Source organism: Castor canadensis, unplaced genomic scaffold (assembly GCF_047511655.1).
Source record: "Castor canadensis unplaced genomic scaffold, mCasCan1.hap1v2 HAP1_SCAFFOLD_269, whole genome shotgun sequence".
Taxonomy (NCBI): Eukaryota; Metazoa; Chordata; class Mammalia; order Rodentia; family Castoridae; genus Castor; species Castor canadensis.
In genome coordinates this window covers 1-64,807 of record NW_027395409.1, presented here as the reverse complement: position 1 = coordinate 64,807, position 64,807 = coordinate 1, and the positions used below count along the sequence as shown (strand labels likewise).

The 64,807-nt window shown below is 64.6% G+C and overlaps 25 non-coding genes across 25 annotated transcripts; all 25 read right to left on the bottom strand.

Moving 5' to 3' along the window:
- Nucleotides 1-9,954: 9,954 nt before the first annotated feature.
- LOC141420502 (5S ribosomal RNA) lies at nt 9,955-10,073 on the bottom strand. Its single transcript, XR_012445040.1, has one exon. It is a non-coding gene; the product is annotated as a 5S ribosomal RNA (ribosomal RNA).
- A 2,151-nt stretch (nt 10,074-12,224) lies between these two features.
- On the bottom strand, nt 12,225-12,343 carry LOC141420501 (5S ribosomal RNA). Its single transcript, XR_012445039.1, has one exon. It is a non-coding gene; the product is annotated as a 5S ribosomal RNA (ribosomal RNA).
- A 2,151-nt stretch (nt 12,344-14,494) lies between these two features.
- On the bottom strand, nt 14,495-14,613 carry LOC141420500 (5S ribosomal RNA). Its single transcript, XR_012445038.1, has one exon. It is a non-coding gene; the product is annotated as a 5S ribosomal RNA (ribosomal RNA).
- Nucleotides 14,614-16,762: 2,149 nt separating this feature from the next.
- LOC141420499 (5S ribosomal RNA) lies at nt 16,763-16,881 on the bottom strand. Its single transcript, XR_012445037.1, has one exon. It is a non-coding gene; the product is annotated as a 5S ribosomal RNA (ribosomal RNA).
- Nucleotides 16,882-19,030: 2,149 nt separating this feature from the next.
- Nucleotides 19,031-19,149, bottom strand: LOC141420498 (5S ribosomal RNA). The gene has a single exon (XR_012445036.1). It is a non-coding gene; the product is annotated as a 5S ribosomal RNA (ribosomal RNA).
- Nucleotides 19,150-21,298: 2,149 nt separating this feature from the next.
- Nucleotides 21,299-21,417, bottom strand: LOC141420497 (5S ribosomal RNA). The gene has a single exon (XR_012445035.1). It is a non-coding gene; the product is annotated as a 5S ribosomal RNA (ribosomal RNA).
- A 2,151-nt stretch (nt 21,418-23,568) lies between these two features.
- On the bottom strand, nt 23,569-23,687 carry LOC141420496 (5S ribosomal RNA). Its single transcript, XR_012445034.1, has one exon. It is a non-coding gene; the product is annotated as a 5S ribosomal RNA (ribosomal RNA).
- Nucleotides 23,688-25,829: 2,142 nt separating this feature from the next.
- LOC141420503 (5S ribosomal RNA) lies at nt 25,830-25,948 on the bottom strand. The gene has a single exon (XR_012445041.1). It is a non-coding gene; the product is annotated as a 5S ribosomal RNA (ribosomal RNA).
- A 2,145-nt stretch (nt 25,949-28,093) lies between these two features.
- Nucleotides 28,094-28,212, bottom strand: LOC141420495 (5S ribosomal RNA). The gene has a single exon (XR_012445033.1). It is a non-coding gene; the product is annotated as a 5S ribosomal RNA (ribosomal RNA).
- A 2,142-nt stretch (nt 28,213-30,354) lies between these two features.
- Nucleotides 30,355-30,473, bottom strand: LOC141420494 (5S ribosomal RNA). The gene has a single exon (XR_012445032.1). It is a non-coding gene; the product is annotated as a 5S ribosomal RNA (ribosomal RNA).
- A 2,142-nt stretch (nt 30,474-32,615) lies between these two features.
- Nucleotides 32,616-32,734, bottom strand: LOC141420492 (5S ribosomal RNA). Its single transcript, XR_012445030.1, has one exon. It is a non-coding gene; the product is annotated as a 5S ribosomal RNA (ribosomal RNA).
- Nucleotides 32,735-34,879: 2,145 nt separating this feature from the next.
- Nucleotides 34,880-34,998, bottom strand: LOC141420491 (5S ribosomal RNA). The gene has a single exon (XR_012445029.1). It is a non-coding gene; the product is annotated as a 5S ribosomal RNA (ribosomal RNA).
- A 2,147-nt stretch (nt 34,999-37,145) lies between these two features.
- LOC141420490 (5S ribosomal RNA) lies at nt 37,146-37,264 on the bottom strand. The gene has a single exon (XR_012445028.1). It is a non-coding gene; the product is annotated as a 5S ribosomal RNA (ribosomal RNA).
- A 2,145-nt stretch (nt 37,265-39,409) lies between these two features.
- Nucleotides 39,410-39,528, bottom strand: LOC141420489 (5S ribosomal RNA). The gene has a single exon (XR_012445027.1). It is a non-coding gene; the product is annotated as a 5S ribosomal RNA (ribosomal RNA).
- A 2,145-nt stretch (nt 39,529-41,673) lies between these two features.
- LOC141420488 (5S ribosomal RNA) lies at nt 41,674-41,792 on the bottom strand. The gene has a single exon (XR_012445026.1). It is a non-coding gene; the product is annotated as a 5S ribosomal RNA (ribosomal RNA).
- Nucleotides 41,793-43,939: 2,147 nt separating this feature from the next.
- Nucleotides 43,940-44,058, bottom strand: LOC141420487 (5S ribosomal RNA). The gene has a single exon (XR_012445025.1). It is a non-coding gene; the product is annotated as a 5S ribosomal RNA (ribosomal RNA).
- A 2,145-nt stretch (nt 44,059-46,203) lies between these two features.
- Nucleotides 46,204-46,322, bottom strand: LOC141420486 (5S ribosomal RNA). The gene has a single exon (XR_012445024.1). It is a non-coding gene; the product is annotated as a 5S ribosomal RNA (ribosomal RNA).
- A 2,145-nt stretch (nt 46,323-48,467) lies between these two features.
- LOC141420485 (5S ribosomal RNA) lies at nt 48,468-48,586 on the bottom strand. Its single transcript, XR_012445023.1, has one exon. It is a non-coding gene; the product is annotated as a 5S ribosomal RNA (ribosomal RNA).
- Nucleotides 48,587-50,733: 2,147 nt separating this feature from the next.
- LOC141420484 (5S ribosomal RNA) lies at nt 50,734-50,852 on the bottom strand. Its single transcript, XR_012445022.1, has one exon. It is a non-coding gene; the product is annotated as a 5S ribosomal RNA (ribosomal RNA).
- A 2,145-nt stretch (nt 50,853-52,997) lies between these two features.
- LOC141420483 (5S ribosomal RNA) lies at nt 52,998-53,116 on the bottom strand. The gene has a single exon (XR_012445021.1). It is a non-coding gene; the product is annotated as a 5S ribosomal RNA (ribosomal RNA).
- Nucleotides 53,117-55,261: 2,145 nt separating this feature from the next.
- LOC141420506 (5S ribosomal RNA) lies at nt 55,262-55,380 on the bottom strand. Its single transcript, XR_012445044.1, has one exon. It is a non-coding gene; the product is annotated as a 5S ribosomal RNA (ribosomal RNA).
- A 2,145-nt stretch (nt 55,381-57,525) lies between these two features.
- LOC141420505 (5S ribosomal RNA) lies at nt 57,526-57,644 on the bottom strand. Its single transcript, XR_012445043.1, has one exon. It is a non-coding gene; the product is annotated as a 5S ribosomal RNA (ribosomal RNA).
- Nucleotides 57,645-59,792: 2,148 nt separating this feature from the next.
- On the bottom strand, nt 59,793-59,911 carry LOC141420504 (5S ribosomal RNA). Its single transcript, XR_012445042.1, has one exon. It is a non-coding gene; the product is annotated as a 5S ribosomal RNA (ribosomal RNA).
- Nucleotides 59,912-62,056: 2,145 nt separating this feature from the next.
- LOC141420493 (5S ribosomal RNA) lies at nt 62,057-62,175 on the bottom strand. Its single transcript, XR_012445031.1, has one exon. It is a non-coding gene; the product is annotated as a 5S ribosomal RNA (ribosomal RNA).
- A 2,145-nt stretch (nt 62,176-64,320) lies between these two features.
- Nucleotides 64,321-64,439, bottom strand: LOC141420482 (5S ribosomal RNA). The gene has a single exon (XR_012445020.1). It is a non-coding gene; the product is annotated as a 5S ribosomal RNA (ribosomal RNA).
- Nucleotides 64,440-64,807: the final 368 nt, after the last annotated feature.

The window sequence follows — 64,807 nt, the reverse complement described above, 5'->3', positions numbered from 1 at the left end:
GAGTGGCCTTGCTTAACTCCATGACACGGAAAGTTTTTCAGGAAGATAGGAGGAGATAGGTATGGTCTGTTTACGTGGGGAAGGAGGAGGTTTGGAGAAGAATTGGCTGATTTACAAACTGGCTTACAGGCTGATAGAATCTGCACAGGGGAACAGAAAGTACAGAGGGAGGGTTTGAAGTCAGAGAGCTGGATTTAGACAGAGGTATTAAAAGGCTTGGACATAATGGAATCTCTCCCCATTGTCCCAATCACTCACAGTAGTTATATGTCCTGTAAAAGGTTGGGATTTAAAGACCCAAAAAGGGGCCAGTGATTTTGGTTTTCTAAAGGATAAGTGGGCCAGATTTGAGTGCAAAAACGGATTAAATTTTTGGTTTTATATCTGGGGTCAAACCCAAGGTGTCTAAATTATTGAGGCAGCATCTCAATGGGGAGTCAGACAGCAAAGAAGATGTAGAGGCACCCATTTTAAGGGACCCGGTCCCAGAATGGGAGAGGAGGCTATTATGTACTGTGAAGCATCCTTGCACGCACAAATATCCAAAAAAAAAAAAAAACCGCAAAGCGCACGTGACTCGGCCATTGCTGAGTTCAGGTGGTTTGCAGGCCAGAGGCTGGCAGCTTGGATTACCTAAGCCTAGGTTTTGTAGGGTCCTGGACCCTGTAAAATCCAAACCCTGCGGAGAAGGGGATCCCTCTACCGTCTGAGCCACCCAGAGATAGCCCAATGCCCAGAGACACTGAAGGGAGAGACCGTAAAGGGAGCCCAAGAAGGGTAGGTGGACTCACCAAAGAATGTCTGGTGTTGGATGCAGGCGAGACCGATTGGGAGGATGAGTCCTAGCCAGTCACGTTCTCAGTGTGGTTGTGGGGTGAGTCGGAATCGGGTTCCAACCAGGATTAGTGGGGAAACCTGTCCGAGTCATGGCACCAAATGTAAGGAAATATAGGCCCCAAAATGACCATGTGGAGAGGAGTGATCTGGCCAAGAGATTCTTTATTGCTGGGTGGAAGAGGGAGAGAGCAGAGAGCCAAGAGAGAGAGGGAGAGAGGGGCAGGGGCTTAAATATCCCTCAGTGGGACTCAGCATGATCTGATTGGTTAGGATCTTATGGTTCATGCTGATTGGAAGTTGGGGCAGAAGGAGGATTCAAGCTAGACTTGAGCCTGGACTGTGACCCTGGGAGGCAGGACTGTGATCCTGGAAAACAGGAGCTTAAGGGTGCAGTAAGAACTGAAACCTATCGGCGCCATTATTGCCAACAAAGACGATGACGGCCACCGCAATAGGGCAGGAACTCCAACGTCTAAACAGCCCAAAACTCCCCTCTGGGCCATGTCTCTGGGCCTTCCCTTGCAGAAGCAAGATGCATCTCCCAGGAGCGTCTGGACTGCAAATCACTCCAGGAAGGCATTCCAAAAGGAGGCAGCTAACCCCAACCCAAGACACTGTCCTCTTTCAGTGTGCTCACTCCTCCTCGTTTCTACATGGCCGATTTGCCATGGCAAGTCCTGGAAAGACTGCCACCTTGCCACAGTAGCATAGTGCCAACCCCATGCTAAGGCATGTACCTGCATCCTAAATTAGTTTACCCTTCCACTCCCTGGCTAGGCTCTTTTGCGATAGCTACTACCCCCACTTCACATGTGAGGAAGTAAGGCACAAAATGCCCTCAACTTTGGTCAAAGTCCTTTCTGCCTTCCCTCACTTCCAAGTCAATCACCTTGTGTGCTTCAATGAGACTCCAGCTCCCTTTCGGTGAACACTCACCTCTTTGCCTCTCAAGATACCTGCTTCATGCCTGTGCTGGTGGCTCACACCTGTAATTCTAGCTACTCAGGAGGTAGAGGAGTAGGAGGATCAGTGTTCGAAGCCAGCCCTGACAAATAGTCAGCAAGACCTCATCTTGAAAAAACCATCACAAAAAAGGGCTAGTGGAGTGTTTCAAGGTGTAGGCCCTGAGTTCAAACCCCAGTACCCACCCCCCCAAAAAGATACCTGTTTCATAGCATCAGTCAAGCTGTCCAGTGCTACCGGAACTGGCCTGTTAACCTTGTAAATTCATAGAGGGCAGCAATTAGAGAACATGAAATGTCAGGTTAGGATAGCCTTAAGAGAAGATCTCACCACCCCAATTAGATGAAAAAGGAAATGAAGACCCAAAGGATGTGCCTGCCATAGCAGCAGAATCAGAACTAGTTCTCTCACCATGTTTGTTTTGGCTAGGTAGACTTACAGCTCAGCATAGAGTATTGCCTGGCATGGGCAAAGCCCAGGCTTTGATCCTCAGCAAAAACCGTCTAGTCAGAAGGGATTTGACAAAGAACTAACTTTAATATATAGCAAGTAACCAGAGACACCACAAGCTTAGCAGAAGGGCCCTCAAGTGTGATTGGAGATTGCTGCTTGGCCTCCACCAGCCTCAATTTCTCACTCTGCAAAACAGGGCCAAGTAGGGTTGAGAAGGTAATAACCAATGTGGTCACACAGCTAGTACTTGGTGGAGTCCATGACTGAAGTAGGCCATGAGGATATATGGGCTCTGTGCTCTACACACAGAGAGAGATCGACTGCTCCTTGCTAATGAACAGACAATTGACTGCCCAGACTTCACAGAACAGGTAGTCATGAGGACTTCCAGGGTCTGTGTTGGGGATCCCAGCAGTCAGGATCTTAAAGCTCATTAAACTTTAGTTCCTTCATCTGCAAAATAACACCCTCTGTCTGTCCCAGGTCCTCGAAGTCACTTACAGCCATTAGGTAACCCACTTCTCATTCCAGGGTCTTTGTAGAACTGGGATAATGACAGTGTACACAACAGTTACAGTGAAGAATAAATGAATACAGTGCCTCTAAGCCCCCCAAAACATGGTGTCTATTATAGGTCTGAGAAAGCCGATGAGAAATAAGCCATCATGATGCCACAGTGATACAAAAGCTTCATTTGACAGATAGCAAAACTAGTCACTCAGTTCCAGCTTGAGATCAACAGTGCTGGAACTTCTAACACACTCTGGTGCCCTGGGAAGACCCTAAAAATTCACTTAACCTTCCCCACCCTATCACTGCTGCTAAAAGCCAACTTCATCCAGCTCTATCAAGACACCCTACACACACAATTTTATTGGGGTGGGTCTACCTACCCTGATGACTCTTTTGTTTGGTTTGGTTTTAACTTTTCATCATTTCATATTGTAAGGATACAGCATCAATAAGGTGCTAACTGTGACATTCTGACAGATGTCTGTTTGTAGCCTCCTCTGAGGCTGGTCCAGCCACTTTTTTTTTTTTTTTGACATCTAATGCTGATGCAGACTCCTGTACAGCAGGGGAGAAGAGACCGTATCACTCACTTCCCTCCACACATCTCCCACTATCATAAAGATGCAAGCAGCCAGTGGTCATAGTAAGCTATGCAAGGCTCTGGGTGAGAACAAATACATGGATGTGACATACACTTAAGGAAACCTACTCCCTGGAGAGAGACACTGAGCTCTTGCCCTGCTTCTGGGATGAAGAACAGGATTTTCCAGTCATTTTTATTCACTTGAGCAGCCAAAGAGAAATGGAAGTGTATGGCTGCCCAGCATATCCTTACCCATCATGTGTGTCAGACAATGAATCTTCCACCTGGCACATTAAAAGGCCCTACTCAACAGACAACACAGGAGTCTGTCTATCTGTCAGTATGTACTTCAAGTGCCCGAGGGTCTCTATGAGCAGAGACTGAGCTCACCTGGTGACTGTACTCAGAACTTGCCACAGGACAAGAGCCTCATCTAGAGAGTTTGGTAAATACCAGATGTGACAAAACTCTCCTCATAAATGGGGCAGAACTATACACATTTCCAGACAAATAAAATCTGATTTTTTTGGTGGTACTGTAAGAGACCAGTATATCAAAACAACTATTACTCTATGTTTTTAGATGTACAATGCATCCAGACAGAACTCTTGTGACGTCTGTAAATACAATGGGATGCAGTTCGAGCTGTACAGTAGTGGCACTTTTGTATTGTATTGAACATAAATGGTATAAATTCACATCAAGAACATCAGCAGTATGACTTTAGGATGTCAAATGAAGCCCCTATCATGGTAACCATAAGGAAATATCTACAGAGGATACAAAAGGAGATGGGGAGAGGGCACCTGTGGGTGTCACCTGACTGGCAGGCATGGACAGGAGTGAGAGGAGGACTTTGCTAGAAACCTTACAGTACTTTTGTTTTTTCAAAACAGTGCTTAGACTTGAACTCAGGGCTTACACCTTAAGCCACTCTACCAGTCTTTTTTTGTGATAGGTTTTTTTGAGATAAGATTTCTCAGACTATTTGCCCTGGTTGGCTTCAAGCCAAAATCCTCCTGATCTCTGCCTCCTGAGAATCGAGGATTACTGGTGAGTCACTGGTGCCTGACCCAAATAGACTTATTTTTTATACCACTTTTAGGTTCACAGTGAAACTGAGCAGAAGGGAGGGAGAAAGCAGAGAGAGAAAGAGAATGGGAGGGAGATAGAGATGGAGAGGGAGAGGAAGATGTTCTTGGTGATAGGATTTCCCTGTGACTAGGGATACCCCTCAGACCTAGCCTAGGGCTGCTCAGGCCTGTTACCTGCCACACTTTACCAGGAGGAGGCAGGAGATCTCTCTCAAAGGGAGGGGCTGGAGACATTCCACAACCAGATTTCCTCACCCAAGGACAAGGGTAGGAACAAAACCCAGAGTTCCTAAGATAGGAGAACTTGTAAAAGAGAAGTATAAACTTGGTTTATTACTCAGGAGGCAGAGATCAGGAGGATGAGATACAAAGCCAGCCTGGGACAATTAGTTTGAGACCTTATCTTGGAAAAAGCCCATCACAAAAAAGAGCTGATAGAGTGGCTCAAGATGTAGGCTATGAGTTCAAGCCCCAGTTCTGCAAAAAAAAAAAAAAAAGTGCTGGGCACCCATGTCTCATGCCTGTAATCCTAGCCACTTGGGAGACTGAGATCTGGAGGATCCCAGTTTAAGGCCAGGCAAATGGTTTGTGAGAGCCCCATCTTCAAAATAACCAGACCAAAAAATTAACTGAGGCAGAGTGCCTGCTTTGCAAGTGTGAAGCCCTGAGTTCAAACCCTAGTCCCATACATACACAACAAAGCTGAGGATGTCACTCAGATTAGCCAGTACCTGACCTGTTGGAGTGGCCAAACCTTGATGGTGTGTGGAGGAAAGGGTTACAAACAGTTTCATTCTCTGTTGTCTTTTTTCTCCTTTATTCATTTATTCATATGTGCATACATTCTTTGAGCCATTTCTCCCCCATTGCCCCCCCCACCCCCGCCTCACATGGCTTTTTTTTTTTTGGTGAGACTGGGGTTTGAACGCAGGGCTTCATGCTTGCAAAGCAGGCAACCTACTGCTTCAGCCACACCTCCAGTCATTCTCTATTGTCTTAGGAATGAAAGGCAACTGTCTTTGTCTTGCTTGCAAATTGAGTTATAACAAAACCAAAAATAGACACATTCAAAGTTGTTAAAGCCCACCTATGTATCTCAAAATGCCCATAGACACCACAACCTGCAAAAGCAGAATTGGCTAGGTCAGGTCAGACACTGAACTGATTGTTTAAAATAACTTCAGAATTGAGAGGTGTGCCTCAAGTGGTAGAGGACCTCTCTAGCAATCACAAAGTCCCTGAGTTCAACCCCAGTACTGTCAAAAAAAGTAAAGGAAGGGGAAAAAAAGGAAGGAAAGAGAGGGAAAGAGAAAGAGAGAGAGAGAGTGAGAAGCAGGCTAAAGGCCATACTTCAAAGCAACAGGTAAGTAGCTTACTGCTGAGAGCAACAACTTTTCTGGACAGCAACTTGACAACAGCCATCAAAATCTAAATCTAAAATCTCTGTCATACTCCTGTAATCCCAGCAATCTGTAGTGGAGGCAAGAGGACTGCTAGTTAAATATAATCAAGTCTGGGTTACATAATGAAAAAATACTCTGTCTCAAAAACAAAGAAAATAATAATAAAAACCTAAACAGCTTTTCTGTTGGCTGTGGTGGTACACATCTGTAATCTCAGCACTTGGGAAGTTCAGACAACAAAATGGCAAATTCCACAACTGCCTGGACTACATAGTTAGACCTTGTCTCAGAACAAACAAACAAAAAAATCTAATAAAACCCAAAACAAAAGCAATGACCAACAAATGAACAAACAAAAGACCTTCCACATCTGTATCACTTAACATTTGTTACCAGATGGGCGGTCTCTGAAGACTGGTCAGAAGACTTTTGCGTCTCACAGGAGAATAATTCAGAAAAGAAAATGTAGTGAAAGTGATAGCAGTGATCATTAAAGGTGAGGGGAAGCCACTACAAGAAAAAGCAGCATTGAATCCTGATTAGTTGGGATGGAAGTACTCCCTGCAGTTTGTTTCAAAGGGCCTTTATAAGTTGAAAGGGCAAATGGTGGGAAAAATCTGGGCGGCCCTTGCAGGATGGGCTAGGGTGATTGACAGGTTTGATTGACAAGGTCATGCCATACAACATGGGGCACCCTGCTTCATGCACCTATGCTAACTGTCAGCTATCTTATTACATGCATGAAGTGTGATCAATATTCATGTTTTAAGCAAAGGACAATTTCCTTGATTTCTTTCTGTCTGTATGAGCTACAACTATAAAGGATTTACAATAGAAAAAAAATTTAGAACTGCAAAGGATAGCATTGGCCTGAGATGAGTTTAGCATGAAATGCACTGGGAAAAGCCTTCTGGCACCAGAGTCCCAAAATCTAGCCTGCCTCAACTTGAAGAACAAGGCAACTACAATCTACTGTGAAAGTAATGAATAAAATGGCAATATTAAAATAGCACATAATGAATAATGACAATATTTCTCTTCTAATAAACTTATTTCAATAAATTTTAAAGGAAATGGGGTAGAAAGATAGCATTAAAAGCTTACACTGGGCTGGAGATGTTACTCAAGTGGTAGAGTACCTGCAGTGCAAGATTGAAGTCCTGAGTTCAAACCCTAGTACCCACCCCCACAATATATATATATATTCTTTAAAAAGTTTACACTTGTCTTGCACCTGTGGCTCATGACTGTAATCCTCCCTATTCAAGAGACAGAGATCAGGAGGATTGAAGTTCAAAGCCATCCTGCTCAACTAGTTCAAGAGATCCTATTGAACAGGAAGATCACCCTAAAAGCAGGTTATAAGGAAATTGCTAATTAAGCCATAAAATGGGTCCAGGGCCAAGACAAAAGGCCCCATGCAGAGATAACCACCCATTCTTGCCTTTCTTTATCTCCTTCTGTAAACAGATTCCCTGACACAGGTCCCCAGTGCTCCCGCCTCAACAACCCCATCCCTAGCCCCCAATATGAGCCCACTTATTACCAACCAGCACATTCACCGTAACTCAATTCCCTGAACTGCCCTATAAGAATCCTGTAATTTCACTGCTCTGGGCCCAGAATTTTGAGTGTGAGCTCATCTAGGACCGCTGGCATCAAATAAAGTCCAAGTTCTCCTACTTGTCTGAGTATTACTTTGTTTCTCATCAGACAATATTTCTGCAACACTGTCTCAAAAAAAAAAAAAAACCTCTCAAAAAAGGAGTGATTGAGTGGCTCAACTTGTAGGACCTGAGTTCAAATCCCAGCACTGCAAAAAAAATAAAGAAATAACATTTACACTTAAATTACTGGTGGATTTGATTTAAAAAAATTAAAAAAAAACAGTTCATAATTACTTTCCAAAATAAAGAATGCCAAGTGTTAACAATGACAACAAAAAATGGCCTTGAAAATTAGCTCAGTTCTTGTCTAACTGCTACCTATGATCAAGAACTTTTAACTCCTAAAGAAATGCTAACAAATATTTGAAACTCCAGTACCATCAGAACAAAAAAAGTGAAATAATTAGAGAAATATTATCAATTATTAATTGTCTGAAATTGGATTATTCTCATACTTTCAGATTCTGTTGCAATTAGATGCTTTGTAAGAGGAAAACAGTAAGTGTAAGGCAGCAATAGATGAGGAGTCAGAGAAATTTTATTATTTAAAATAAAATATTATAAGTTACATATTACAAATAGCTAAAGGACCAGACTCAGACATTAGAACAAGGAAGTAAAAACCAAAAAACCAGAGCAGGTAGCCACCCTATCCCATCTCTTGGATAGTAAGTTACAAAACAGAGCTATCTGTATTTCAGGACTACCTGCATTTGCCTTTTTCTTTGAGATGTTAACAAGTTCCAGAGTTTCTTGGATGAGGGAAGAGATGAAAAAAAAGGAGGACATCCCAGGTTTTGGTACCAAAAAAAAAAAAAAAAAAAGGAGATGTCTAACAAATGGAAGTCCTAAAGCACACCTAATGTCCCTGTGATTTGAATGGGTCTGGATGACAGCTCCCTACTTTAGCAGCCATCTCAGCCACCCATATCCAACATGGTAATGACCATGTGTATTCCTCCAGCTCAGAAAGTCTAAGACTAACAGATGGAGGGCACCATTTTGAGTCTTTACTCCCATTACCTCGGGCGTCACGGGGCCCGCGGCCACGCCAAGCACGCACGACTCCCGGGTCTCGTCTGCTCCTGGGTGCCCTGGGCCTCTTCCCTGTGCCGCTGCTGGGTCTTGTGCCCCTGCTTGGCCTCCTTCAGACCCGGCCCCGTGCTACGCGGCCACGTGCTACAGGATCGTGCCAGCAGAACTGGCCCTGGCTGAGCCCCGTACCCACCCTCCTGCCATCCCTGGCCCTGCTAGCAAATGGCAGAGATCCTCTGGCCTCCGAGCCCAGACAAAAATCCTGATGCAGTTGGCCGAGGGGCCGCAAACCAAGGCTTCGCTTGTTCCCGCTCAGGCCCCAGCCATACCCTCTTGTCCTTCGGCTGCTCGTGTGTGGGGTGGGGGAGAGGAGGGTGCGTCCCCGTGCGTGCGTGCGTGGTCTGGGTGTCTCTGCGTGGTGTGTGTGTGTGTGTGTGTGTGTGTGTGTGTTAGATGCCGTGCCTGGTGTAGGTGGGGAAGAGCAAGCCCTCACGCACAGAGCCCCATCACACACTGGGGCCGGGCCGAGGGGGTCAATCTGCTCGGCCTGATTGCGTTGGGCATACATTGCAGAAGGTGGGTTTTCCAAGGCGGAGCAGAGGGTCCCGGCACCTGAGGTTGTCCACGGGGAGAATGTCTGTTCCACGGGGGCAAGCGGTCCCTTCCGTCGTGCCCAAGCCCATGTGACCCCGAAGGCCAGGTGGCCCCGGTCCTTGAGCTGACTGAGGAGTGCTTTGAGACCCGGAGGGTGGCACAGGCGACTGGGCGCCAGCGGCGGCCCTCCCTCCCTTTGAGCGGGACGGGGAGCTGCCGCTGGCATCCGGAGCTCTGGCGGCCTGCGCCCTCTGTCCCTGTGACCGCAGGCTCTGCCGTGGGAGGCGGGATCCCACGTAGAGGTCGCGCGCTGGCTGCCCTGTCTTGGGTTGAGCGACGGAGCGCGACGTGGAGCAGCACCCGACTGAGGCTCCCTGCTTCTCTGTCCCCTGGCGTCTTGCCCTGGACCCAGTGCACCACCTTGTGGCGAGCCCAGGTGTGGCGCGTCCCGCTGTGGGGCCCGCTGGGGTGCAGGACCCACTTTCTCATGGCTTCCGCACGTCCCTCCCCGCCCGCCTGGAGGGCAGTTGGGGAGCGGTCCCCAACGTGGCCTGGGACCAACCTCGCTGGTGACCCGTGTCGCGGGCGCGCGCCCCAGGAGAGTGTGGGGAGGGGAGAGGATTCGGGGACGTAGCTGTGAGGATTCGGTGTGCGTGGGTCTGGCGGGTGGCCCGGACGGGGTCGGGGTCGTGGTCACGGTGGGTCGTTGTGGTGGTGGTGGTGGTGGTGGTGCTGGGGGTGGTGGTGGTGGTGGGGGGGGTGGTGGCGAAGTCCCCGAAGACAAAAGGAGCAGCGAGGGAGGGAGGAGCAAAAGCCTACAGCACCCGGTATTCCCAGGCGGTCTCCCATCCAAGTACTAACCAGGCCCGACCCTGCTTAGCTTCCGAGATCAGACGAGATCGGGCGCGTTCAGGGTGGTATGGCCGTAGACGCTAGCCGCCGCCTCCGGGAGCCCCAAGAGCCTGCCGAGGGCCCCGGCGTGCGTCTCCACGCTGCTCTCCTGGCACGGCTGGGAGTCCGGGTGGGGGCTGGCAGCCCGGGGCCAGCGGCCAGAGGCCCCGCGCGCCTGCTCGGGCAGCCGGTCTCGCCCAGGTGGCCGCTGGGTGGCTTTCTTCCCGAGGTGTCCTGCTGCCAGGACGAGGGTCAAGTTTTCTCGGGGGAAAATTTCTCAGTGCTCTCGGGCGCTTGTTCTTCTGGGAATGTCCACTGCTGTGGCCAAGGCGGGGGACGCACAGCTCGGGCCAGGGCAAGCAGCCGCCCTCCTCCGTCGCCTCCTGGAGCCGTATCCTTGGGTGGGTGCGTGGCTCCCAGCGGAGGTCTCGGGGACCCTTCCGGTCCTCTTCGTCCGGAAAGCGCCACTGCCCCTCCAGCCCATCAGGAAAACGGCAGCCGCGCCCTTCGCCGACCCGCTCCGCCCTCCTCCACACTCAGGGCCTGGGGCTGCGGGGCTGAATCGTGAGGCTTTCCAGCCCAGGACTTCACCTCTGGCCCCTTTCACACCCGGGATCTTGGGAAGAAGAAACAAAACCAAACACAGCCAAAGCCATCTCCTCCGACCCGGGGCCCCTCCACATCCCTTCCGATCCCGGGTTCCTGCCGGCCTCCCGGGGCGTTTCTCCCAGGCAGGCCTTCGCGGCCACTACACGGGGCTGAGCACTCGAGTCCTCGGGCGTCACGGGGCCCGCGGCCACGCCAAGCACGCACGACTCCCGGGTCTCGTCTGCTCCTGGGTGCCCTGGGCCTCTTCCCTGTGCCGCTGCTGGGTCTTGTGCCCCTGCTTGGCCTCCTTCAGACCCGGCCCCGTGCTACGCGGCCACGTGCTACAGGATCGTGCCAGCAGAACTGGCCCTGGCTGAGCCCCGTACCCACCCTCCTGCCATCCCTGGCCCTGCTAGCAAATGGCAGAGATCCTCTGGCCTCCGAGCCCAGACAAAAATCCTGATGCAGTTGGCCGAGGGGCCGCAAACCAAGGCTTCGCTTGTTCCCGCTCAGGCCCCAGCCATACCCTCTTGTCCTTCGGCTGCTCGTGTGTGGGGTGGGGGAGAGGAGGGTGCGTCCCCGTGCGTGCGTGCGTGGTCTGGGTGTCTCTGCGTGGTGTGTGTGTGTGTGTGTGTGTGTGTGTGTGTTAGATGCCGTGCCTGGTGTAGGTGGGGAAGAGCAAGCCCTCACGCACAGAGCCCCATCACACACTGGGGCCGGGCCGAGGGGGTCAATCTGCTCGGCCTGATTGCGTTGGGCATACATTGCAGAAGGTGGGTTTTCCAAGGCGGAGCAGAGGGTCCCGGCACCTGAGGTTGTCCACGGGGAGAATGTCTGTTCCACGGGGGCAAGCGGTCCCTTCCGTCGTGCCCAAGCCCATGTGACCCCGAAGGCCAGGTGGCCCCGGTCCTTGAGCTGACTGAGGAGTGCTTTGAGACCCGGAGGGTGGCACAGGCGACTGGGCGCCAGCGGCGGCCCTCCCTCCCTTTGAGCGGGACGGGGAGCTGCCGCTGGCATCCGGAGCTCTGGCGGCCTGCGCCCTCTGTCCCTGTGACCGCAGGCTCTGCCGTGGGAGGCGGGATCCCACGTAGAGGTCGCGCGCTGGCTGCCCTGTCTTGGGTTGAGCGACGGAGCGCGACGTGGAGCAGCACCCGACTGAGGCTCCCTGCTTCTCTGTCCCCTGGCGTCTTGCCCTGGACCCAGTGCACCACCTTGTGGCGAGCCCAGGTGTGGCGCGTCCCGCTGTGGGGCCCGCTGGGGTGCAGGACCCACTTTCTCATGGCTTCCGCACGTCCCTCCCCGCCCGCCTGGAGGGCAGTTGGGGAGCGGTCCCCAACGTGGCCTGGGACCAACCTCGCTGGTGACCCGTGTCGCGGGCGCGCGCCCCAGGAGAGTGTGGGGAGGGGAGAGGATTCGGGGACGTAGCTGTGAGGATTCGGTGTGCGTGGGTCTGGCGGGTGGCCCGGACGGGGTCGGGGTCGTGGTCACGGTGGGTCGTTGTGGTGGTGGTGGTGGTGGTGGTGCTGGGGGTGGTGGTGGTGGTGGGGGGGGTGGTGGCGAAGTCCCCGAAGACAAAAGGAGCAGCGAGGGAGGGAGGAGCAAAAGCCTACAGCACCCGGTATTCCCAGGCGGTCTCCCATCCAAGTACTAACCAGGCCCGACCCTGCTTAGCTTCCGAGATCAGACGAGATCGGGCGCGTTCAGGGTGGTATGGCCGTAGACGCTAGCCGCCGCCTCCGGGAGCCCCAAGAGCCTGCCGAGGGCCCCGGCGTGCGTCTCCACGCTGCTCTCCTGGCACGGCTGGGAGTCCGGGTGGGGGCTGGCAGCCCGGGGCCAGCGGCCAGAGGCCCCGCGCGCCTGCTCGGGCAGCCGGTCTCGCCCAGGTGGCCGCTGGGTGGCTTTCTTCCCGAGGTGTCCTGCTGCCAGGACGAGGGTCAAGTTTTCTCGGGGGAAAATTTCTCAGTGCTCTCGGGCGCTTGTTCTTCTGGGAATGTCCACTGCTGTGGCCAAGGCGGGGGACGCACAGCTCGGGCCAGGGCAAGCAGCCGCCCTCCTCCGTCGCCTCCTGGAGCCGTATCCTTGGGTGGGTGCGTGGCTCCCAGCGGAGGTCTCGGGGACCCTTCCGGTCCTCTTCGTCCGGAAAGCGCCACTGCCCCTCCAGCCCATCAGGAAAACGGCAGCCGCGCCCTTCGCCGACCCGCTCCGCCCTCCTCCACACTCAGGGCCTGGGGCTGCGGGGCTGAATCGTGAGGCTTTCCAGCCCAGGACTTCACCTCTGGCCCCTTTCACACCCGGGATCTTGGGAAGAAGAAACAAAACCAAACACAGCCAAAGCCATCTCCTCCGACCCGGGGCCCCTCCACATCCCTTCCGATCCCGGGTTCCTGCCGGCCTCCCGGGGCGTTTCTCCCAGGCAGGCCTTCGCGGCCACTACACGGGGCTGAGCACTCGAGTCCTCGGGCGTCACGGGGCCCGCGGCCACGCCAAGCACGCACGACTCCCGGGTCTCGTCTGCTCCTGGGTGCCCTGGGCCTCTTCCCTGTGCCGCTGCTGGGTCTTGTGCCCCTGCTTGGCCTCCTTCAGACCCGGCCCCGTGCTACGCGGCCACGTGCTACAGGATCGTGCCAGCAGAACTGGCCCTGGCTGAGCCCCGTACCCACCCTCCTGCCATCCCTGGCCCTGCTAGCAAATGGCAGAGATCCTCTGGCCTCCGAGCCCAGACAAAAATCCTGATGCAGTTGGCCGAGGGGCCGCAAACCAAGGCTTCGCTTGTTCCCGCTCAGGCCCCAGCCATACCCTCTTGTCCTTCGGCTGCTCGTGTGTGGGGTGGGGGAGAGGAGGGTGCGTCCCCGTGCGTGCGTGCGTGGTCTGGGTGTCTCTGCGTGGTGTGTGTGTGTGTGTGTGTGTGTGTGTGTGTTAGATGCCGTGCCTGGTGTAGGTGGGGAAGAGCAAGCCCTCACGCACAGAGCCCCATCACACACTGGGGCCGGGCCGAGGGGGTCAATCTGCTCGGCCTGATTGCGTTGGGCATACATTGCAGAAGGTGGGTTTTCCAAGGCGGAGCAGAGGGTCCCGGCACCTGAGGTTGTCCACGGGGAGAATGTCTGTTCCACGGGGGCAAGCGGTCCCTTCCGTCGTGCCCAAGCCCATGTGACCCCGAAGGCCAGGTGGCCCCGGTCCTTGAGCTGACTGAGGAGTGCTTTGAGACCCGGAGGGTGGCACAGGCGACTGGGCGCCAGCGGCGGCCCTCCCTCCCTTTGAGCGGGACGGGGAGCTGCCGCTGGCATCCGGAGCTCTGGCGGCCTGCGCCCTCTGTCCCTGTGACCGCAGGCTCTGCCGTGGGAGGCGGGATCCCACGTAGAGGTCGCGCGCTGGCTGCCCTGTCTTGGGTTGAGCGACGGAGCGCGACGTGGAGCAGCACCCGACTGAGGCTCCCTGCTTCTCTGTCCCCTGGCGTCTTGCCCTGGACCCAGTGCACCACCTTGTGGCGAGCCCAGGTGTGGCGCGTCCCGCTGTGGGGCCCGCTGGGGTGCAGGACCCACTTTCTCATGGCTTCCGCACGTCCCTCCCCGCCCGCCTGGAGGGCAGTTGGGGAGCGGTCCCCAACGTGGCCTGGGACCAACCTCGCTGGTGACCCGTGTCGCGGGCGCGCGCCCCAGGAGAGTGTGGGGAGGGGAGAGGATTCGGGGACGTAGCTGTGAGGATTCGGTGTGCGTGGGTCTGGCGGGTGGCCCGGACGGGGTCGGGGTCGTGGTCACGGTGGGTCGTTGTGGTGGTGGTGGTGGTGGTGGTGCTGGGGGTGGTGGTGGTGGTGGGGGGGGTGGTGGCGAAGTCCCCGAAGACAAAAGGAGCAGCGAGGGAGGGAGGAGCAAAAGCCTACAGCACCCGGTATTCCCAGGCGGTCTCCCATCCAAGTACTAACCAGGCCCGACCCTGCTTAGCTTCCGAGATCAGACGAGATCGGGCGCGTTCAGGGTGGTATGGCCGTAGACGCTAGCCGCCGCCTCCGGGAGCCCCAAGAGCCTGCCGAGGGCCCCGGCGTGCGTCTCCACGCTGCTCTCCTGGCACGGCTGGGAGTCCGGGTGGGGGCTGGCAGCCCGGGGCCAGCGGCCAGAGGCCCCGCGCGCCTGCTCGGGCAGCCGGTCTCGCCCAGGTGGCCGCTGGGTGGCTTTCTTCCCGAGGTGTCCTGCTGCCAGGACGAGGGTCAAGTTTTCTCGGGGGAAAATTTCTCAGTGCTCTCGGGCGCTTGTTCTTCTGGGAATGTCCACTGCTGTGGCCAAGGCGGGGGACGCACAGCTCGGGCCAGGGCAAGCAGCCGCCCTCCTCCGTCGCCTCCTGGAGCCGTATCCTTGGGTGGGTGCGTGGCTCCCAGCGGAGGTCTCGGGGACCCTTCCGGTCCTCTTCGTCCGGAAAGCGCCACTGCCCCTCCAGCCCATCAGGAAAACGGCAGCCGCGCCCTTCGCCGACCCGCTCCGCCCTCCTCCACACTCAGGGCCTGGGGCTGCGGGGCTGAATCGTGAGGCTTTCCAGCCCAGGACTTCACCTCTGGCCCCTTTCACACCCGGGATCTTGGGAAGAAGAAACAAAACCAAACACAGCCAAAGCCATCTCCTCCGACCCGGGGCCCCTCCACATCCCTTCCGATCCCGGGTTCCTGCCGGCCTCCCGGGGCGTTTCTCCCAGGCAGGCCTTCGCGGCCACTACACGGGGCTGAGCACTCGAGTCCTCGGGCGTCACGGGGCCCGCGGCCACGCCAAGCACGCACGACTCCCGGGTCTCGTCTGCTCCTGGGTGCCCTGGGCCTCTTCCCTGTGCCGCTGCTGGGTCTTGTGCCCCTGCTTGGCCTCCTTCAGACCCGGCCCCGTGCTACGCGGCCACGTGCTACAGGATCGTGCCAGCAGAACTGGCCCTGGCTGAGCCCCGTACCCACCCTCCTGCCATCCCTGGCCCTGCTAGCAAATGGCAGAGATCCTCTGGCCTCCGAGCCCAGACAAAAATCCTGATGCAGTTGGCCGAGGGGCCGCAAACCAAGGCTTCGCTTGTTCCCGCTCAGGCCCCAGCCATACCCTCTTGTCCTTCGGCTGCTCGTGTGTGGGGTGGGGGAGAGGAGGGTGCGTCCCCGTGCGTGCGTGCGTGGTCTGGGTGTCTCTGCGTGGTGTGTGTGTGTGTGTGTGTGTGTGTGTGTTAGATGCCGTGCCTGGTGTAGGTGGGGAAGAGCAAGCCCTCACGCACAGAGCCCCATCACACACTGGGGCCGGGCCGAGGGGGTCAATCTGCTCGGCCTGATTGCGTTGGGCATACATTGCAGAAGGTGGGTTTTCCAAGGCGGAGCAGAGGGTCCCGGCACCTGAGGTTGTCCACGGGGAGAATGTCTGTTCCACGGGGGCAAGCGGTCCCTTCCGTCGTGCCCAAGCCCATGTGACCCCGAAGGCCAGGTGGCCCCGGTCCTTGAGCTGACTGAGGAGTGCTTTGAGACCCGGAGGGTGGCACAGGCGACTGGGCGCCAGCGGCGGCCCTCCCTCCCTTTGAGCGGGACGGGGAGCTGCCGCTGGCATCCGGAGCTCTGGCGGCCTGCGCCCTCTGTCCCTGTGACCGCAGGCTCTGCCGTGGGAGGCGGGATCCCACGTAGAGGTCGCGCGCTGGCTGCCCTGTCTTGGGTTGAGCGACGGAGCGCGACGTGGAGCAGCACCCGACTGAGGCTCCCTGCTTCTCTGTCCCCTGGCGTCTTGCCCTGGACCCAGTGCACCACCTTGTGGCGAGCCCAGGTGTGGCGCGTCCCGCTGTGGGGCCCGCTGGGGTGCAGGACCCACTTTCTCATGGCTTCCGCACGTCCCTCCCCGCCCGCCTGGAGGGCAGTTGGGGAGCGGTCCCCAACGTGGCCTGGGACCAACCTCGCTGGTGACCCGTGTCGCGGGCGCGCGCCCCAGGAGAGTGTGGGGAGGGGAGAGGATTCGGGGACGTAGCTGTGAGGATTCGGTGTGCGTGGGTCTGGCGGGTGGCCCGGACGGGGTCGGGGTCGTGGTCACGGTGGGTCGTTGTGGTGGTGGTGGTGGTGGTGGTGCTGGGGGTGGTGGTGGTGGTGGGGGGGGTGGTGGCGAAGTCCCCGAAGACAAAAGGAGCAGCGAGGGAGGGAGGAGCAAAAGCCTACAGCACCCGGTATTCCCAGGCGGTCTCCCATCCAAGTACTAACCAGGCCCGACCCTGCTTAGCTTCCGAGATCAGACGAGATCGGGCGCGTTCAGGGTGGTATGGCCGTAGACGCTAGCCGCCGCCTCCGGGAGCCCCAAGAGCCTGCCGAGGGCCCCGGCGTGCGTCTCCACGCTGCTCTCCTGGCACGGCTGGGAGTCCGGGTGGGGGCTGGCAGCCCGGGGCCAGCGGCCAGAGGCCCCGCGCGCCTGCTCGGGCAGCCGGTCTCGCCCAGGTGGCCGCTGGGTGGCTTTCTTCCCGAGGTGTCCTGCTGCCAGGACGAGGGTCAAGTTTTCTCGGGGGAAAATTTCTCAGTGCTCTCGGGCGCTTGTTCTTCTGGGAATGTCCACTGCTGTGGCCAAGGCGGGGGACGCACAGCTCGGGCCAGGGCAAGCAGCCGCCCTCCTCCGTCGCCTCCTGGAGCCGTATCCTTGGGTGGGTGCGTGGCTCCCAGCGGAGGTCTCGGGGACCCTTCCGGTCCTCTTCGTCCGGAAAGCGCCACTGCCCCTCCAGCCCATCAGGAAAACGGCAGCCGCGCCCTTCGCCGACCCGCTCCGCCCTCCTCCACACTCAGGGCCTGGGGCTGCGGGGCTGAATCGTGAGGCTTTCCAGCCCAGGACTTCACCTCTGGCCCCTTTCACACCCGGGATCTTGGGAAGAAGAAACAAAACCAAACACAGCCAAAGCCATCTCCTCCGACCCGGGGCCCCTCCACATCCCTTCCGATCCCGGGTTCCTGCCGGCCTCCCGGGGCGTTTCTCCCAGGCAGGCCTTCGCGGCCACTACACGGGGCTGAGCACTCGAGTCCTCGGGCGTCACGGGGCCCGCGGCCACGCCAAGCACGCACGACTCCCGGGTCTCGTCTGCTCCTGGGTGCCCTGGGCCTCTTCCCTGTGCCGCTGCTGGGTCTTGTGCCCCTGCTTGGCCTCCTTCAGACCCGGCCCCGTGCTACGCGGCCACGTGCTACAGGATCGTGCCAGCAGAACTGGCCCTGGCTGAGCCCCGTACCCACCCTCCTGCCATCCCTGGCCCTGCTAGCAAATGGCAGAGATCCTCTGGCCTCCGAGCCCAGACAAAAATCCTGATGCAGTTGGCCGAGGGGCCGCAAACCAAGGCTTCGCTTGTTCCCGCTCAGGCCCCAGCCATACCCTCTTGTCCTTCGGCTGCTCGTGTGTGGGGTGGGGGAGAGGAGGGTGCGTCCCCGTGCGTGCGTGCGTGGTCTGGGTGTCTCTGCGTGGTGTGTGTGTGTGTGTGTGTGTGTGTGTGTTAGATGCCGTGCCTGGTGTAGGTGGGGAAGAGCAAGCCCTCACGCACAGAGCCCCATCACACACTGGGGCCGGGCCGAGGGGGTCAATCTGCTCGGCCTGATTGCGTTGGGCATACATTGCAGAAGGTGGGTTTTCCAAGGCGGAGCAGAGGGTCCCGGCACCTGAGGTTGTCCACGGGGAGAATGTCTGTTCCACGGGGGCAAGCGGTCCCTTCCGTCGTGCCCAAGCCCATGTGACCCCGAAGGCCAGGTGGCCCCGGTCCTTGAGCTGACTGAGGAGTGCTTTGAGACCCGGAGGGTGGCACAGGCGACTGGGCGCCAGCGGCGGCCCTCCCTCCCTTTGAGCGGGACGGGGAGCTGCCGCTGGCATCCGGAGCTCTGGCGGCCTGCGCCCTCTGTCCCTGTGACCGCAGGCTCTGCCGTGGGAGGCGGGATCCCACGTAGAGGTCGCGCGCTGGCTGCCCTGTCTTGGGTTGAGCGACGGAGCGCGACGTGGAGCAGCACCCGACTGAGGCTCCCTGCTTCTCTGTCCCCTGGCGTCTTGCCCTGGACCCAGTGCACCACCTTGTGGCGAGCCCAGGTGTGGCGCGTCCCGCTGTGGGGCCCGCTGGGGTGCAGGACCCACTTTCTCATGGCTTCCGCACGTCCCTCCCCGCCCGCCTGGAGGGCAGTTGGGGAGCGGTCCCCAACGTGGCCTGGGACCAACCTCGCTGGTGACCCGTGTCGCGGGCGCGCGCCCCAGGAGAGTGTGGGGAGGGGAGAGGATTCGGGGACGTAGCTGTGAGGATTCGGTGTGCGTGGGTCTGGCGGGTGGCCCGGACGGGGTCGGGGTCGTGGTCACGGTGGGTCGTTGTGGTGGTGGTGGTGGTGGTGGTGCTGGGGGTGGTGGTGGTGGTGGGGGGGGTGGTGGCGAAGTCCCCGAAGACAAAAGGAGCAGCGAGGGAGGGAGGAGCAAAAGCCTACAGCACCCGGTATTCCCAGGCGGTCTCCCATCCAAGTACTAACCAGGCCCGACCCTGCTTAGCTTCCGAGATCAGACGAGATCGGGCGCGTTCAGGGTGGTATGGCCGTAGACGCTAGCCGCCGCCTCCGGGAGCCCCAAGAGCCTGCCGAGGGCCCCGGCGTGCGTCTCCACGCTGCTCTCCTGGCACGGCTGGGAGTCCGGGTGGGGGCTGGCAGCCCGGGGCCAGCGGCCAGAGGCCCCGCGCGCCTGCTCGGGCAGCCGGTCTCGCCCAGGTGGCCGCTGGGTGGCTTTCTTCCCGAGGTGTCCTGCTGCCAGGACGAGGGTCAAGTTTTCTCGGGGGAAAATTTCTCAGTGCTCTCGGGCGCTTGTTCTTCTGGGAATGTCCACTGCTGTGGCCAAGGCGGGGGACGCACAGCTCGGGCCAGGGCAAGCAGCCGCCCTCCTCCGTCGCCTCCTGGAGCCGTATCCTTGGGTGGGTGCGTGGCTCCCAGCGGAGGTCTCGGGGACCCTTCCGGTCCTCTTCGTCCGGAAAGCGCCACTGCCCCTCCAGCCCATCAGGAAAACGGCAGCCGCGCCCTTCGCCGACCCGCTCCGCCCTCCTCCACACTCAGGGCCTGGGGCTGCGGGGCTGAATCGTGAGGCTTTCCAGCCCAGGACTTCACCTCTGGCCCCTTTCACACCCGGGATCTTGGGAAGAAGAAACAAAACCAAACACAGCCAAAGCCATCTCCTCCGACCCGGGGCCCCTCCACATCCCTTCCGATCCCGGGTTCCTGCCGGCCTCCCGGGGCGTTTCTCCCAGGCAGGCCTTCGCGGCCACTACACGGGGCTGAGCACTCGAGTCCTCGGGCGTCACGGGGCCCGCGGCCACGCCAAGCACGCACGACTCCCGGGTCTCGTCTGCTCCTGGGTGCCCTGGGCCTCTTCCCTGTGCCGCTGCTGGGTCTTGTGCCCCTGCTTGGCCTCCTTCAGACCCGGCCCCGTGCTACGCGGCCACGTGCTACAGGATCGTGCCAGCAGAACTGGCCCTGGCTGAGCCCCGTACCCACCCTCCTGCCATCCCTGGCCCTGCTAGCAAATGGCAGAGATCCTCTGGCCTCCGAGCCCAGACAAAAATCCTGATGCAGTTGGCCGAGGGGCCGCAAACCAAGGCTTCGCTTGTTCCCGCTCAGGCCCCAGCCATACCCTCTTGTCCTTCGGCTGCTCGTGTGTGGGGTGGGGGAGAGGAGGGTGCGTCCCCGTGCGTGCGTGCGTGGTCTGGGTGTCTCTGCGTGGTGTGTGTGTGTGTGTGTGTGTGTGTGTGTTAGATGCCGTGCCTGGTGTAGGTGGGGAAGAGCAAGCCCTCACGCACAGAGCCCCATCACACACTGGGGCCGGGCCGAGGGGGTCAATCTGCTCGGCCTGATTGCGTTGGGCATACATTGCAGAAGGTGGGTTTTCCAAGGCGGAGCAGAGGGTCCCGGCACCTGAGGTTGTCCACGGGGAGAATGTCTGTTCCACGGGGGCAAGCGGTCCCTTCCGTCGTGCCCAAGCCCATGTGACCCCGAAGGCCAGGTGGCCCCGGTCCTTGAGCTGACTGAGGAGTGCTTTGAGACCCGGAGGGTGGCACAGGCGACTGGGCGCCAGCGGCGGCCCTCCCTCCCTTTGAGCGGGACGGGGAGCTGCCGCTGGCATCCGGAGCTCTGGCGGCCTGCGCCCTCTGTCCCTGTGACCGCAGGCTCTGCCGTGGGAGGCGGGATCCCACGTAGAGGTCGCGCGCTGGCTGCCCTGTCTTGGGTTGAGCGACGGAGCGCGACGTGGAGCAGCACCCGACTGAGGCTCCCTGCTTCTCTGTCCCCTGGCGTCTTGCCCTGGACCCAGTGCACCACCTTGTGGCGAGCCCAGGTGTGGCGCGTCCCGCTGTGGGGCCCGCTGGGGTGCAGGACCCACTTTCTCATGGCTTCCGCACGTCCCTCCCCGCCCGCCTGGAGGGCAGTTGGGGAGCGGTCCCCAACGTGGCCTGGGACCAACCTCGCTGGTGACCCGTGTCGCGGGCGCGCGCCCCAGGAGAGTGTGGGGAGGGGAGAGGATTCGGGGACGTAGCTGTGAGGATTCGGTGTGCGTGGGTCTGGCGGGTGGCCCGGACGGGGTCGGGGTCGTGGTCACGGTGGGTCGTTGTGGTGGTGGTGGTGGTGGTGGTGCTGGGGGTGGTGGTGGTGGTGGGGGGGGTGGTGGCGAAGTCCCCGAAGACAAAAGGAGCAGCGAGGGAGGGAGGAGCAAAAGCCTACAGCACCCGGTATTCCCAGGCGGTCTCCCATCCAAGTACTAACCAGGCCCGACCCTGCTTAGCTTCCGAGATCAGACGAGATCGGGCGCGTTCAGGGTGGTATGGCCGTAGACGCTAGCCGCCGCCTCCGGGAGCCCCAAGAGCCTGCCGAGGGCCCCGGCGTGCGTCTCCACGCTGCTCTCCTGGCACGGCTGGGAGTCCGGGTGGGGGCTGGCAGCCCGGGGCCAGCGGCCAGAGGCCCCGCGCGCCTGCTCGGGCAGCCGGTCTCGCCCAGGTGGCCGCTGGGTGGCTTTCTTCCCGAGGTGTCCTGCTGCCAGGACGAGGGTCAAGTTTTCTCGGGGGAAAATTTCTCAGTGCTCTCGGGCGCTTGTTCTTCTGGGAATGTCCACTGCTGTGGCCAAGGCGGGGGACGCACAGCTCGGGCCAGGGCAAGCAGCCGCCCTCCTCCGTCGCCTCCTGGAGCCGTATCCTTGGGTGGGTGCGTGGCTCCCAGCGGAGGTCTCGGGGACCCTTCCGGTCCTCTTCGTCCGGAAAGCGCCACTGCCCCTCCAGCCCATCAGGAAAACGGCAGCCGCGCCCTTCGCCGACCCGCTCCGCCCTCCTCCACACTCAGGGCCTGGGGCTGCGGGGCTGAATCGTGAGGCTTTCCAGCCCAGGACTTCACCTCTGGCCCCTTTCACACCCGGGATCTTGGGAAGAAGAAACAAAACCAAACACAGCCAAAGCCATCTCCTCCGACCCGGGGCCCCTCCACATCCCTTCCGATCCCGGGTTCCTGCCGGCCTCCCGGGGCGTTTCTCCCAGGCAGGCCTTCGCGGCCACTACACGGGGCTGAGCACTCGAGTCCTCGGGCGTCACGGGGCCCGCGGCCACGCCAAGCACGCACGACTCCCGGGTCTCGTCTGCTCCTGGGTGCCCTGGGCCTCTTCCCTGTGCCGCTGCTGGGTCTTGTGCCCCTGCTTGGCCTCCTTCAGACCCGGCCCCGTGCTACGCGGCCACGTGCTACAGGATCGTGCCAGCAGAACTGGCCCTGGCTGAGCCCCGTACCCACCCTCCTGCCATCCCTGGCCCTGCTAGCAAATGGCAGAGATCCTCTGGCCTCCGAGCCCAGACAAAAATCCTGATGCAGTTGGCCGAGGGGCCGCAAACCAAGGCTTCGCTTGTTCCCGCTCAGGCCCCAGCCATACCCTCTTGTCCTTCGGCTGCTCGTGTGTGGGGTGGGGGAGAGGAGGGTGCGTCCCCGTGCGTGCGTGCGTGGTCTGGGTGTCTCTGCGTGGTGTGTGTGTGTGTGTGTGTGTGTGTGTGTGTTAGATGCCGTGCCTGGTGTAGGTGGGGAAGAGCAAGCCCTCACGCACAGAGCCCCATCACACACTGGGGCCGGGCCGAGGGGGTCAATCTGCTCGGCCTGATTGCGTTGGGCATACATTGCAGAAGGTGGGTTTTCCAAGGCGGAGCAGAGGGTCCCGGCACCTGAGGTTGTCCACGGGGAGAATGTCTGTTCCACGGGGGCAAGCGGTCCCTTCCGTCGTGCCCAAGCCCATGTGACCCCGAAGGCCAGGTGGCCCCGGTCCTTGAGCTGACTGAGGAGTGCTTTGAGACCCGGAGGGTGGCACAGGCGACTGGGCGCCAGCGGCGGCCCTCCCTCCCTTTGAGCGGGACGGGGAGCTGCCGCTGGCATCCGGAGCTCTGGCGGCCTGCGCCCTCTGTCCCTGTGACCGCAGGCTCTGCCGTGGGAGGCGGGATCCCACGTAGAGGTCGCGCGCTGGCTGCCCTGTCTTGGGTTGAGCGACGGAGCGCGACGTGGAGCAGCACCCGACTGAGGCTCCCTGCTTCTCTGTCCCCTGGCGTCTTGCCCTGGACCCAGTGCACCACCTTGTGGCGAGCCCAGGTGTGGCGCGTCCCGCTGTGGGGCCCGCTGGGGTGCAGGACCCACTTTCTCATGGCTTCCGCACGTCCCTCCCCGCCCGCCTGGAGGGCAGTTGGGGAGCGGTCCCCAACGTGGCCTGGGACCAACCTCGCTGGTGACCCGTGTCGCGGGCGCGCGCCCCAGGAGAGTGTGGGGAGGGGAGAGGATTCGGGGACGTAGCTGTGAGGATTCGGTGTGCGTGGGTCTGGCGGGTGGCCCGGACGGGGTCGGGGTCGTGGTCACGGTGGGTCGTTGTGGTGGTGGTGGTGGTGGTGGTGCTGGGGGTGGTGGTGGTGGTGGGGGGGGTGGTGGCGAAGTCCCCGAAGACAAAAGGAGCAGCGAGGGAGGGAGGAGCAAAAGCCTACAGCACCCGGTATTCCCAGGCGGTCTCCCATCCAAGTACTAACCAGGCCCGACCCTGCTTAGCTTCCGAGATCAGACGAGATCGGGCGCGTTCAGGGTGGTATGGCCGTAGACGCTAGCCGCCGCCTCCGGGAGCCCCAAGAGCCTGCCGAGGGCCCCGGCGTGCGTCTCCACGCTGCTCTCCTGGCACGGCTGGGAGTCCGGGTGGGGGCTGGCAGCCCGGGGCCAGCGGCCAGAGGCCCCGCGCGCCTGCTCGGGCAGCCGGTCTCGCCCAGGTGGCCGCTGGGTGGCTTTCTTCCCGAGGTGTCCTGCTGCCAGGACGAGGGTCAAGTTTTCTCGGGGGAAAATTTCTCAGTGCTCTCGGGCGCTTGTTCTTCTGGGAATGTCCACTGCTGTGGCCAAGGCGGGGGACGCACAGCTCGGGCCAGGGCAAGCAGCCGCCCTCCTCCGTCGCCTCCTGGAGCCGTATCCTTGGGTGGGTGCGTGGCTCCCAGCGGAGGTCTCGGGGACCCTTCCGGTCCTCTTCGTCCGGAAAGCGCCACTGCCCCTCCAGCCCATCAGGAAAACGGCAGCCGCGCCCTTCGCCGACCCGCTCCGCCCTCCTCCACACTCAGGGCCTGGGGCTGCGGGGCTGAATCGTGAGGCTTTCCAGCCCAGGACTTCACCTCTGGCCCCTTTCACACCCGGGATCTTGGGAAGAAGAAACAAAACCAAACACAGCCAAAGCCATCTCCTCCGACCCGGGGCCCCTCCACATCCCTTCCGATCCCGGGTTCCTGCCGGCCTCCCGGGGCGTTTCTCCCAGGCAGGCCTTCGCGGCCACTACACGGGGCTGAGCACTCGAGTCCTCGGGCGTCACGGGGCCCGCGGCCACGCCAAGCACGCACGACTCCCGGGTCTCGTCTGCTCCTGGGTGCCCTGGGCCTCTTCCCTGTGCCGCTGCTGGGTCTTGTGCCCCTGCTTGGCCTCCTTCAGACCCGGCCCCGTGCTACGCGGCCACGTGCTACAGGATCGTGCCAGCAGAACTGGCCCTGGCTGAGCCCCGTACCCACCCTCCTGCCATCCCTGGCCCTGCTAGCAAATGGCAGAGATCCTCTGGCCTCCGAGCCCAGACAAAAATCCTGATGCAGTTGGCCGAGGGGCCGCAAACCAAGGCTTCGCTTGTTCCCGCTCAGGCCCCAGCCATACCCTCTTGTCCTTCGGCTGCTCGTGTGTGGGGTGGGGGAGAGGAGGGTGCGTCCCCGTGCGTGCGTGCGTGGTCTGGGTGTCTCTGCGTGTGTGTGTGTGTGTGTGTGTGTGTGTGTTAGATGCCGTGCCTGGTGTAGGTGGGGAAGAGCAAGCCCTCACGCACAGAGCCCCATCACACACTGGGGCCGGGCCGAGGGGGTCAATCTGCTCGGCCTGATTGCGTTGGGCATACATTGCAGAAGGTGGGTTTTCCAAGGCGGAGCAGAGGGTCCCGGCACCTGAGGTTGTCCACGGGGAGAATGTCTGTTCCACGGGGGCAAGCGGTCCCTTCCGTCGTGCCCAAGCCCATGTGACCCCGAAGGCCAGGTGGCCCCGGTCCTTGAGCTGACTGAGGAGTGCTTTGAGACCCGGAGGGTGGCACAGGCGACTGGGCGCCAGCGGCGGCCCTCCCTCCCTTTGAGCGGGACGGGGAGCTGCCGCTGGCATCCGGAGCTCTGGCGGCCTGCGCCCTCTGTCCCTGTGACCGCAGGCTCTGCCGTGGGAGGCGGGATCCCACGTAGAGGTCGCGCGCTGGCTGCCCTGTCTTGGGTTGAGCGACGGAGCGCGACGTGGAGCAGCACCCGACTGAGGCTCCCTGCTTCTCTGTCCCCTGGCGTCTTGCCCTGGACCCAGTGCACCACCTTGTGGCGAGCCCAGGTGTGGCGCGTCCCGCTGTGGGGCCCGCTGGGGTGCAGGACCCACTTTCTCATGGCTTCCGCACGTCCCTCCCCGCCCGCCTGGAGGGCAGTTGGGGAGCGGTCCCCAACGTGGCCTGGGACCAACCTCGCTGGTGACCCGTGTCGCGGGCGCGCGCCCCAGGAGAGTGTGGGGAGGGGAGAGGATTCGGGGACGTAGCTGTGAGGATTCGGTGTGCGTGGGTCTGGCGGTGGCCCGGACGGGGTCGGGGTCGTGGTCACGGTGGGTCGTTGTGGTGGTGGTGGTGGTGGTGGTGCTGGGGGTGGTGGTGGTGGGGGGGGTGGTGGCGAAGTCCCCGAAGACAAAAGGAGCAGCGAGGGAGGGAGGAGCAAAAGCTTACAGCACCCGGTATTCCCAGGCGGTCTCCCATCCAAGTACTAACCAGGCCCGACCCTGCTTAGCTTCCGAGATCAGACGAGATCGGGCGCGTTCAGGGTGGTATGGCCGTAGACGCTAGCCGCCGCCTCCGGGAGCCCCAAGAGCCTGCCGAGGGCCCCGGCGTGCGTCTCCACGCTGCTCTCCTGGCACGGCTGGGAGTCCGGGTGGGGGCTGGCAGCCCGGGGCCAGCGGCCAGAGGCCCCGCGCGCCTGCTCGGGCAGCCGGTCTCGCCCAGGTGGCCGCTGGGTGGCTTTCTTCCCGAGGTGTCCTGCTGCCAGGACGAGGGTCAAGTTTTCTCGGGGGAAAATTTCTCAGTGCTCTCGGGCGCTTGTTCTTCTGGGAATGTCCACTGCTGTGGCCAAGGCGGGGGACGCACAGCTCGGGCCAGGGCAAGCAGCCGCCCTCCTCCGTCGCCTCCTGGAGCCGTATCCTTGGGTGGGTGCGTGGCTCCCAGCGGAGGTCTCGGGGACCCTTCCGGTCCTCTTCGTCCGGAAAGCGACACTGCCCCTCCAGCCCATCAGGAAAACGGCAGCCGCGCCCTTCGCCGACCCGCTCCGCCCTCCTCCACACTCAGGGCCTGGGGCTGCGGGGCTGAATCGTGAGGCTTTCCAGCCCAGGACTTCACCTCTGGCCCCTTTCACACCCGGGATCTTGGGAAGAAGAAACAAAACCAAACACAGCCAAAGCCATCTCCTCCGACCCGGGGCCCCTCCACATCCCTTCCGATCCCGGGTTCCTGCCGGCCTCCCGGGGCGTTTCTCCCAGGCAGGCCTTCGCGGCCACTACACGGGGCTGAGAACTCGAGTCCTCGGGCGTCACGGGGCCCGCGGCCACGCCAAGCACGCACGACTCCCGGGTCTCGTCTGCTCCTGGGTGCCCTGGGCCTCTTCCCTGTGCCGCTGCTGGGTCTTGTGCCCCTGCTTGGCCTCCTTCAGACCCGGCCCCGTGCTACGCGGCCACGTGCTACAGGATCGTGCCAGCAGAACTGGCCCTGGCTGAGCCCCGTACCCACCCTCCTGCCATCCCTGGCCCTGCTAGCAAATGGCAGAGATCCTCTGGCCTCCGAGCCCAGACAAAAATCCTGATGCAGTTGGCCGAGGGGCCGCAAACCAAGGCTTCGCTTGTTCCCGCTCAGGCCCCAGCCATACCCTCTTGTCCTTCGGCTGCTCGTGTGTGGGGTGGGGGAGAGGAGGGTGCGTCCCCGTGCGTGCGTGCGTGGTCTGGGTGTCTCTGCGTGGTGTGTGTGTGTGTGTGTGTGTGTGTTAGATGCCGTGCCTGGTGTAGGTGGGGAAGAGCAAGCCCTCACGCACAGAGCCCCATCACACACTGGGGCCGGGCCGAGGGGGTCAATCTGCTCGGCCTGATTGCGTTGGGCATACATTGCAGAAGGTGGGTTTTCCAAGGCGGAGCAGAGGGTCCCGGCACCTGAGGTTGTCCACGGGGAGAATGTCTGTTCCACGGGGGCAAGCGGTCCCTTCCGTCGTGCCCAAGCCCATGTGACCCCGAAGGCCAGGTGGCCCCGGTCCTTGAGCTGACTGAGGAGTGCTTTGAGACCCGGAGGGTGGCACAGGCGACTGGGCGCCAGCGGCGGCCCTCCCTCCCTTTGAGCGGGACGGGGAGCTGCCGCTGGCATCCGGAGCTCTGGCGGCCTGCGCCCTCTGTCCCTGTGACCGCAGGCTCTGCCGTGGGAGGCGGGATCCCACGTAGAGGTCGCGCGCTGGCTGCCCTGTCTTGGGTTGAGCGACGGAGCGCGACGTGGAGCAGCACCCGACTGAGGCTCCCTGCTTCTCTGTCCCCTGGCGTCTTGCCCTGGACCCAGTGCACCACCTTGTGGCGAGCCCAGGTGTGGCGCGTCCCGCTGTGGGGCCCGCTGGGGTGCAGGACCCACTTTCTCATGGCTTCCGCACGTCCCTCCCCGCCCGCCTGGAGGGCAGTTGGGGAGCGGTCCCCAACGTGGCCTGGGACCAACCTCGCTGGTGACCCGTGTCGCGGGCGCGCGCCCCAGGAGAGTGTGGGGAGGGGAGAGGATTCGGGGACGTAGCTGTGAGGATTCGGTGTGCGTGGGTCTGGCGGGTGGCCCGGACGGGGTCGGGGTCGTGGTCACGGTGGGTCGTTGTGGTGGTGGTGGTGGTGGTGGTGCTGGGGGTGGTGGTGGTGGTGGGGGGGGTGGTGGCGAAGTCCCCGAAGACAAAAGGAGCAGCGAGGGAGGGAGGAGCAAAAGCCTACAGCACCCGGTATTCCCAGGCGGTCTCCCATCCAAGTACTAACCAGGCCCGACCCTGCTTAGCTTCCGAGATCAGACGAGATCGGGCGCGTTCAGGGTGGTATGGCCGTAGACGCTAGCCGCCGCCTCCGGGAGCCCCAAGAGCCTGCCGAGGGCCCCGGCGTGCGTCTCCACGCTGCTCTCCTGGCACGGCTGGGAGTCCGGGTGGGGGCTGGCAGCCCGGGGCCAGCGGCCAGAGGCCCCGCGCGCCTGCTCGGGCAGCCGGTCTCGCCCAGGTGGCCGCTGGGTGGCTTTCTTCCCGAGGTGTCCTGCTGCCAGGACGAGGGTCAAGTTTTCTCGGGGGAAAATTTCTCAGTGCTCTCGGGCGCTTGTTCTTCTGGGAATGTCCACTGCTGTGGCCAAGGCGGGGGACGCACAGCTCGGGCCAGGGCAAGCAGCCGCCCTCCTCCGTCGCCTCCTGGAGCCGTATCCTTGGGTGGGTGCGTGGCTCCCAGCGGAGGTCTCGGGGACCCTTCCGGTCCTCTTCGTCCGGAAAGCGACACTGCCCCTCCAGCCCATCAGGAAAACGGCAGCCGCGCCCTTCGCCGACCCGCTCCGCCCTCCTCCACACTCAGGGCCTGGGGCTGCGGGGCTGAATCGTGAGGCTTTCCAGCCCAGGACTTCACCTCTGGCCCCTTTCACACCCGGGATCTTGGGAAGAAGAAACAAAACCAAACACAGCCAAAGCCATCTCCTCCGACCCGGGGCCCCTCCACATCCCTTCCGATCCCGGGTTCCTGCCGGCCTCCCGGGGCGTTTCTCCCAGGCAGGCCTTCGCGGCCACTACACGGGGCTGAGCACTCGAGTCCTCGGGCGTCACGGGGCCCGCGGCCACGCCAAGCACGCACGACTCCCGGGTCTCGTCTGCTCCTGGGTGCCCTGGGCCTCTTCCCTGTGCCGCTGCTGGGTCTTGTGCCCCTGCTTGGCCTCCTTCAGACCCGGCCCCGTGCTACGCGGCCACGTGCTACAGGATCGTGCCAGCAGAACTGGCCCTGGCTGAGCCCCGTACCCACCCTCCTGCCATCCCTGGCCCTCCTAGCAAATGGCAGAGATCCTCTGGCCTCCGAGCCCAGACAAAAATCCTGATGCAGTTGGCCGAGGGGCCGCAAACCAAGGCTTCGCTTGTTCCCGCTCAGGCCCCAGCCATACCCTCTTGTCCTTCGGCTGCTCGTGTGTGGGGTGGGGGAGAGGAGGGTGCGTCCCCGTGCGTGCGTGCGTGGTCTGGGTGTCTCTGCGTGGTGTGTGTGTGTGTGTGTGTGTGTGTTAGATGCCGTGCCTGGTGTAGGTGGGGAAGAGCAAGCCCTCACGCACAGAGCCCCATCACACACTGGGGCCGGGCCGAGGGGGTCAATCTGCTCGGCCTGATTGCGTTGGGCATACATTGCAGAAGGTGGGTTTTCCAAGGCGGAGCAGAGGGTCCCGGCACCTGAGGTTGTCCACGGGGAGAATGTCTGTTCCACGGGGGCAAGCGGTCCCTTCCGTCGTGCCCAAGCCCATGTGACCCCGAAGGCCAGGTGGCCCCGGTCCTTGAGCTGACTGAGGAGTGCTTTGAGACCCGGAGGGTGGCACAGGCGACTGGGCGCCAGCGGCGGCCCTCCCTCACTTTGAGCGGGACGGGGAGCTGCCGCTGGCATCCGGAGCTCTGGCGGCCTGCGCCCTCTGTCCCTGTGACCGCAGGCTCTGCCGTGGGAGGCGGGATCCCACGTAGAGGTCGCGCGCTGGCTGCCCTGTCTTGGGTTGAGCGACGGAGCGCGACGTGGAGCAGCACCCGACTGAGGCTCCCTGCTTCTCTGTCCCCTGGCGTCTTGCCCTGGACCCAGTGCACCACCTTGTGGCGAGCCCAGGTGTGGCGCGTCCCGCTGTGGGGCCCGCTGGGGTGCAGGACCCACTTTCTCATGGCTTCCGCACGTCCCTCCCCGCCCGCCTGGAGGGCAGTTGGGGAGCGGTCCCCAACGTGGCCTGGGACCAACCTCGCTGGTGACCCGTGTCGCGGGCGCGCGCCCCAGGAGAGTGTGGGGAGGGGAGAGGATTCGGGGACGTAGCTGTGAGGATTCGGTGTGCGTGGGTCTGGCGGGTGGCCCGGACGGGGTCGGGGTCGTGGTCACGGTGGGTCGTTGTGGTGGTGGTGGTGGTGGTGGTGCTGGGGGTGGTGGTGGTGGGGGGGGTGGTGGCGAAGTCCCCGAAGACAAAAGGAGCAGCGAGGGAGGGAGGAGCAAAAGCCTACAGCACCCGGTATTCCCAGGCGGTCTCCCATCCAAGTACTAACCAGGCCCGACCCTGCTTAGCTTCCGAGATCAGACGAGATCGGGCGCGTTCAGGGTGGTATGGCCGTAGACGCTAGCCGCCGCCTCTGGGAGCCACAAGAGCCTGCCGAGGGCCCCGGCGTGCGTCTCCACGCTGCTCTCCTGGCACGGCTGGGAGTCCGGGTGGGGGCTGGCAGCCCGGGGCCAGCGGCCAGAGGCCCCGCGCGCCTGCTCGGGCAGCCGGTCTCGCCCAGGTGGCCGCTGGGTGGCTTTCTTCCCGAGGTGTCCTGCTGCCAGGACGAGGGTCAAGTTTTCTCGGGGGAAAATTTCTCAGTGCTCTCGGGCGCTTGTTCTTCTGGGAATGTCCACTGCTGTGGCCAAGGCGGGGGACGCACAGCTCGGGCCAGGGCAAGCAGCCGCCCTCCTCCGTCGCCTCCTGGAGCCGTATCCTTGGGTGGGTGCGTGGCTCCCAGCGGAGGTCTCGGGGACCCTTCCGGTCCTCTTCGTCCGGAAAGCGCCACTGCCCCTCCAGCCCATCAGGAAAACGGCAGCCGCGCCCTTCGCCGACCCGCTCCGCCCTCCTCCACACTCAGGGCCTGGGGCTGCGGGGCTGAATCGTGAGGCTTTCCAGCCCAGGACTTCACCTCTGGCCCCTTTCACACCCGGGATCTTGGGAAGAAGAAACAAAACCAAACACAGCCAAAGCCATCTCCTCCGACCCGGGGCCCCTCCACATCCCTTCCGATCCCGGGTTCCTGCCGGCCTCCCGGGGCGTTTCTCCCAGGCAGGCCTTCGCGGCCACTACACGGGGCTGAGCACTCGAGTCCTCGGGCGTCACGGGGCCCGCGGCCACGCCAAGCACGCACGACTCCCGGGTCTCGTCTGCTCCTGGGTGCCCTGGGCCTCTTCCCTGTGCCGCTGCTGGGTCTTGTGCCCCTGCTTGGCCTCCTTCAGACCCGGCCCCGTGCTACGCGGACACGTGCTACAGGATCGTGCCAGCAGAACTGGCCCTGGCTGAGCCCCGTACCCACCCTCCTGCCATCCCTGGCCCTGCTAGCAAATGGCAGAGATCCTCTGGCCTCCGAGCCCAGACAAAAATCCTGATGCAGTTGGCCGAGGGGCCGCAAACCAAGGCTTCGCTTGTTCCCGCTCAGGCCCCAGCCATACCCTCTTGTCCTTCGGCTGCTCGTGTGTGGGGTGGGGGAGAGGAGGGTGCGTCCCCGTGCGTGCGTGCGTGGTCTGGGTGTCTCTGCGTGGTGTGTGTGTGTGTGTGTGTGTGTGTTAGATGCCGTGCCTGGTGTAGGTGGGGAAGAGCAAGCCCTCACGCACAGAGCCCCATCACACACTGGGGCCGGGCCGAGGGGGTCAATCTGCTCGGCCTGATTGCGTTGGGCATACATTGCAGAAGGTGGGTTTTCCAAGGCGGAGCAGAGGGTCCCGGCACCTGAGGTTGTCCACGGGGAGAATGTCTGTTCCACGGGGGCAAGCGGTCCCTTCCGTCGTGCCCAAGCCCATGTGACCCCGAAGGCCAGGTGGCCCCGGTCCTTGAGCTGACTGAGGAGTGCTTTGAGACCCGGAGGGTGGCACAGGCGACTGGGCGCCAGCGGCGGCCCTCCCTCCCTTTGAGCGGGACGGGGAGCTGCCGCTGGCATCCGGAGCTCTGGCGGCCTGCGCCCTCTGTCCCTGTGACCGCAGGCTCTGCCGTGGGAGGCGGGATCCCACGTAGAGGTCGCGCGCTGGCTGCCCTGTCTTGGGTTGAGCGACGGAGCGCGACGTGAAGCAGCACCCGACTGAGGCTCCCTGCTTCTCTGTCCCCTGGCGTCTTGCCCTGGACCCAGTGCACCACCTTGTGGCGAGCCCAGGTGTGGCGCGTCCCGCTGTGGGGCCCGCTGGGGTGCAGGACCCACTTTCTCATGGCTTCCGCACGTCCCTCCCCGCCCGCCTGGAGGGCAGTTGGGGAGCGGTCCCCAACGTGGCCTGGGACCAACCTCGCTGGTGACCCGTGTCGCGGGCGCGCGCCCCAGGAGAGTGTGGGGAGGGGAGAGGATTCGGGGACGTAGCTGTGAGGATTCGGTGTGCGTGGGTCTGGCGGGTGGCCCGGACGGGGTCGGGGTCGTGGTCACGGTGGGTCGTTGTGGTGGTGGTGGTGGTGGTGCTGGGGGTGGTGGTGGTGGTGGGGGGGGTGGTGGCGAAGTCCCCGAAGACAAAAGGAGCAGCGAGGGAGGGAGGAGCAAAAGCCTACAGCACCCGGTATTCCCAGGCGGTCTCCCATCCAAGTACTAACCAGGCCCGACCCTGCTTAGCTTCCGAGATCAGACGAGATCGGGCGCGTTCAGGGTGGTATGGCCGTAGACGCTAGCCGCCGCCTCCGGGAGCCCCAAGAGCCTGCCGAGGGCCCCGGCGTGCGTCTCCACGCTGCTCTCCTGGCACGGCTGGGAGTCCGGGTGGGGGCTGGCAGCCCGGGGCCAGCGGCCAGAGGCCCCGCGCGCCTGCTCGGGCAGCCGGTCTCGCCCAGGTGGCCGCTGGGTGGCTTTCTTCCCGAGGTGTCCTGCTGCCAGGACGAGGGTCAAGTTTTCTCGGGGGAAAATTTCTCAGTGCTCTCGGGCGCTTGTTCTTCTGGGAATGTCCACTGCTGTGGCCAAGGCGGGGGACGCACAGCTCGGGCCAGGGCAAGCAGCCGCCCTCCTCCGTCGCCTCCTGGAGCCGTATCCTTGGGTGGGTGCGTGGCTCCCAGCGGAGGTCTCGGGGACCCTTCCGGTCCTCTTCGTCCGGAAAGCGCCACTGCCCCTCCAGCCCATCAGGAAAACGGCAGCCGCGCCCTTCGCCGACCCGCTCCGCCCTCCTCCACACTCAGGGCCTGGGGCTGCGGGGCTGAATCGTGAGGCTTTCCAGCCCAGGACTTCACCTCTGGCCCCTTTCACACCCGGGATCTTGGGAAGAAGAAACAAAACCAAACACAGCCAAAGCCATCTCCTCCGACCCGGGGCCCCTCCACATCCCTTCCGATCCCGGGTTCCTGCCGGCCTCCCGGGGCGTTTCTCCCAGGCAGGCCTTCGCGGCCACTACACGGGGCTGAGCACTCGAGTCCTCGGGCGTCACGGGGCCCGCGGCCACGCCAAGCACGCACGACTCCCGGGTCTCGTCTGCTCCTGGGTGCCCTGGGCCTCTTCCCTGTGCCGCTGCTGGGTCTTGTGCCCCTGCTTGGCCTCCTTCAGACCCGGCCCCGTGCTACGCGGCCACGTGCTACAGGATCGTGCCAGCAGAACTGGCCCTGGCTGAGCCCCGTACCCACCCTCCTGCCATCCCTGGCCCTGCTAGCAAATGGCAGAGATCCTCTGGCCTCCGAGCCCAGACAAAAATCCTGATGCAGTTGGCCGAGGGGCCGCAAACCAAGGCTTCGCTTGTTCCCGCTCAGGCCCCAGCCATACCCTCTTGTCCTTCGGCTGCTCGTGTGTGGGGTGGGGGAGAGGAGGGTGCGTCCCCGTGCGTGCGTGCGTGGTCTGGGTGTCTCTGCGTGGTGTGTGTGTGTGTGTGTGTGTGTGTTAGATGCCGTGCCTGGTGTAGGTGGGGAAGAGCAAGCCCTCACGCACAGAGCCCCATCACACACTGGGGCCGGGCCGAGGGGGTCAATCTGCTCGGCCTGATTGCGTTGGGCATACATTGCAGAAGGTGGGTTTTCCAAGGCGGAGCAGAGGGTCCCGGCACCTGAGGTTGTCCACGGGGAGAATGTCTGTTCCACGGGGGCAAGCGGTCCCTTCCGTCGTGCCCAAGCCCATGTGACCCCGAAGGCCAGGTGGCCCCGGTCCTTGAGCTGACTGAGGAGTGCTTTGAGACCCGGAGGGTGGCACAGGCGACTGGGCGCCAGCGGCGGCCCTCCCTCCCTTTGAGCGGGACGGGGAGCTGCCGCTGGCATCCGGAGCTCTGGCGGCCTGCGCCCTCTGTCCCTGTGACCGCAGGCTCTGCCGTGGGAGGCGGGATCCCACGTAGAGGTCGCGCGCTGGCTGCCCTGTCTTGGGTTGAGCGACGGAGGGCGACGTGGAGCAGCACCCGACTGAGGCTCCCTGCTTCTCTGTCCCCTGGCGTCTTGCCCTGGACCCAGTGCACCACCTTGTGGCGAGCCCAGGTGTGGCGCGTCCCGCTGTGGGGCCCGCTGGGGTGCAGGACCCACTTTCTCATGGCTTCCGCACGTCCCTCCCCGCCCGCCTGGAGGGCAGTTGGGGAGCGGTCCCCAACGTGGCCTGGGACCAACCTCGCTGGTGACCCGTGTCGCGGGCGCGCGCCCCAGGAGAGTGTGGGGAGGGGAGAGGATTCGGGGACGTAGCTGTGAGGATTCGGTGTGCGTGGGTCTGGCGGGTGGCCCGGACGGGGTCGGGGTCGTGGTCACGGTGGGTCGTTGTGGTGGTGGTGGTGGTGGTGGTGCTGGGGGTGGTGGTGGTGGTGGGGGGGGTGGTGGCGAAGTCCCCGAAGACAAAAGGAGCAGCGAGGGAGGGAGGAGCAAAAGCCTACAGCACCCGGTATTCCCAGGCGGTCTCCCATCCAAGTACTAACCAGGCCCGACCCTGCTTAGCTTCCGAGATCAGACGAGATCGGGCGCGTTCAGGGTGGTATGGCCGTAGACGCTAGCCGCCGCCTCCGGGAGCCCCAAGAGCCTGCCGAGGGCCCCGGCGTGCGTCTCCACGCTGCTCTCCTGGCACGGCTGGGAGTCCGGGTGGGGGCTGGCAGCCCGGGGCCAGCGGCCAGAGGCCCCGCGCGCCTGCTCGGGCAGCCGGTCTCGCCCAGGTGGCCGCTGGGTGGCTTTCTTCCCGAGGTGTCCTGCTGCCAGGACGAGGGTCAAGTTTTCTCGGGGGAAAATTTCTCAGTGCTCTCGGGCGCTTGTTCTTCTGGGAATGTCCACTGCTGTGGCCAAGGCGGGGGACGCACAGCTCGGGCCAGGGCAAGCAGCCGCCCTCCTCCGTCGCCTCCTGGAGCCGTATCCTTGGGTGGGTGCGTGGCTCCCAGCGGAGGTCTCGGGGACCCTTCCGGTCCTCTTCGTCCGGAAAGCGCCACTGCCCCTCCAGCCCATCAGGAAAACGGCAGCCGCGCCCTTCGCCGACCCGCTCCGCCCTCCTCCACACTCAGGGCCTGGGGCTGCAGGGCTGAATCGTGAGGCTTTCCAGCCCAGGACTTCACCTCTGGCCCCTTTCACACCCGGGATCTTGGGAAGAAGAAACAAAACCAAACACAGCCAAAGCCATCTCCTCCGACCCGGGGCCCCTCCACATCCCTTCCGATCCCGGGTTCCTGCCGGCCTCCCGGGGCGTTTCTCCCAGGCAGGCCTTCGCGGCCACTACACGGGGCTGAGCACTCGAGTCCTCGGGCGTCACGGGGCCCGCGGCCACGCCAAGCACGCACGACTCCCGGGTCTCGTCTGCTCCTGGGTGCCCTGGGCCTCTTCCCTGTGCCGCTGCTGGGTCTTGTGCCCCTGCTTGGCCTCCTTCAGACCCGGCCCCGTGCTACGCGGCCACGTGCTACAGGATCGTGCCAGCAGAACTGGCCCTGGCTGAGCCCCGTACCCACCCTCCTGCCATCCCTGGCCCTGCTAGCAAATGGCAGAGATCCTCTGGCCTCCGAGCCCAGACAAAAATCCTGATGCAGTTGGCCGAGGGGCCGCAAACCAAGGCTTCGCTTGTTCCCGCTCAGGCCCCAGCCATACCCTCTTGTCCTTCGGCTGCTCGTGTGTGGGGTGGGGGAGAGGAGGGTGCGTCCCCGTGCGTGCGTGCGTGGTCTGGGTGTCTCTGCGTGGTGTGTGTGTGTGTGTGTGTGTGTGTGTTAGATGCCGTGCCTGGTGTAGGTGGGGAAGAGCAAGCCCTCACGCACAGAGCCCCATCACACACTGGGGCCGGGCCGAGGGGGTCAATCTGCTCGGCCTGATTGCGTTGGGCATACATTGCAGAAGGTGGGTTTTCCAAGGCGGAGCAGAGGGTCCCGGCACCTGAGGTTGTCCACGGGGAGAATGTCTGTTCCACGGGGGCAAGCGGTCCCTTCCGTCGTGCCCAAGCCCATGTGACCCCGAAGGCCAGGTGGCCCCGGTCCTTGAGCTGACTGAGGAGTGCTTTGAGACCCGGAGGGTGGCACAGGCGACTGGGCGCCAGCGGCGGCCCTCCCTCCCTTTGAGCGGGACGGGGAGCTGCCGCTGGCATCCGGAGCTCTGGCGGCCTGCGCCCTCTGTCCCTGTGACCGCAGGCTCTGCCGTGGGAGGCGGGATCCCACGTAGAGGTCGCGCGCTGGCTGCCCTGTCTTGGGTTGAGCGACGGAGCGCGACGTGGAGCAGCACCCGACTGAGGCTCCCTGCTTCTCTGTCCCCTGGCGTCTTGCCCTGGACCCAGTGCACCACCTTGTGGCGAGCCCAGGTGTGGCGCGTCCCGCTGTGGGGCCCGCTGGGGTGCAGGACCCACTTTCTCATGGCTTCCGCACGTCCCTCCCCGCCCGCCTGGAGGGCAGTTGGGGAGCGGTCCCCAACGTGGCCTGGGACCAACCTCGCTGGTGACCCGTGTCGCGGGCGCGCGCCCCAGGAGAGTGTGGGGAGGGGAGAGGATTCGGGGACGTAGCTGTGAGGATTCGGTGTGCGTGGGTCTGGCGGGTGGCCCGGACGGGGTCGGGGTCGTGGTCACGGTGGGTCGTTGTGGTGGTGGTGGTGGTGGTGGTGCTGGGGGTGGTGGTGGTGGTGGGGGGGGTGGTGGCGAAGTCCCCGAAGACAAAAGGAGCAGCGAGGGAGGGAGGAGCAAAAGCCTACAGCACCCGGTATTCCCAGGCGGTCTCCCATCCAAGTACTAACCAGGCCCGACCCTGCTTAGCTTCCGAGATCAGACGAGATCGGGCGCGTTCAGGGTGGTATGGCCGTAGACGCTAGCCGCCGCCTCCGGGAGCCCCAAGAGCCTGCCGAGGGCCCCGGCGTGCGTCTCCACGCTGCTCTCCTGGCACGGCTGGGAGTCCGGGTGGGGGCTGGCAGCCCGGGGCCAGCGGCCAGAGGCCCCGCGCGCCTGCTCGGGCAGCCGGTCTCGCCCAGGTGGCCGCTGGGTGGCTTTCTTCCCGAGGTGTCCTGCTGCCAGGACGAGGGTCAAGTTTTCTCGGGGGAAAATTTCTCAGTGCTCTCGGGCGCTTGTTCTTCTGGGAATGTCCACTGCTGTGGCCAAGGCGGGGGACGCACAGCTCGGGCCAGGGCAAGCAGCCGCCCTCCTCCGTCGCCTCCTGGAGCCGTATCCTTGGGTGGGTGCGTGGCTCCCAGCGGAGGTCTCGGGGACCCTTCCGGTCCTCTTCGTCCGGAAAGCGCCACTGCCCCTCCAGCCCATCAGGAAAACGGCAGCCGCGCCCTTCGCCGACCCGCTCCGCCCTCCTCCACACTCAGGGCCTGGGGCTGCGGGGCTGAATCGTGAGGCTTTCCAGCCCAGGACTTCACCTCTGGCCCCTTTCACACCCGGGATCTTGGGAAGAAGAAACAAAACCAAACACAGCCAAAGCCATCTCCTCCGACCCGGGGCCCCTCCACATCCCTTCCGATCCCGGGTTCCTGCCGGCCTCCCGGGGCGTTTCTCCCAGGCAGGCCTTCGCGGCCACTACACGGGGCTGAGCACTCGAGTCCTCGGGCGTCACGGGGCCCGCGGCCACGCCAAGCACGCACGACTCCCGGGTCTCGTCTGCTCCTGGGTGCCCTGGGCCTCTTCCCTGTGCCGCTGCTGGGTCTTGTGCCCCTGCTTGGCCTCCTTCAGACCCGGCCCCGTGCTACGCGGCCACGTGCTACAGGATCGTGCCAGCAGAACTGGCCCTGGCTGAGCCCCGTACCCACCCTCCTGCCATCCCTGGCCCTGCTAGCAAATGGCAGAGATCCTCTGGCCTCCGAGCCCAGACAAAAATCCTGATGCAGTTGGCCGAGGGGCCGCAAACCAAGGCTTCGCTTGTTCCCGCTCAGGCCCCAGCCATACCCTCTTGTCCTTCGGCTGCTCGTGTGTGGGGTGGGGGAGAGGAGGGTGCGTCCCCGTGCGTGCGTGCGTGGTCTGGGTGTCTCTGCGTGGTGTGTGTGTGTGTGTGTGTGTGTGTTAGATGCCGTGCCTGGTGTAGGTGGGGAAGAGCAAGCCCTCACGCACAGAGCCCCATCACACACTGGGGCCGGGCCGAGGGGGTCAATCTGCTCGGCCTGATTGCGTTGGGCATACATTGCAGAAGGTGGGTTTTCCAAGGCGGAGCAGAGGGTCCCGGCACCTGAGGTTGTCCACGGGGAGAATGTCTGTTCCACGGGGGCAAGCCGTCCCTTCCGTCGTGCCCAAGCCCATGTGACCCCGAAGGCCAGGTGGCCCCGGTCCTTGAGCTGACTGAGGAGTGCTTTGAGACCCGGAGGGTGGCACAGGCGACTGGGCGCCAGCGGCGGCCCTCCCTCCCTTTGAGCGGGACGGGGAGCTGCCGCTGGCATCCGGAGCTCTGGCGGCCTGCGCCCTCTGTCCCTGTGACCGCAGGCTCTGCCGTGGGAGGCGGGATCCCACGTAGAGGTCGCGCGCTGGCTGCCCTGTCTTGGGTTGAGCGACGGAGGGCGACGTGGAGCAGCACCCGACTGAGGCTCCCTGCTTCTCTGTCCCCTGGCGTCTTGCCCTGGACCCAGTGCACCACCTTGTGGCGAGCCCAGGTGTGGCGCGTCCCGCTGTGGGGCCCGCTGGGGTGCAGGACCCACTTTCTCATGGCTTCCGCACGTCCCTCCCCGCCCGCCTGGAGGGCAGTTGGGGAGCGGTCCCCAACGTGGCCTGGGACCAACCTCGCTGGTGACCCGTGTCGCGGGCGCGCGCCCCAGGAGAGTGTGGGGAGGGGAGAGGATTCGGGGACGTAGCTGTGAGGATTCGGTGTGCGTGGGTCTGGCGGGTGGCCCGGACGGGGTCGGGGTCGTGGTCACGGTGGGTCGTTGTGGTGGTGGTGGTGGTGGTGGTGCTGGGGGTGGTGGTGGTGGTGGGGGGGGTGGTGGCGAAGTCCCCGAAGACAAAAGGAGCAGCGAGGGAGGGAGGAGCAAAAGCCTACAGCACCCGGTATTCCCAGGCGGTCTCCCATCCAAGTACTAACCAGGCCCGACCCTGCTTAGCTTCCGAGATCAGACGAGATCGGGCGCGTTCAGGGTGGTATGGCCGTAGACGCTAGCCGCCGCCTCCGGGAGCCCCAAGAGCCTGCCGAGGGCCCCGGCGTGCGTCTCCACGCTGCTCTCCTGGCATGGCTGGGAGTCCGGGTGGGGGCTGGCAGCCCGGGGCCAGCGGCCAGAGGCCCCGCGCGCCTGCTCGGGCAGCCGGTCTCGCCCAGGTGGCCGCTGGGTGGCTTTCTTCCCGAGGTGTCCTGCTGCCAGGACGAGGGTCAAGTTTTCTCGGGGGAAAATTTCTCAGTGCTCTCGGGCGCTTGTTCTTCTGGGAATGTCCACTGCTGTGGCCAAGGCGGGGGACGCACAGCTCGGGCCAGGGCAAGCAGCCGCCCTCCTCCGTCGCCTCCTGGAGCCGTATCCTTGGGTGGGTGCGTGGCTCCCAGCGGAGGTCTCGGGGACCCTTCCGGTCCTCTTCGTCCGGAAAGCGCCACTGCCCCTCCAGCCCATCAGGAAAACGGCAGCCGCGCCCTTCGCCGACCCGCTCCGCCCTCCTCCACACTCAGGGCCTGGGGCTGCGGGGCTGAATCGTGAGGCTTTCCAGCCCAGGACTTCACCTCTGGCCCCTTTCACACCCGGGATCTTGGGAAGAAGAAACAAAACCAAACACAGCCAAAGCCATCTCCTCCGACCCGGGGCCCCTCCACATCCCTTCCGATCCCGGGTTCCTGCCGGCCTCCCGGGGCGTTTCTCCCAGGCAGGCCTTCGCGGCCACTACACGGGGCTGAGCACTCGAGTCCTCGGGCGTCACGGGGCCCGCGGCCACGCCAAGCACGCACGACTCCCGGGTCTCGTCTGCTCCTGGGTGCCCTGGGCCTCTTCCCTGTGCCGCTGCTGGGTCTTGTGCCCCTGCTTGGCCTCCTTCAGACCCGGCCCCGTGCTACGCGGCCACGTGCTACAGGATCGTGCCAGCAGAACTGGCCCTGGCTGAGCCCCGTACCCACCCTCCTGCCATCCCTGGCCCTGCTAGCAAATGGCAGAGATCCTCTGGCCTCCGAGCCCAGACAAAAATCCTGATGCAGTTGGCCGAGGGGCCGCAAACCAAGGCTTCGCTTGTTCCCGCTCAGGCCCCAGCCATACCCTCTTGTCCTTCGGCTGCTCGTGTGTGGGGTGGGGGAGAGGAGGGTGCGTCCCCGTGCGTGCGTGCGTGGTCTGGGTGTCTCTGCGTGGTGTGTGTGTGTGTGTGTGTGTGTGTTAGATGCCGTGCCTGGTGTAGGTGGGGAAGAGCAAGCCCTCACGCACAGAGCCCCATCACACACTGGGGCCGGGCCGAGGGGGTCAATCTGCTCGGCCTGATTGCGTTGGGCATACATTGCAGAAGGTGGGTTTTCCAAGGCGGAGCAGAGGGTCCCGGCACCTGAGGTTGTCCACGGGGAGAATGTCTGTTCCACGGGGGCAAGCCGTCCCTTCCGTCGTGCCCAAGCCCATGTGACCCCGAAGGCCAGGTGGCCCCGGTCCTTGAGCTGACTGAGGAGTGCTTTGAGACCCGGAGGGTGGCACAGGCGACTGGGCGCCAGCGGCGGCCCTCCCTCCCTTTGAGCGGGACGGGGAGCTGCCGCTGGCATCCGGAGCTCTGGCGGCCTGCGCCCTCTGTCCCTGTGACCGCAGGCTCTGCCGTGGGAGGCGGGATCCCACGTAGAGGTCGCGCGCTGGCTGCCCTGTCTTGGGTTGAGCGACGGAGGGCGACGTGGAGCAGCACCCGACTGAGGCTCCCTGCTTCTCTGTCCCCTGGCGTCTTGCCCTGGACCCAGTGCACCACCTTGTGGCGAGCCCAGGTGTGGCGCGTCCCGCTGTGGGGCCCGCTGGGGTGCAGGACCCACTTTCTCATGGCTTCCGCACGTCCCTCCCCGCCCGCCTGGAGGGCAGTTGGGGAGCGGTCCCCAACGTGGCCTGGGACCAACCTCGCTGGTGACCCGTGTCGCGGGCGCGCGCCCCAGGAGAGTGTGGGGAGGGGAGAGGATTCGGGGACGTAGCTGTGAGGATTCGGTGTGCGTGGGTCTGGCGGGTGGCCCGGACGGGGTCGGGGTCGTGGTCACGGTGGGTCGTTGTGGTGGTGGTGGTGGTGGTGGTGCTGGGGGTGGTGGTGGTGGTGGGGGGGGTGGTGGCGAAGTCCCCGAAGACAAAAGGAGCAGCGAGGGAGGGAGGAGCAAAAGCCTACAGCACCCGGTATTCCCAGGCGGTCTCCCATCCAAGTACTAACCAGGCCCGACCCTGCTTAGCTTCCGAGATCAGACGAGATCGGGCGCGTTCAGGGTGGTATGGCCGTAGACGCTAGCCGCCGCCTCCGGGAGCCCCAAGAGCCTGCCGAGGGCCCCGGCGTGCGTCTCCACGCTGCTCTCCTGGCACGGCTGGGAGTCCGGGTGGGGGCTGGCAGCCCGGGGCCAGCGGCCAGAGGCCCCGCGCGCCTGCTCGGGCAGCCGGTCTCGCCCAGGTGGCCGCTGGGTGGCTTTCTTCCCGAGGTGTCCTGCTGCCAGGACGAGGGTCAAGTTTTCTCGGGGGAAAATTTCTCAGTGCTCTCGGGCGCTTGTTCTTCTGGGAATGTCCACTGCTGTGGCCAAGGCGGGGGACGCACAGCTCGGGCCAGGGCAAGCAGCCGCCCTCCTCCGTCGCCTCCTGGAGCCGTATCCTTGGGTGGGTGCGTGGCTCCCAGCGGAGGTCTCGGGGACCCTTCCGGTCCTCTTCGTCCGGAAAGCGCCACTGCCCCTCCAGCCCATCAGGAAAACGGCAGCCGCGCCCTTCGCCGACCCGCTCCGCCCTCCTCCACACTCAGGGCCTGGGGCTGCGGGGCTGAATCGTGAGGCTTTCCAGCCCAGGACTTCACCTCTGGCCCCTTTCACACCCGGGATCTTGGGAAGAAGAAACAAAACCAAACACAGCCAAAGCCATCTCCTCCGACCCGGGGCCCCTCCACATCCCTTCCGATCCCGGGTTCCTGCCGGCCTCCCGGGGCGTTTCTCCCAGGCAGGCCTTCGCGGCCACTACACGGGGCTGAGCACTCGAGTCCTCGGGCGTCACGGGGCCCGAGGCCACGCCAAGCACGCACGACTCCCGGGTCTCGTCTGCTCCTGGGTGCCCTGGGCCTCTTCCCTGTGCCGCTGCTGGGTCTTGTGCCCCTGCTTGGCCTCCTTCAGACCCGGCCCCGTGCTACGCGGCCACGTGCTACAGGATCGTGCCAGCAGAACTGGCCCTGGCTGAGCCCCGTACCCACCCTCCTGCCATCCCTGGCCCTGCTAGCAAATGGCAGAGATCCTCTGGCCTCCGAGCCCAGACAAAAATCCTGATGCAGTTGGCCAAGGGGCCGCAAACCAAGGCTTCGCTTGTTCCCGCTCAGGCCCCAGCCATACCCTCTTGTCCTTCGGCTGCTCGTGTGTGGGGTGGGGGAGAGGAGGGTGCGTCCCCGTGCGTGCGTGCGTGGTCTGGGTGTCTCTGCGTGGTGTGTGTGTGTGTGTGTGTGTGTGTGTTAGATGCCGTGCCTGGTGTAGGTGGGGAAGAGCAAGCCCTCACGCACAGAGCCCCATCACACACTGGGGCCGGGCCGAGGGGGTCAATCTGCTCGGCCTGATTGCGTTGGGCATACATTGCAGAAGGTGGGTTTTCCAAGGCGGAGCAGAGGGTCCCGGCACCTGAGGTTGTCCACGGGGAGAATGTCTGTTCCACGGGGGCAAGCGGTCCCTTCCGTCGTGCCCAAGCCCATGTGACCCCGAAGGCCAGGTGGCCCCGGTCCTTGAGCTGACTGAGGAGTGCTTTGAGACCCGGAGGGTGGCACAGGTGACTGGGCGCCAGCGGCGGCCCTCCCTCCCTTTGAGCGGGACGGGGAGCTGCCGCTGGCATCCGGAGCTCTGGCGGCCTGCGCCCTCTGTCCCTGTGACCGCAGGCTCTGCCGTGGGAGGCGGGATCCCACGTAGAGGTCGCGCTCTGGCTGCCCTGTCTTGGGTTGAGCGACGGAGCGCGACGTGGAGCAGCACCCGACTGAGGCTCCCTGCTTCTCTGTCCCCTGGCGTCTTGCCCTGGACCCAGTGCACCACCTTGTGGCGAGCCCAGGTGTGGCGCGTCCCGCTGTGGGGCCCGCTGGGGTGCAGGACCCACTTTCTCATGGCTTCCGCACGTCCCTCCCCGCCCGCCTGGAGGGCAGTTGGGGAGCGGTCCCCAACGTGGCCTGGGACCAACCTCGCTGGTGACCCGTGTCGCGGGCGCGCGCCCCAGGAGAGTGTGGGGAGGGGAGAGGATTCGGGGACGTAGCTGTGAGGATTCGGTGTGCGTGGGTCTGGCGGGTGGCCCGGACGGGGTCGGTGTCGTGGTCACGGTGGGTCGTTGTGGTGGTGGTGGTGGTGGTGGTGCTGGGGGTGGTGGTGGTGGTGGGGGGGGTGGTGGCGAAGTCCCCGAAGACAAAAGGAGCAGCGAGGGAGGGAGGAGCAAAAGCCTACAGCACCCGGTATTCCCAGGCGGTCTCCCATCCAAGTACTAACCAGGCCCGACCCTGCTTAGCTTCCGAGATCAGACGAGATCGGGCGCGTTCAGGGTGGTATGGCCGTAGACGCTAGCCGCCGCCTCCGGGAGCCCCAAGAGCCTGCCGAGGTACCCGGCGTGCGTCTCCACGCTGCTCTCCTGGCACGGCTGGGAGTCCGGGTGGGGGCTGGCAGCCCGGGGCCAGCGGCCAGAGGCCCCGCGCGCCTGCTCGGGCAGCCGGTCTCGCCCAGGTGGCCGCTGGGTGGCTTTCTTCCCGAGGTGTCCTGCTGCCAGGACGAGGGTCAAGTTTTCTCGGGGGAAAATTTCTCAGTGCTCTCGGGCGCTTGTTCTTCTGGGAATGTCCACTGCTGTGGCCAAGGCGGGGGACGCACAGCTCGGGCCAGGGCAAGCAGCCGCCCTCCTCCGTCGCCTCCTGGAGCCGTATCCTTGGGTGGGTGCGTGGCTCCCAGCGGAGGTCTCGGGGACCCTTCCGGTCCTCTTCGTCCGGAAAGCGCCACTGCCCCTCCAGCCCATCAGGAAAACGGCAGCCGCGCCCTTCGCCGACCCGCTCCGCCCTCCTCCACACTCAGGGCCTGGGGCTGCGGGGCTGAATCGTGAGGCTTTCCAGCCCAGGACTTCACCTCTGGCCCCTTTCACACCCGGGATCTTGGGAAGAAGAAACAAAACCAAACACAGCCAAAGCCATCTCCTCCGACCCGGGGCCCCTCCACATCCCTTCCGATCCCGGGTTCCTGCCGGCCTCCCGGGGCGTTTCTCCCAGGCAGGCCTTCGCGGCCACTACACGGGGCTGAGCACTCGAGTCCTCGGGCGTCACGGGGCCCGCGGCCACGCCAAGCACGCACGACTCCCGGGTCTCGTCTGCTCCTGGGTGCCCTGGGCCTCTTCCCTGTGCCGCTGCTGGGTCTTGTGCCCCTGCTTGGCCTCCTTCAGACCCGGCCCCGTGCTACGCGGCCACGTGCTACAGGATCGTGCCAGCAGAACTGGCCCTGGCTGAGCCCCGTACCCACCCTCCTGCCATCCCTGGCCCTGCTAGCAAATGGCAGAGATCCTCTGGCCTCCGAGCCCAGACAAAAATCCTGATGCAGTTGGCCGAGGGGCCGCAAACCAAGGCTTCGCTTGTTCCCGCTCAGGCCCCAGCCATACCCTCTTGTCCTTCGGCTGCTCGTGTGTGGGGTGGGGGAGAGGAGGGTGCGTCCCCGTGCGTGCGTGCGTGGTCTGGGTGTCTCTGCGTGGTGTGTGTGTGTGTGTGTGTGTGTGTTAGATGCCGTGCCTGGTGTAGGTGGGGAAGAGCAAGCCCTCACGCACAGAGCCCCATCACACACTGGGGCCGGGCCGAGGGGGTCAATCTGCTCGGCCTGATTGCGTTGGGCATACATTGCAGAAGGTGGGTTTTCCAAGGCGGAGCAGAGGGTCCCGGCACCTGAGGTTGTCCACGGGGAGAATGTCTGTTCCACGGGGGCAAGCGGTCCCTTCCGTCGTGCCCAAGCCCATGTGACCCCGAAGGCCAGGTGGCCCCGGTCCTTGAGCTGACTGAGGAGTGCTTTGAGACCCGGAGGGTGGCACAGGCGACTGGGCGCCAGCGGCGGCCCTCCCTCCCTTTGAGCGGGACGGGGAGCTGCCGCTGGCATCCGGAGCTCTGGCGGCCTGCGCCCTCTGTCCCTGTGACCGCAGGCTCTGCCGTGGGAGGCGGGATCCCACGTAGAGGTCGCGCGCTGGCTGCCCTGTCTTGGGTTGAGCGACGGAGCGCGACGTGGAGCAGCACCCGACTGAGGCTCCCTGCTTCTCTGTCCCCTGGCGTCTTGCCCTGGACCCAGTGCACCACCTTGTGGCGAGCCCAGGTGTGGCGCGTCCCGCTGTGGGGCCCGCTGGGGTGCAGGACCCACTTTCTCATGGCTTCCGCACGTCCCTCCCCGCCCGCCTGGAGGGCAGTTGGGGAGCGGTCCCCAACGTGGCCTGGGACCAACCTCGCTGGTGACCCGTGTCGCGGGCGCGCGCCCCAGGAGAGTGTGGGGAGGGGAGAGGATTCGGGGACGTAGCTGTGAGGATTCGGTGTGCGTGGGTCTGGCGGGTGGCCCGGACGGGGTCGGGGTCGTGGTCACGGTGGGTCGTTGTGGTGGTGGTGGTGGTGGTGGTGCTGGGGGTGGTGGTGGTGGTGGGGGGGGTGGTGGCGAAGTCCCCGAAGACAAAAGGAGCAGCGAGGGAGGGAGGAGCAAAAGCCTACAGCACCCGGTATTCCCAGGCGGTCTCCCATCCAAGTACTAACCAGGCCCGACCCTGCTTAGCTTCCGAGATCAGACGAGATCGGGCGCGTTCAGGGTGGTATGGCCGTAGACGCTAGCCGCCGCCTCCGGGAGCCCCAAGAGCCTGCCGAGGGCCCCGGCGTGCGTCTCCACGCTGCTCTCCTGGCACGGCTGGGAGTCCGGGTGGGGGCTGGCAGCCCGGGGCCAGCGGCCAGAGGCCCCGCGCGCCTGCTCGGGCAGCCGGTCTCGCCCAGGTGGCCGCTGGGTGGCTTTCTTCCCGAGGTGTCCTGCTGCCAGGACGAGGGTCAAGTTTTCTCGGGGGAAAATTTCTCAGTGCTCTCGGGCGCTTGTTCTTCTGGGAATGTCCACTGCTGTGGCCAAGGCGGGGGACGCACAGCTCGGGCCAGGGCAAGCAGCCGCCCTCCTCCGTCGCCTCCTGGAGCCGTATCCTTGGGTGGGTGCGTGGCTCCCAGCGGAGGTCTCGGGGACCCTTCCGGTCCTCTTCGTCCGGAAAGCGCCACTGCCCCTCCAGCCCATCAGGAAAACGGCAGCCGCGCCCTTCGCCGACCCGCTCCGCCCTCCTCCACACTCAGGGCCTGGGGCTGCGGGGCTGAATCGTGAGGCTTTCCAGCCCAGGACTTCACCTCTGGCCCCTTTCACACCCGGGATCTTGGGAAGAAGAAACAAAACCAAACACAGCCAAAGCCATCTCCTCCGACCCGGGGCCCCTCCACATCCCTTCCGATCCCGGGTTCCTGCCGGCCTCCCGGGGCGTTTCTCCCAGGCAGGCCTTCGCGGCCACTACACGGGGCTGAGCACTCGAGTCCTCGGGCGTCACGGGGCCCGCGGCCACGCCAAGCACGCACGACTCCCGGGTCTCGTCTGCTCCTGGGTGCCCTGGGCCTCTTCCCTGTGCCGCTGCTGGGTCTTGTGCCCCTGCTTGGCCTCCTTCAGACCCGGCCCCGTGCTACGCGGCCACGTGCTACAGGATCGTGCCAGCAGAACTGGCCCTGGCTGAGCCCCGTACCCACCCTCCTGCCATCCCTGGCCCTGCTAGCAAATGGCAGAGATCCTCTGGCCTCCGAGCCCAGACAAAAATCCTGATGCAGTTGGCCGAGGGGCCGCAAACCAAGGCTTCGCTTGTTCCCGCTCAGGCCCCAGCCATACCCTCTTGTCCTTCGGCTGCTCGTGTGTGGGGTGGGGGAGAGGAGGGTGCGTCCCCGTGCGTGCGTGCGTGGTCTGGGTGTCTCTGCGTGGTGTGTGTGTGTGTGTGTGTGTGTGTTAGATGCCGTGCCTGGTGTAGGTGGGGAAGAGCAAGCCCTCACGCACAGAGCCCCATCACACACTGGGGCCGGGCCGAGGGGGTCAATCTGCTCGGCCTGATTGCGTTGGGCATACATTGCAGAAGGTGGGTTTTCCAAGGCGGAGCAGAGGGTCCCGGCACCTGAGGTTGTCCACGGGGAGAATGTCTGTTCCACGGGGGCAAGCGGTCCCTTCCGTCGTGCCCAAGCCCATGTGACCCCGAAGGCCAGGTGGCCCCGGTCCTTGAGCTGACTGAGGAGTGCTTTGAGACCCGGAGGGTGGCACAGGCGACTGGGCGCCAGCGGCGGCCCTCCCTCCCTTTGAGCGGGACGGGGAGCTGCCGCTGGCATCCGGAGCTCTGGCGGCCTGCGCCCTCTGTCCCTGTGACCGCAGGCTCTGCCGTGGGAGGCGGGATCCCACGTAGAGGTCGCGCGCTGGCTGCCCTGTCTTGGGTTGAGCGACGGAGCGCGACGTGGAGCAGCACCCGACTGAGGCTCCCTGCTTCTCTGTCCCCTGGCGTCTTGCCCTGGACCCAGTGCACCACCTTGTGGCGAGCCCAGGTGTGGCGCGTCCCGCTGTGGGGCCCGCTGGGGTGCAGGACCCACTTTCTCATGGCTTCCGCACGTCCCTCCCCGCCCGCCTGGAGGGCAGTTGGGGAGCGGTCCCCAACGTGGCCTGGGACCAACCTCGCTGGTGACCCGTGTCGCGGGCGCGCGCCCCAGGAGAGTGTGGGGAGGGGAGAGGATTCGGGGACGTAGCTGTGAGGATTCGGTGTGCGTGGGTCTGGCGGGTGGCCCGGACGGGGTCGGGGTCGTGGTCACGGTGGGTCGTTGTGGTGGTGGTGGTGGTGGTGGTGCTGGGGGTGGTGGTGGTGGTGGGGGGGGTGGTGGCGAAGTCCCCGAAGACAAAAGGAGCAGCGAGGGAGGGAGGAGCAAAAGCCTACAGCACCCGGTATTCCCAGGCGGTCTCCCATCCAAGTACTAACCAGGCCCGACCCTGCTTAGCTTCCGAGATCAGACGAGATCGGGCGCGTTCAGGGTGGTATGGCCGTAGACGCTAGCCGCCGCCTCCGGGAGCCCCAAGAGCCTGCCGAGGGCCCCGGCGTGCGTCTCCACGCTGCTCTCCTGGCACGGCTGGGAGTCCGGGTGGGGGCTGGCAGCCCGGGGCCAGCGGCCAGAGGCCCCGCGCGCCTGCTCGGGCAGCCGGTCTCGCCCAGGTGGCCGCTGGGTGGCTTTCTTCCCGAGGTGTCCTGCTGCCAGGACGAGGGTCAAGTTTTCTCGGGGGAAAATTTCTCAGTGCTCTCGGGCGCTTGTTCTTCTGGGAATGTCCACTGCTGTGGCCAAGGCGGGGGACGCACAGCTCGGGCCAGGGCAAGCAGCCGCCCTCCTCCGTCGCCTCCTGGAGCCGTATCCTTGGGTGGGTGCGTGGCTCCCAGCGGAGGTCTCGGGGACCCTTCCGGTCCTCTTCGTCCGGAAAGCGCCACTGCCCCTCCAGCCCATCAGGAAAACGGCAGCCGCGCCCTTCGCCGACCCGCTCCGCCCTCCTCCACACTCAGGGCCTGGGGCTGCGGGGCTGAATCGTGAGGCTTTCCAGCCCAGGACTTCACCTCTGGCCCCTTTCACACCCGGGATCTTGGGAAGAAGAAACAAAACCAAACACAGCCAAAGCCATCTCCTCCGACCCGGGGCCCCTCCACATCCCTTCCGATCCCGGGTTCCTGCCGGCCTCCCGGGGCGTTTCTCCCAGGCAGGCCTTCGCGGCCACTACACGGGGCTGAGCACTCGAGTCCTCGGGCGTCACGGGGCCCGCGGCCACGCCAAGCACGCACGACTCCCGGGTCTCGTCTGCTCCTGGGTGCCCTGGGCCTCTTCCCTGTGCCGCTGCTGGGTCTTGTGCCCCTGCTTGGCCTCCTTCAGACCCGGCCCCGTGCTACGCGGCCACGTGCTACAGGATCGTGCCAGCAGAACTGGCCCTGGCTGAGCCCCGTACCCACCCTCCTGCCATCCCTGGCCCTGCTAGCAAATGGCAGAGATCCTCTGGCCTCCGAGCCCAGACAAAAATCCTGATGCAGTTGGCCGAGGGGCCGCAAACCAAGGCTTCGCTTGTTCCCGCTCAGGCCCCAGCCATACCCTCTTGTCCTTCGGCTGCTCGTGTGTGGGGTGGGGGAGAGGAGGGTGCGTCCCCGTGCGTGCGTGCGTGGTCTGGGTGTCTCTGCGTGGTGTGTGTGTGTGTGTGTGTGTGTGTGTTAGATGCCGTGCCTGGTGTAGGTGGGGAAGAGCAAGCCCTCACGCACAGAGCCCCATCACACACTGGGGCCGGGCCGAGGGGGTCAATCTGCTCGGCCTGATTGCGTTGGGCATACATTGCAGAAGGTGGGTTTTCCAAGGCGGAGCAGAGGGTCCCGGCACCTGAGGTTGTCCACGGGGAGAATGTCTGTTCCACGGGGGCAAGCGGTCCCTTCCGTCGTGCCCAAGCCCATGTGACCCCGAAGGCCAGGTGGCCCCGGTCCTTGAGCTGACTGAGGAGTGCTTTGAGACCCGGAGGGTGGCACAGGCGACTGGGCGCCAGCGGCGGCCCTCCCTCCCTTTGAGCGGGACGGGGAGCTGCCGCTGGCATCCGGAGCTCTGGCGGCCTGCGCCCTCTGTCCCTGTGACCGCAGGCTCTGCCGTGGGAGGCGGGATCCCACGTAGAGGTCGCGCGCTGGCTGCCCTGTCTTGGGTTGAGCGACGGAGGGCGACGTGGAGCAGCACCCGACTGAGGCTCCCTGCTTCTCTGTCCCCTGGCGTCTTGCCCTGGACCCAGTGCACCACCTTGTGGCGAGCCCAGGTGTGGCGCGTCCCGCTGTGGGGCCCGCTGGGGTGCAGGACCCACTTTCTCATGGCTTCCGCACGTCCCTCCCCGCCCGCCTGGAGGGCAGTTGGGGAGCGGTCCCCAACGTGGCCTGGGACCAACCTCGCTGGTGACCCGTGTCGCGGGCGCGCGCCCCAGGAGAGTGTGGGGAGGGGAGAGGATTCGGGGACGTAGCTGTGAGGATTCGGTGTGCGTGGGTCTGGCGGGTGGCCCGGACGGGGTCGGGGTCGTGGTCACGGTGGGTCGTTGTGGTGGTGGTGGTGGTGGTGGTGCTGGGGGTGGTGGTGGTGGTGGGGGGGGTGGTGGCGAAGTCCCCGAAGACAAAAGGAGCAGCGAGGGAGGGAGGAGCAAAAGCCTACAGCACCCGGTATTCCCAGGCGGTCTCCCATCCAAGTACTAACCAGGCCCGACCCTGCTTAGCTTCCGAGATCAGACGAGATCGGGCGCGTTCAGGGTGGTATGGCCGTAGACGCTAGCCGCCGCCTCCGGGAGCCCCAAGAGCCTGCCGAGGGCCCCGGCGTGCGTCTCCACGCTGCTCTCCTGGCACGGCTGGGAGTCCGGGTGGGGGCTGGCAGCCCGGGGCCAGCGGCCAGAGGCCCCGCGCGCCTGCTCGGGCAGCCGGTCTCGCCCAGGTGGCCGCTGGGTGGCTTTCTTCCCGAGGTGTCCTGCTGCCAGGACGAGGGTCAAGTTTTCTCGGGGGAAAATTTCTCAGTGCTCTCGGGCGCTTGTTCTTCTGGGAATGTCCACTGCTGTGGCCAAGGCGGGGGACGCACAGCTCGGGCCAGGGCAAGCAGCCGCCCTCCTCCGTCGCCTCCTGGAGCCGTATCCTTGGGTGGGTGCGTGGCTCCCAGCGGAGGTCTCGGGGACCCTTCCGGTCCTCTTCGTCCGGAAAGCGCCACTGCCCCTCCAGCCCATCAGGAAAACGGCAGCCGCGCCCTTCGCCGACCCGCTCCGCCCTCCTCCACACTCAGGGCCTGGGGCTGCGGGGCTGAATCGTGAGGCTTTCCAGCCCAGGACTTCACCTCTGGCCCCTTTCACACCCGGGATCTTGGGAAGAAGAAACAAAACCAAACACAGCCAAAGCCATCTCCTCCGACCCGGGGCCCCTCCACATCCCTTCCGATCCCGGGTTCCTGCCGGCCTCCCGGGGCGTTTCTCCCAGGCAGGCCTTCGCGGCCACTACACGGGGCTGAGCACTCGAGTCCTCGGGCGTCACGGGGCCCGCGGCCACGCCAAGCACGCACGACTCCCGGGTCTCGTCTGCTCCTGGGTGCCCTGGGCCTCTTCCCTGTGCCGCTGCTGGGTCTTGTGCCCCTGCTTGGCCTCCTTCAGACCCGGCCCCGTGCTACGCTGCCACGTGCTACAGGATCGTGCCAGCAGAACTGGCCCTGGCTGAGCCCCGTACCCACCCTCCTGCCATCCCTGGCCCTGCTAGCAAATGGCAGAGATCCTCTGGCCTCCGAGCCCAGACAAAAATCCTGATGCAGTTGGCCGAGGGGCCGCAAACCAAGGCTTCGCTTGTTCCCGCTCAGGCCCCAGCCATACCCTCTTGTCCTTCGGCTGCTCGTGTGTGGGGTGGGGGAGAGGAGGGTGCGTCCCCGTGCGTGCGTGCGTGGTCTGGGTGTCTCTGCGTGGTGTGTGTGTGTGTGTGTGTGTGTGTTAGATGCCGTGCCTGGTGTAGGTGGGGAAGAGCAAGCCCTCACGCACAGAGCCCCATCACACACTGGGGCCGGGCCGAGGGGGTCAATCTGCTCGGCCTGATTGCGTTGGGCATACATTGCAGAAGGTGGGTTTTCCAAGGCGGAGCAGAGGGTCCCGGCACCTGAGGTTGTCCACGGGGAGAATGTCTGTTCCACGGGGGCAAGCGGTCCCTTCCGTCGTGCCCAAGCCCATGTGACCCCGAAGGCCAGGTGGCCCCGGTCCTTGAGCTGACTGAGGAGTGCTTTGAGACCCGGAGGGTGGCACAGGCGACTGGGCGCCAGCGGCGGCCCTCCCTCCCTTTGAGCGGGACGGGGAGCTGCCGCTGGCATCCGGAGCTCTGGCGGCCTGCGCCCTCTGTCCCTGTGACCGCAGGCTCTGCCGTGGGAGGCGGGATCCCACGTAGAGGTCGCGCGCTGGCTGCCCTGTCTTGGGTTGAGCGACGGAGCGCGACGTGGAGCAGCACCCGACTGAGGCTCCCTGCTTCTCTGTCCCCTGGCGTCTTGCCCTGGACCCAGTGCACCACCTTGTGGCGAGCCCAGGTGTGGCGCGTCCCGCTGTGGGGCCCGCTGGGGTGCAGGACCCACTTTCTCATGGCTTCCGCACGTCCCTCCCCGCCCGCCTGGAGGGCAGTTGGGGAGCGGTCCCCAACGTGGCCTGGGACCAACCTCGCTGGTGACCCGTGTCGCGGGCGCGCGCCCCAGGAGAGTGTGGGGAGGGGAGAGGATTCGGGGACGTAGCTGTGAGGATTCGGTGTGCGTGGGTCTGGCGGGTGGCCCGGACGGGGTCGGGGTCGTGGTCACGGTGGGTCGTTGTGGTGGTGGTGGTGGTGGTGGTGCTGGGGGTGGTGGTGGTGGTGGGGGGGGTGGTGGCGAAGTCCCCGAAGACAAAAGGAGCAGCGAGGGAGGGAGGAGCAAAAGCCTACAGCACCCGGTATTCCCAGGCGGTCTCCCATCCAAGTACTAACCAGGCCCGACCCTGCTTAGCTTCCGAGATCAGACGAGATCGGGCGCGTTCAGGGTGGTATGGCCGTAGACGCTAGCCGCCGCCTCCGGGAGCCCCAAGAGCCTGCCGAGGTACCCGGCGTGCGTCTCCACGCTGCTCTCCTGGCACGGCTGGGAGTCCGGGTGGGGGCTGGCAGCCCGGGGCCAGCGGCCAGAGGCCCCGCGCGCCTGCTCGGGCAGCCGGTCTCGCCCAGGTGGCCGCTGGGTGGCTTTCTTCCCGAGGTGTCCTGCTGCCAGGACGAGGGTCAAGTTTTCTCGGGGGAAAATTTCTCAGTGCTCTCGGGCGCTTGTTCTTCTGGGAATGTCCACTGCTGTGGCCAAGGCGGGGGACGCACAGCTCGGGCCAGGGCAAGCAGCCGCCCTCCTCCGTCGCCTCCTGGAGCCGTATCCTTGGGTGGGTGCGTGGCTCCCAGCGGAGGTCTCGGGGACCCTTCCGGTCCTCTTCGTCCGGAAAGCGCCACTGCCCCTCCAGCCCATCAGGAAAACGGCAGCCGCGCCCTTCGCCGACCCGCTCCGCCCTCCTCCACACTCAGGGCCTGGGGCTGCGGGGCTGAATCGTGAGGCTTTCCAGCCCAGGACTTCACCTCTGGCCCCTTTCACACCCGGGATCTTGGGAAGAAGAAACAAAACCAAACACAGCCAAAGCCATCTCCTCCGACCCGGGGCCCCTCCACATCCCTTCCGATCCCGGGTTCCTGCCGGCCTCCCGGGGCGTTTCTCCCAGGCAGGCCTTCGCGGCCACTACACGGGGCTGAGCACTCGAGTCCTCGGGCGTCACGGGGCCCGCGGCCACGCCAAGCACGCACGACTCCCGGGTCTCGTCTGCTCCTGGGTGCCCTGGGCCTCTTCCCTGTGCCGCTGCTGGGTCTTGTGCCCCTGCTTGGCCTCCTTCAGACCCGGCCCCGTGCTACGCGGCCACGTGCTACAGGATCGTGCCAGCAGAACTGGCCCTGGCTGAGCCCCGTACCCACCCTCCTGCCATCCCTGGCCCTGCTAGCAAATGGCAGAGATCCTCTGGCCTCCGAGCCCAGACAAAAATCCTGATGCAGTTGGCCGAGGGGCCGCAAACCAAGGCTTCGCTTGTTCCCGCTCAGGCCCCAGCCATACCCTCTTGTCCTTCGGCTGCTCGTGTGTGGGGTGGGGGAGAGGAGGGTGCGTCCCCGTGCGTGCGTGCGTGGTCTGGGTGTCTCTGCGTGGTGTGTGTGTGTGTGTGTGTGTGTGTTAGATGCCGTGCCTGGTGTAGGTGGGGAAGAGCAAGCCCTCACGCACAGAGCCCCATCACACACTGGGGCCGGGCCGAGGGGGTCAATCTGCTCGGCCTGATTGCGTTGGGCATACATTGCAGAAGGTGGGTTTTCCAAGGCGGAGCAGAGGGTCCCGGCACCTGAGGTTGTCCACGGGGAGAATGTCTGTTCCACGGGGGCAAGCGGTCCCTTCCGTCGTGCCCAAGCCCATGTGACCCCGAAGGCCAGGTGGCCCCGGTCCTTGAGCTGACTGAGGAGTGCTTTGAGACCCGGAGGGTGGCACAGGCGACTGGGCGCCAGCGGCGGCCCTCCCTCCCTTTGAGCGGGACGGGGAGCTGCCGCTGGCATCCGGAGCTCTGGCGGCCTGCGCCCTCTGTCCCTGTGACCGCAGGCTCTGCCGTGGGAGGCGGGATCCCACGTAGAGGTCGCGCGCTGGCTGCCCTGTCTTGGGTTGAGCGACGGAGCGCGACGTGGAGCAGCACCCGACTGAGGCTCCCTGCTTCTCTGTCCCCTGGCGTCTTGCCCTGGACCCAGTGCACCACCTTGTGGCGAGCCCAGGTGTGGCGCGTCCCGCTGTGGGGCCCGCTGGGGTGCAGGACCCACTTTCTCATGGCTTCCGCACGTCCCTCCCCGCCCGCCTGGAGGGCAGTTGGGGAGCGGTCCCCAACGTGGCCTGGGACCAACCTCGCTGGTGACCCGTGTCGCGGGCGCGCGCCCCAGGAGAGTGTGGGGAGGGGAGAGGATTCGGGGACGTAGCTGTGAGGATTCGGTGTGCGTGGGTCTGGCGGGTGGCCCGGACGGGGTCGGGGTCGTGGTCACGGTGGGTCGTTGTGGTGGTGGTGGTGGTGGTGGTGCTGGGGGTGGTGGTGGTGGTGGGGGGGGTGGTGGCGAAGTCCCCGAAGACAAAAGGAGCAGCGAGGGAGGGAGGAGCAAAAGCCTACAGCACCCGGTATTCCCAGGCGGTCTCCCATCCAAGTACTAACCAGGCCCGACCCTGCTTAGCTTCCGAGATCAGACGAGATCGGGCGCGTTCAGGGTGGTATGGCCGTAGACGCTAGCCGCCGCCTCCGGGAGCCCCAAGAGCCTGCCGAGGGCCCCGGCGTGCGTCTCCACGCTGCTCTCCTGGCACGGCTGGGAGTCCGGGTGGGGGCTGGCAGCCCGGGGCCAGCGGCCAGAGGCCCCGCGCGCCTGCTCGGGCAGCCGGTCTCGCCCAGGTGGCCGCTGGGTGGCTTTCTTCCCGAGGTGTCCTGCTGCCAGGACGAGGGTCAAGTTTTCTCGGGGGAAAATTTCTCAGTGCTCTCGGGCGCTTGTTCTTCTGGGAATGTCCACTGCTGTGGCCAAGGCGGGGGACGCACAGCTCGGGCCAGGGCAAGCAGCCGCCCTCCTCCGTCGCCTCCTGGAGCCGTATCCTTGGGTGGGTGCGTGGCTCCCAGCGGAGGTCTCGGGGACCCTTCCGGTCCTCTTCGTCCGGAAAGCGCCACTGCCCCTCCAGCCCATCAGGAAAACGGCAGCCGCGCCCTTCGCCGACCCGCTCCGCCCTCCTCCACACTCAGGGCCTGGGGCTGCGGGGCTGAATCGTGAGGCTTTCCAGCCCAGGACTTCACCTCTGGCCCCTTTCACACCCGGGATCTTGGGAAGAAGAAACAAAACCAAACACAGCCAAAGCCATCTCCTCCGACCCGGGGCCCCTCCACATCCCTTCCGATCCCGGGTTCCTGCCGGCCTCCCGGGGCGTTTCTCCCAGGCAGGCCTTCGCGGCCACTACACGGGGCTGAGCACTCGAGTCCTCGGGCGTCACGGGGCCCGCGGCCACGCCAAGCACGCATGACTCCCGGGTCTCGTCTGCTCCTGGGTGCCCTGGGCCTCTTCCCTGTGCCGCTGCTGGGTCTTGTGCCCCTGCTTGGCCTCCTTCAGACCCGGCCCCGTGCTACGCGGCCACGTGCTACAGGATCGTGCCAGCAGAACTGGCCCTGGCTGAGCCCCGTACCCACCCTCCTGCCATCCCTGGCCCTGCTAGCAAATGGCAGAGATCCTCTGGCCTCCGAGCCCAGACAAAAATCCTGATGCAGTTGGCCGAGGGGCCGCAAACCAAGGCTTCGCTTGTTCCCGCTCAGGCCCCAGCCATACCCTCTTGTCCTTCGGCTGCTCGTGTGTGGGGTGGGGGAGAGGAGGGTGCGTCCCCGTGCGTGCGTGCGTGGTCTGGGTGTCTCTGCGTGGTGTGTGTGTGTGTGTGTGTGTGTGTTAGATGCCGTGCCTGGTGTAGGTGGGGAAGAGCAAGCCCTCACGCACAGAGCCCCATCACACACTGGGGCCGGGCCGAGGGGGTCAATCTGCTCGGCCTGATTGCGTTGGGCATACATTGCAGAAGGTGGGTTTTCCAAGGCGGAGCAGAGGGTCCCGGCACCTGAGGTTGTCCACGGGGAGAATGTCTGTTCCACGGGGGCAAGCGGTCCCTTCCGTCGTGCCCAAGCCCATGTGACCCCGAAGGCCAGGTGGCCCCGGTCCTTGAGCTGACTGAGGAGTGCTTTGAGACCCGGAGGGTGGCACAGGCGACTGGGCGCCAGCGGCGGCCCTCCCTCCCTTTGAGCGGGACGGGGAGCTGCCGCTGGCATCCGGAGCTCTGGCGGCCTGCGCCCTCTGTCCCTGTGACCGCAGGCTCTGCCGTGGGAGGCGGGATCCCACGTAGAGGTCGCGCGCTGGCTGCCCTGTCTTGGGTTGAGCGACGGAGCGCGACGTGGAGCAGCACCCGACTGAGGCTCCCTGCTTCTCTGTCCCCTGGCGTCTTGCCCTGGACCCAGTGCACCACCTTGTGGCGAGCCCAGGTGTGGCGCGTCCCGCTGTGGGGCCCGCTGGGGTGCAGGACCCACTTTCTCATGGCTTCCGCACGTCCCTCCCCGCCCGCCTGGAGGGCAGTTGGGGAGCGGTCCCCAACGTGGCCTGGGACCAACCTCGCTGGTGACCCGTGTCGCGGGCGCGCGCCCCAGGAGAGTGTGGGGAGGGGAGAGGATTCGGGGACGTAGCTGTGAGGATTCGGTGTGCGTGGGTCTGGCGGGTGGCCCGGACGGGGTCGGGGTCGTGGTCACGGTGGGTCGTTGTGGTGGTGGTGGTGGTGGTGGTGCTGGGGGTGGTGGTGGTGGTGGGGGGGGTGGTGGCGAAGTCCCCGAAGACAAAAGGAGCAGCGAGGGAGGGAGGAGCAAAAGCCTACAGCACCCGGTATTCCCAGGCGGTCTCCCATCCAAGTACTAACCAGGCCCGACCCTGCTTAGCTTCCGAGATCAGACGAGATCGGGCGCGTTCAGGGTGGTATGGCCGTAGACGCTAGCCGCCGCCTCCGGGAGCCCCAAGAGCCTGCCGAGGGCCCCGGCGTGCGTCTCCACGCTGCTCTCCTGGCACGGCTGGGAGTCCGGGTGGGGGCTGGCAGCCCGGGGCCAGCGGCCAGAGGCCCCGCGCGCCTGCTCGGGCAGCCGGTCTCGCCCAGGTGGCCGCTGGGTGGCTTTCTTCCCGAGGTGTCCTGCTGCCAGGACGAGGGTCAAGTTTTCTCGGGGGAAAATTTCTCAGTGCTCTCGGGCGCTTGTTCTTCTGGGAATGTCCACTGCTGTGGCCAAGGCGGGGGACGCACAGCTCGGGCCAGGGCAAGCAGCCGCCCTCCTCCGTCGCCTCCTGGAGCCGTATCCTTGGGTGGGTGCGTGGCTCCCAGCGGAGGTCTCGGGGACCCTTCCGGTCCTCTTCGTCCGGAAAGCGCCACTGCCCCTCCAGCCCATCAGGAAAACGGCAGCCGCGCCCTTCGCCGACCCGCTCCGCCCTCCTCCACACTCAGGGCCTGGGGCTGCGGGGCTGAATCGTGAGGCTTTCCAGCCCAGGACTTCACCTCTGGCCCCTTTCACACCCGGGATCTTGGGAAGAAGAAACAAAACCAAACACAGCCAAAGCCATCTCCTCCGACCCGGGGCCCCTCCACATCCCTTCCGATCCCGGGTTCCTGCCGGCCTCCCGGGGCGTTTCTCCCAGGCAGGCCTTCGCGGCCACTACACGGGGCTGAGCACTCGAGTCCTCGGGCGTCACGGGGCCCGCGGCCACGCCAAGCACGCACGACTCCCGGGTCTCGTCTGCTCCTGGGTGCCCTGGGCCTCTTCCCTGTGCCGCTGCTGGGTCTTGTGCCCCTGCTTGGCCTCCTTCAGACCCGGCCCCGTGCTACGCGGCCACGTGCTACAGGATCGTGCCAGCAGAACTGGCCCTGGCTGAGCCCCGTACCCACCCTCCTGCCATCCCTGGCCCTGCTAGCAAATGGCAGAGATCCTCTGGCCTCCGAGCCCAGACAAAAATCCTGATGCAGTTGGCCGAGGGGCCGCAAACCAAGGCTTCGCTTGTTCCCGCTCAGGCCCCAGCCATACCCTCTTGTCCTTCGGCTGCTCGTGTGTGGGGTGGGGGAGAGGAGGGTGCGTCCCCGTGCGTGCGTGCGTGGTCTGGGTGTCTCTGCGTGGTGTGTGTGTGTGTGTGTGTGTGTGTTAGATGCCGTGCCTGGTGTAGGTGGGGAAGAGCAAGCCCTCACGCACAGAGCCCCATCACACACTGGGGCCGGGCCGAGGGGGTCAATCTGCTCGGCCTGATTGCGTTGGGCATACATTGCAGAAGGTGGGTTTTCCAAGGCGGAGCAGAGGGTCCCGGCACCTGAGGTTGTCCACGGGGAGAATGTCTGTTCCACGGGGGCAAGCGGTCCCTTCCGTCGTGCCCAAGCCCATGTGACCCCGAAGGCCAGGTGGCCCCGGTCCTTGAGCTGACTGAGGAGTGCTTTGAGACCCGGAGGGTGGCACAGGCGACTGGGCGCCAGCGGCGGCCCTCCCTCCCTTTGAGCGGGACGGGGAGCTGCCGCTGGCATCCGGAGCTCTGGCGGCCTGCGCCCTCTGTCCCTGTGACCGCAGGCTCTGCCGTGGGAGGCGGGATCCCACGTAGAGGTCGCGCGCTGGCTGCCCTGTCTTGGGTTGAGCGACGGAGCGCGACGTGGAGCAGCACCCGACTGAGGCTCCCTGCTTCTCTGTCCCCTGGCGTCTTGCCCTGGACCCAGTGCACCACCTTGTGGCGAGCCCAGGTGTGGCGCGTCCCGCTGTGGGGCCCGCTGGGGTGCAGGACCCACTTTCTCATGGCTTCCGCACGTCCCTCCCCGCCCGCCTGGAGGGCAGTTGGGGAGCGGTCCCCAACGTGGCCTGGGACCAACCTCGCTGGTGACCCGTGTCGCGGGCGCGCGCCCCAGGAGAGTGTGGGGAGGGGAGAGGATTCGGGGACGTAGCTGTGAGGATTCGGTGTGCGTGGGTCTGGCGGGTGGCCCGGACGGGGTCGGGGTCGTGGTCACGGTGGGTCGTTGTGGTGGTGGTGGTGGTGGTGGTGGTGCTGGGGGTGGTGGTGGTGGTGGGGGGGGTGGTGGCGAAGTCCCCGAAGACAAAAGGAGCAGCGAGGGAGGGAGGAGCAAAAGCCTACAGCACCCGGTATTCCCAGGCGGTCTCCCATCCAAGTACTAACCAGGCCCGACCCTGCTTAGCTTCCGAGATCAGACGAGATCGGGCGCGTTCAGGGTGGTATGGCCGTAGACGCTAGCCGCCGCCTCCGGGAGCCCCAAGAGCCTGCCGAGGGCCCCGGCGTGCGTCTCCACGCTGCTCTCCTGGCACGGCTGGGAGTCCGGGTGGGGGCTGGCAGCCCGGGGCCAGCGGCCAGAGGCCCCGCGCGCCTGCTCGGGCAGCCGGTCTCGCCCAGGTGGCCGCTGGGTGGCTTTCTTCCCGAGGTGTCCTGCTGCCAGGACGAGGGTCAAGTTTTCTCGGGGGAAAATTTCTCAGTGCTCTCGGGCGCTTGTTCTTCTGGGAATGTCCACTGCTGTGGCCAAGGCGGGGGACGCACAGCTCGGGCCAGGGCAAGCAGCCGCCCTCCTCCGTCGCCTCCTGGAGCCGTATCCTTGGGTGGGTGCGTGGCTCCCAGCGGAGGTCTCGGGGACCCTTCCGGTCCTCTTCGTCCGGAAAGCGCCACTGCCCCTCCAGCCCATCAGGAAAACGGCAGCCGCGCCCTTCGCCGACCCGCTCCGCCCTCCTCCACACTCAGGGCCTGGGGCTGCGGGGCTGAATCGTGAGGCTTTCCAGCCCAGGACTTCACCTCTGGCCCCTTTCACACCCGGGATCTTGGGAAGAAGAAACAAAACCAAACACAGCCAAAGCCATCTCCTCCGACCCGGGGCCCCTCCACATCCCTTCCGATCCCGGGTTCCTGCCGGCCTCCCGGGGCGTTTCTCCCAGGCAGGCCTTCGCGGCCACTACACGGGGCTGAGCACTCGAGTCCTCGGGCGTCACGGGGCCCGCGGCCACGCCAAGCACGCACGACTCCCGGGTCTCGTCTGCTCCTGGGTGCCCTGGGCCTCTTCCCTGTGCCGCTGCTGGGTCTTGTGCCCCTGCTTGGCCTCCTTCAGACCCGGCCCCGTGCTACGCGGCCACGTGCTACAGGATCGTGCCAGCAGAACTGGCCCTGGCTGAGCCCCGTACCCACCCTCCTGCCATCCCTGGCCCTGCTAGCAAATGGCAGAGATCCTCTGGCCTCCGAGCCCAGACAAAAATCCTGATGCAGTTGGCCGAGGGGCCGCAAACCAAGGCTTCGCTTGTTCCCGCTCAGGCCCCAGCCATACCCTCTTGTCCTTCGGCTGCTCGTGTGTGGGGTGGGGGAGAGGAGGGTGCGTCCCCGTGCGTGCGTGCGTGGTCTGGGTGTCTCTGCGTGGTGTGTGTGTGTGTGTGTGTGTGTGTTAGATGCCGTGCCTGGTGTAGGTGGGGAAGAGCAAGCCCTCACGCACAGAGCCCCATCACACACTGGGGCCGGGCCGAGGGGGTCAATCTGCTCGGCCTGATTGCGTTGGGCATACATTGCAGAAGGTGGGTTTTCCAAGGCGGAGCAGAGGGTCCCGGCACCTGAGGTTGTCCACGGGGAGAATGTCTGTTCCACGGGGGCAAGCGGTCCCTTCCGTCGTGCCCAAGCCCATGTGACCCCGAAGGCCAGGTGGCCCCGGTCCTTGAGCTGACTGAGGAGTGCTTTGAGACCCGGAGGGTGGCACAGGCGACTGGGCGCCAGCGGCGGCCCTCCCTCCCTTTGAGCGGGACGGGGAGCTGCCGCTGGCATCCGGAGCTCTGGCGGCCTGCGCCCTCTGTCCCTGTGACCGCAGGCTCTGCCGTGGGAGGCGGGATCCCACGTAGAGGTCGCGCGCTGGCTGCCCTGTCTTGGGTTGAGCGACGGAGCGCGACGTGGAGCAGCACCCGACTGAGGCTCCCTGCTTCTCTGTCCCCTGGCGTCTTGCCCTGGACCCAGTGCACCACCTTGTGGCGAGCCCAGGTGTGGCGCGTCCCGCTGTGGGGCCCGCTGGGGTGCAGGACCCACTTTCTCATGGCTTCCGCACGTCCCTCCCCGCCCGCCTGGAGGGCAGTTGGGGAGCGGTCCCCAACGTGGCCTGGGACCAACCTCGCTGGTGACCCGTGTCGCGGGCGCGCGCCCCAGGAGAGTGTGGGGAGGGGAGAGGATTCGGGGACGTAGCTGTGAGGATTCGGTGTGCGTGGGTCTGGCGGGTGGCCCGGACGGGGTCGGGGTCGTGGTCACGGTGGGTCGTTGTGGTGGTGGTGGTGGTGGTGGTGCTGGGGGTGGTGGTGGTGGTGGGGGGGGTGGTGGCGAAGTCCCCGAAGACAAAAGGAGCAGCGAGGGAGGGAGGAGCAAAAGCCTACAGCACCCGGTATTCCCAGGCGGTCTCCCATCCAAGTACTAACCAGGCCCGACCCTGCTTAGCTTCCGAGATCAGACGAGATCGGGCGCGTTCAGGGTGGTATGGCCGTAGACGCTAGCCGCCGCCTCCGGGAGCCCCAAGAGCCTGCCGAGGGCCCCGGCGTGCGTCTCCACGCTGCTCTCCTGGCACGGCTGGGAGTCCGGGTGGGGGCTGGCAGCCCGGGGCCAGCGGCCAGAGGCCCCGCGCGCCTGCTCGGGCAGCCGGTCTCGCCCAGGTGGCCGCTGGGTGGCTTTCTTCCCGAGGTGTCCTGCTGCCAGGACGAGGGTCAAGTTTTCTCGGGGGAAAATTTCTCAGTGCTCTCGGGCGCTTGTTCTTCTGGGAATGTCCACTGCTGTGGCCAAGGCGGGGGACGCACAGCTCGGGCCAGGGCAAGCAGCCGCCCTCCTCCGTCGCCTCCTGGAGCCGTATCCTTGGGTGGGTGCGTGGCTCCCAGCGGAGGTCTCGGGGACCCTTCCGGTCCTCTTCGTCCGGAAAGCGCCACTGCCCCTCCAGCCCATCAGGAAAACGGCAGCCGCGCCCTTCGCCGACCCGCTCCGCCCTCCTCCACACTCAGGGCCTGGGGCTGCGGGGCTGAATCGTGAGGCTTTCCAGCCCAGGACTTCACCTCTGGCCCCTTTCACACCCGGGATCTTGGGAAGAAGAAACAAAACCAAACACAGCCAAAGCCATCTCCTCCGACCCGGGGCCCCTCCACATCCCTTCCGATCCCGGGTTCCTGCCGGCCTCCCGGGGCGTTTCTCCCAGGCAGGCCTTCGCGGCCACTACACGGGGCTGAGCACTCGAGTCCTCGGGCGTCACGGGGCCCGCGGCCACGCCAAGCACGCACGACTCCCGGGTCTCGTCTGCTCCTGGGTGCCCTGGGCCTCTTCCCTGTGCCGCTGCTGGGTCTTGTGCCCCTGCTTGGCCTCCTTCAGACCCGGCCCCGTGCTACGCGGCCACGTGCTACAGGATCGTGCCAGCAGAACTGGCCCTGGCTGAGCCCCGTACCCACCCTCCTGCCATCCCTGGCCCTGCTAGCAAATGGCAGAGATCCTCTGGCCTCCGAGCCCAGACAAAAATCCTGATGCAGTTGGCCGAGGGGCCGCAAACCAAGGCTTCGCTTGTTCCCGCTCAGGCCCCAGCCATACCCTCTTGTCCTTCGGCTGCTCGTGTGTGGGGTGGGGGAGAGGAGGGTGCGTCCCCGTGCGTGCGTGCGTGGTCTGGGTGTCTCTGCGTGGTGTGTGTGTGTGTGTGTGTGTGTGTTAGATGCCGTGCCTGGTGTAGGTGGGGAAGAGCAAGCCCTCACGCACAGAGCCCCATCACACACTGGGGCCGGGCCGAGGGGGTCAATCTGCTCGGCCTGATTGCGTTGGGCATACATTGCAGAAGGTGGGTTTTCCAAGGCGGAGCAGAGGGTCCCGGCACCTGAGGTTGTCCACGGGGAGAATGTCTGTTCCACGGGGGCAAGCGGTCCCTTCCGTCGTGCCCAAGCCCATGTGACCCCGAAGGCCAGGTGGCCCCGGTCCTTGAGCTGACTGAGGAGTGCTTTGAGACCCGGAGGGTGGCACAGGCGACTGGGCGCCAGCGGCGGCCCTCCCTCCCTTTGAGCGGGACGGGGAGCTGCCGCTGGCATCCGGAGCTCTGGCGGCCTGCGCCCTCTGTCCCTGTGACCGCAGGCTCTGCCGTGGGAGGCGGGATCCCACGTAGAGGTCGCGCGCTGGCTGCCCTGTCTTGGGTTGAGCGACGGAGCGCGACGTGGAGCAGCACCCGACTGAGGCTCCCTGCTTCTCTGTCCCCTGGCGTCTTGCCCTGGACCCAGTGCACCACCTTGTGGCGAGCCCAGGTGTGGCGCGTCCCGCTGTGGGGCCCGCTGGGGTGCAGGACCCACTTTCTCATGGCTTCCGCACGTCCCTCCCCGCCCGCCTGGAGGGCAGTTGGGGAGCGGTCCCCAACGTGGCCTGGGACCAACCTCGCTGGTGACCCGTGTCGCGGGCGCGCGCCCCAGGAGAGTGTGGGGAGGGGAGAGGATTCGGGGACGTAGCTGTGAGGATTCGGTGTGCGTGGGTCTGGCGGGTGGCCCGGACGGGGTCGGGGTCGTGGTCACGGTGGGTCGTTGTGGTGGTGGTGGTGGTGGTGGTGCTGGGGGTGGTGGTGGTGGTGGGGGGGGTGGTGGCGAAGTCCCCGAAGACAAAAGGAGCAGCGAGGGAGGGAGGAGCAAAAGCCTACAGCACCCGGTATTCCCAGGCGGTCTCCCATCCAAGTACTAACCAGGCCCGACCCTGCTTAGCTTCCGAGATCAGACGAGATCGGGCGCGTTCAGGGTGGTATGGCCGTAGACGCTAGCCGCCGCCTCCGGGAGCCCCAAGAGCCTGCCGAGGGCCCCGGCGTGCGTCTCCACGCTGCTCTCCTGGCACGGCTGGGAGTCCGGGTGGGGGCTGGCAGCCCGGGGCCAGCGGCCAGAGGCCCCGCGCGCCTGCTCGGGCAGCCGGTCTCGCCCAGGTGGCCGCTGGGTGGCTTTCTTCCCGAGGTGTCCTGCTGCCAGGACGAGGGTCAAGTTTTCTCGGGGGAAAATTTCTCAGTGCTCTCGGGCGCTTGTTCTTCTGGGAATGTCCACTGCTGTGGCCAAGGCGGGGGACGCACAGCTCGGGCCAGGGCAAGCAGCCGCCCTCCTCCGTCGCCTCCTGGAGCCGTATCCTTGGGTGGGTG